Below are 72,089 nucleotides of genomic sequence, written 5' to 3' on the forward strand. Positions count from 1 at the left end.
CTCCTCCTCGGGGACGGTGCTGACCATTGTTGTTCCGGTTCTGTTCGTAGGACCCATTCCGGCCCACTCTGGTGATTTCCCATCGGTCAGCTTCGGCTGCGAGCTGCCGGGGATCGGTTAACTTGCTGTCGAGGAGGTGCTGGCGGAGTTCAATAAAGCAATTGTTCGATAGGTGCTCCCATACCATGAGATTGAACAGTTGTTCGTAGGTTGTAACCTTGCTTCCTTTGATCCAGCCCTCGAAGGCTCGGCTAAAGTAGGTTACATAGTCCACCCAAGTTGTACCCGGGATGCGGGTGCAGTCTCGGAACCTCTGACGGTACATTTCGGGTGTGAGGCCATAGCGGGTGAGGAGGGCAGCTTTCATATGGTCATAGGAGGTCATCTGGTGGTCCGGGAGCTGTAGCAGGGTGTTGCGGCCCTCATTGAGGAATCTCCCCCATAGGCCGGCTCCCCAGTCGTTTCTATCGATCCGGTGTGCAGTCATAGCGATTTCGTAGGCTTTAAACCATTGCTGGATGTCGTCCTCTCGGAAGTATTCTCGAACGACATCCTTGGGGATGTGTACCTTTTTCTCCGTTGTCCCTGGGGTGTGGGGTTGCTCGAACACCCCTATTTCTTTATTCTGCTTGCGTAAATCAATCTCAGCTAGTCGTCGCTCGTGTTCATATGCCAGTTTCTTTTCCTCGAGCTCCCTTTTTCTCTGTTTCTCCTCTCTTTCTTCTCGGAGACGCAGGTGCTCTAAGTTTATTTTCTGTTCGGCCAACTTAAGTTCAACGTCCATTTTGAGCCGAGCCATTTCTAGCTCGTGTAGTCGGGTTCTTTCTCGTTCCTGGATCTCGTCTTGCGAGAGACCCGTTCTTTGCTCTTCAGGAGCCATGGTGGTTTTTGCTGCGATGCTTCGATCGGGGGTTCCGGCGACCCCGGTCTCTGCCCAAGACTCTAGGGCATGCTTGAAATCGTCTTTGGTACTTAGTCCGGTGGTAGCGATACCTAGTTCGATGCAGAATTGTTTTAGTTCACGATGGTTGTACTCGTCCAATTTCTCCATCTGGAATTTCTCGGTGGATCCGCTTTCTTTAGTTGTCATCTTGATTTCGTCGTGGGGTGAGCTACTGTCTGTACGATTATGCGGTGATTCGGATCGCGCCGCTGGCCACCAATGTTAGACGGACCGGGAGGGTCGGCCGAGGATAAGGGGAGCGGTCTCCAGGGAGAGCCGACTCCAGTGACCGTACAGACAAGTAACTTCCCCCCCCACAGACGGACACCACACAAGGGTAAGGTTCAACGAGACTTTATAGGCGATTCTTAAAGTACGATAAGATGGTACAAGGAGGTCTGGACTCAGGGGTCCCCTCGATTCTGGTCTCTGGTTTGGGGAAAGGGTAGCGGGACAGTCTTGGTTACCAAAAGATGGAAATAGCTCTCAATCCTCGAGCTCGGCGTTCTAGATGATCGGGCCGCGGCGGAGCCAGCAGGTCCCGAGATGGACGAAGGAAGCGACGGTCCGCGGCGGAGCCAGCAGGTCCCGATGAAGATGATGGTTGCAAACGGTCCGCGGCCACGCCAGCAGGTCCCGACGATGATGAAGGATACGAAGGTTACGAAGGTTGCGGCAGCACCAGTAGGCAGGGTGATGGTGCACAAGGCAGAGCTATGGCAGCGCCAGTAGTCCGTCAAGGATGAGTTCTTCTTTACGTCTCTCGACTCCAAGATACAACTGCCTTCCTGCTCTGGAGCTGCCCCAGTTATAGGGCTGGTGTTCTTTGATGTCCGGACCCTCGCACTTGGAGGTCGGGAGGTCCGGGATGGGGGAGTCCAGACACCCAGCAGGGGGTGGGGCCAGCGCCCGGGGAGGCGATGGGCGAGCGGCACTTGGCGGGGAGAGCCATCGACACCTCTTTCTCCCATTGACTTGCCAAGTAGCCCGCTCACCTCCTGGGTGGATGGTGGTGCCGGGATGTCTGAGGCCTGGCCAGGCCCAGGGTTGAGGTCGATCGGGGGCCAGGCGGCCTCGTGGTGGAGTGTCCAAGATGGCGCCCAGGATGGGCGCGCGGGCCAGCAGTGGATCGGGTCCACGAGGTCGATATGTTCGAAGGCAGGGGTCCCCGAGGGGACGGAGGACGTGCAATGGTGGTGTGTGGTACCTGGGTGACCGGGCTCGGGCCGGTTTGGGCCGGGGGAGAGCGGCCCTTCATGTGGCCTGTCCAACACCCATTGACTAGACCATGAAGCTATTTTTGCTCTTATTGTTTATTATTTAGTCTAAGTGTGTTTCCATGGAGTGTCACATGCCATTAATAACCTCAGAACGGTATATAACAAACTCATGCACATTTTCTTCTTACATTTTGTCTTCTCATGGAGCTTGATGGCATTTTTAATTTCGGGCCTAGCAGCTCGAATCTTTGTTTTAGTTGTGAGCGTGACAACAACCAGTTGTTATTTTGCCTCCTCCGACTGCGGCATAAAACGTATTGCTATACATGTACAGATTTTAGGAGGATGAAACTGGGCCATGGACGTAACCTGGAATGACAAAACTACACTGGGCATTTGAGTTCCTTTCCATTTCGACCTCAGCGCTTGCCTTCTTCTATGGGTGTTTCTATTATTCATTGTCTGTTCATCTGATTAATATTCAAATAGATCGATGTGAATTCGCTGCATATTCTCTTCACACCTGGTTGCTTTCTTACACATTTTTCCCAAGCATAGAGCAAAAATACCCAACCACAGAGGCGTAGTTATTAATAGTGCAGCAGGTGAAGTGGCATTATGTTCCCAGGGCGCAGGGGAGCCCACTGGGCCCCTCTTTTCTCTATAATTTGGTTTGTGGCCTACTTCCCTTGTTGGCATGAGTGCGGTGGACCATGCTTGCTAGGCCAGTAGTGCGCAAGCGCCGCCTTACGTCACTCTCATCTTGACTAAAGCTAGGTTTCCGTGTGCGACTTTATTTGGGAGCTCGCATGTTTTTTTGTGGCTCGAAATATCAAGTGCAGGATGCGAAGACTAGATCTCTGGACCACCCACACATCTCCCAACGGAATGCGTTCAGCCCCTCTGGAACTGAAAAAATAATGCCATGCTGTTGCGCATATTGTTTTGGTCAAAGGTCCCTGCCAATTTTAGTTAAACCTATACCTTAAGGAGAAATGGGTGTTGACGTAGTATAGCTGTATTTGCTTGGAAAGACTGATTCACCACCCCCTTACATTGCTTTCTCTAAGTAACTTATGGCGATGCTATTTTTCTTTCCTAATGGGGTACTGTCAAAGTGTCTCCTGGGACCTCGTGTGTGGTAGCTACACAGTTGCCTAAACAAAGATATAGTAATACGCCCTATGCAGGCCGTAACATAGATTGTACTTTAATTCGTAGTACAATAGCCATGAATGTCCAGTCATCAGGTGACACCATCTGTTCGGCCTCGTTTGGTGAATTCATTCATGTTTTCTCTGTTATCGGTAGTTTCAATTACAGAGCAATGTACAATATTTAGTCTGGACGCAGACCTAAGCAAATAAAGTGCGCATGCGAGTCTCGTAAATGCATAATTCAGCCGTAATGTGGAAAAGCTGTTGAAAGTTTCATCCCAGGAGCTGAGCAGTTTACTGCTGGCACCGAATTTGCGCGGACTGCTGGAGGAGAGATTTCCATTCGAGCCAGAAGATGGAAGCTGTAATATCAGTCTCCTCGCGAGAATAGCACGCTGGCCCTTCCTGGAGCTCCAAGCACCTCGCGCACGACTTTATGTGCTGTGTTTTTTCGGGAATTACAAACGGAAACTCCAAAAAAGAATGAAAAAACGTACATTCTCTGGTGCATTTTAAAGGTCTGGCCGTTGAAAATGATATTTGCAGATGCTTGATTGTATTTCAAGTGCATGCAGTTTCTCTCCTTTCAATGTGTTTCATAATGTGTATTTTTATTCAGGTTGGAAAGTCGTGCCATGAATACCATTGTTGAATATCACCTGCGTGCTGCGTTTCTAATTGCCATACTAAAGTCTTCATTTAGATCATGGTGGGAATTCCAAAAGGCAGCAGTATCGCAGTAACTACGAAGAAATGATTCAATCTGTATATTTAATCTGTGACTATATTTTTCCGTATACTATAGCACACCCCTTGCCTGGTAATAAATAGACTGTACGCTATAATGACCCACTGATGATCTTATTCCGAGTGTAACGAAATGTCAGAAAAAATATAACTTTCCGAAAGTCTCCCACGCCTACATTGAGGGTGGAAAGCTAAACAAAGTGGTTTTGACGATTATTCCAGTGGTACCAGGAATTCCATATTCAGAATGCAAGGACACTTACTCACCTAGGTGGCATACTTCATCATTGGGTCCTGCTCCACTTTAGGCAGGCAATGCATACCTATACTACCCCTCATATGGGGGCACTTTGTAGAGGTCATTTCCTGCCCTTATGAGTGGTAGTGAGACCGCAGTGATTGTGGTGTGAAGAAGGATTAAATTGCCAGTAAATGAGCAGGGTAGCTTTCCTTTTATTTTAAATATGGTAATCTATGACAAGATTAAAACTAGGGCCTAATTGAACTTTAAGCGTTCTTTGATCCTAGAGACTGCTCAACATGTTTCACGCCAGACTGCCTATCTATGTCAAATGGTGCTTCTTCAGGACAAAAACCTGTATTCCCTACTGTTTATGTTAGGAGAAGCATGTGATACTTACCTCGGAATACTGTTGAACTCACAAACACCTTGCGGAGGACAGCAGGACATGTTTGGGGGTCTGAGCAATAAAGACCCACAGAGACTTTGTCTGGACCTGGAAACTAGTTAGATTTTTGACTGGCAAAGGAAGGTGTCACCCTAGCAACAAATGCTTCTACGGCTGAACATAGTTGACTAAAGTAACTTTCCCTTTCTTTAACTCCCACTCATATCTCTATAGAGTTTTTCTTATTTTCTTACCCTTGAGTCCCTGTGTGACCAGTTTCTAAGACCCTTTGGCTTTTTTTGTCTTTTACAACTGTTTTTTAGCTTCTCATGATCTCATGGAGACCTGCTTCTTCTTGGTGTTTTAAAGTTTCTTAAATTCTATACTGCATATTTAAAGCAGCTTATCACCTTTAAGCCTGACATGTCACATTCTAAGGTCTCTATTTAGTTATTGTTTCTTGACTGCACAATCCTTGCTGAACCAATTTAAGTTGTTGTACACTTAGATGCTGGTCTCTTATGCCCAATAGTGATACATTTCAGAGCTACTCTCTCGAACATTTGTTAGGCTACTTTGACACAGGAGGTCTTGCTTTGCGAGCCCCACAATGTCTTAGAACGTGTTCAGATTCTTTACATATTGCTCTTCAAGCACAATGTCCGTGGAACGAGGTTAGCTTAATTTATGGCTTTCCGCTTGATGGCCTTTTGGTTGTTAGAGAACAACCTACTTTGTTGCTAAAAGAGGGTTGAGCATTCTATGGAGACACTTGAGTTGTGGCAGTAGCAGAAGGATTAGCATGGTCTTGTGTTTCACCCCTGGGTCCACTATTGTGTCCACCACTAGTCAACTTTCTTCCAAGTTCACTAATGCGTGATTAATGATAGTGGACCATCAGGTGAAGAATTGGCTTGGTAGTTTAGTCTGCCCTGTTCCCATGATGCACTGGGCCAGGGACAGACTGATTTGCATATAGCCAGGTTCTGAGCTGGGATGGTGCAGTGAGCTAAATAACGGTGATGGATCAAGCCCTGATCTTTGGACTGGGTAAGAGTGGTCTGCTTAATTCAGACACTCTGTTCATCACCACCCCCTTTTCTGAATCCTTAAACCTATTGCAGCTATCTTGGTGGTAAATTGGGTCCCTTTCCAGGATGAACTAAACAAGGGCTTGTTTGCCTCTCGTTGTCTCCATGAACTTTCTTTTTTAATTTTTACTTTTTCCAACATTCCCTGCACAAGATTGACATTGTAGCCTTCGCACAACATTACAATATGTTTATCACTTCACACCACAATGTTTCTTATTTGCATTACTAACCTCCTCAAGTGTCCTTATCTTTCAATCAACTTCCCAGGGGTGATATAAACATTAACAATATCCATGCCAATGCCACTGCCTTTCAATTTGATATGCTCTATGCAGGGGTCAATACACTGGAAAGATTAATCATTACATTCAGGGCTGTTGAAATCTATATTACTAGTCCACCCGTTGGTTTCCCTTTATTGCAGTTTATTACCAATACTAAATACATAGCAGATCTGTCTTTTGCCATCCCTTTGACTTTCCAAGTTCCTTTTAACCAACATATTTCAGTTTGGTTTGGGCACCCAAACCATTCTTCATCTTCTAATTTGTGTGATATTCCTTCAATATTTCAGTTTAGTGTTTGACATGTATGCTCTGAATGGGATGCAGGTTTTTTAGATCTAATTGCCACTGTTTATTTGAAGAAAATTTGCTGCTTGCATATAACTTGCATATAACTTTTCTCCTCTTGTCAAAAATTTGTGTTCAAGTTTCAACTCTCCCCTAGTGCTGTCAGTACAGTTGTTGCAGTTGGATAAAGTTGGTGAATCCAAAAGACCAGATGACTCGAATAGCAATGCCTTCAAGGGGTTCCATTATTTGTTTTCTTTTTTATCAACTGTGACTTTTTATTCGCTCACCCTATATGACGGCTGATCCGCACTTTCTTTCAATAGCAGTTCCTCAGAGAATGACTTTAGGTGAAGGCACTTTCCATCATCTGCAAACTATAATAATTCAGTGACACTGAGATATCACCAGCATTCACACATTTCCTTATGTAGTATGCATATCATACTTTGGATGACTGGCAATACGTGGGCAACCCACACATGCATGCGAGAAGTACAGGTTTACATAACCAAACAACGCTATGCATGTGTAGTACACTGTGTTTGCTACGGTATAGCAACAACGTCCTACATATGTAAATCTCAAAATCTATTGCTTCCATGAAGCGCGAGTAGAGGTATGTCTAACTCCTGGTCACTTTTCACCAGTAGGGGTAGAGAGGCCTTGAAGAGGAAATCTGATGCAGCCAATCACCAGTCTGCAAGACTAACTGGACGCTGTTTGTTCTTCAATAGAAGATGAAGCAAGTCAGTAACCGGACTCTAACCACCAGTCAATCACATATGATCTATTAACCACATCTCCTATTTGACAATTTATCTAACTACAGGTAGCAGAATGTTCTCTATGTTCTCTATAAACACCTGTAATGCTTGTGTCAGCAATCCAGGGCATCACTGTTAACGGCTCCTGTGTGGCCTTGTTGAGGGGAATTAGTGCAAGCAATCGTCTTACCTACAATAAATAGTCCATCAGGCTGTCCCTGTTGCTACATACCACAAGACATGCCCCATTGACAAATTGCTGCATATTCCTGTCCCATCCAGGTAAACGTGGCACCTCCAACAACCAATTACAGTGCCGTCAAGTTATGCTGGCTTGTGGAAGTGTAGAGGTACAGGAAAGGAGATAACTCCCTGCAGCAAAAGGCTCTGACGGAGTCACTCCTCTTCATGCAGTTGTTATAGCAGATGTATTAGTAAAGATGTATGTTAATTTCCTGGTGTTTAAGTTAGCATGAGTATGCTGCATAACTAATTTATTAGGTCTCTTGTTTGGTGTACTGACAGCTAGAAATGTTATTTATTCAGTCAGGTAATGTCGTTTCTCCTTCCATGTAGGGAAAATGATATCAATGTGTGTTAATTTTGGTAGGTCTCTAGAGTATAAAAACAAAAGTTGATGGGAGGAATGCCTTCAGTTTGTCTAACCACTGGCAATCGCTTGGAGTAGCATCCCAATCCATAGTTTATTTGCTCACCATGCCACCTCACCTGGAACCAAGCTATATCTGGCTGATGAGTCCCTATCAGGGTGAAACCGGTCCTAGGTTGCTTGTATTCCGGTTCAGTGAGGAACTGGCCTGGCAGTTCAGGTTGGGCTGTTCCCATGAGGCGCAGGGTCAAGGCTGATTTGCACATGGCTGGGTCCAAACTGAGGGGGCCTGGTGAGCAAAAGAACAATGGGTTGGGATGCTACCCTAGAGTGATTGCCAGTGGTTAGACAAATTCCAAGCATTCCTCCCAACCCCTATTGTGCTTCTCAAGTTCCCAGACACAATTTCTGCAACGCTGATTCGTTTTGAGTCTGTAACTTTATTAGTCCAGCCCATTTTACCATCTCTGGAGGACAGGATATTCTACTGGTAAGAACCTATAAAAAGTTCATCATTTGGGAATTGTGGCTAAGGTTTTCCCTTATTCTTACTGAGCGGTCTCTATAGTATTTTTTCATTTAGATTCTATACTTAGGATATATTTCGAGGTAACCTTATGTTATCCTCTTGTTTATTGTGAATTGTTGAGTTAACTAATCTTTTGCTTTCTGTAATGATTCCCAGTTTTTAAATAAACGTTCCTAGTGTGGACTTCAAATCTTTCCTTGTGTAGGTTTCCTTTATTTGCCTAGGGCTCTCGTCCTTTGGGGCTCACATGGCCCGATCCATCCAATCTATCCTTTGAGTAGAAAGCTCCAATATAGCATAGTCGTAACCCCAAGGCCTGGTGCTGCATAGGATTATTAACGAAATATATTAGAAACAGATACTTGGGATGCTGTGCATTCTGAGTTTCACTTTCCAATGGAGGCTCATTAGTGGGACTGCTTTAAATAGCACTTTCATATGCATTATTCTGTACTACATTTCCTGCATTCATGCAAGTCATCACAGATCAATTACACACCTCCCTCTCCACTGTGTTCTTTGAGCAAGATGATTGCCTACAGGAGCTGCTCTATTACTGCAACTGCCCTTGGGCTATCAGGTGGATAGGATGTCCCCCATGGAGTAGCAAACAGCCACTGAATCATCGCTAAGCACCCATTAGTAATCACATCACCTTAACCTTTTTACTTTGGAATGATTGATCCATGATTGAGCCATGTTGTACACGTGTCCATCCACACTTGTTCTCCACTCTGGTCTCACCAGCGCCTTGAGCGACTCACGGGTGAGTAGTCTCGCTATATAAACCAAGATTGATTGATTGAGCAGGTGGCCATTGTGTGAATATTCTTCTTGATGTATCACTTCAGACCATCAAAACAGAAATAGGCTTGTGAACTTCCCAGCTATTCTCTCAACATGCAAACAACCATAGAGTGGATGTGATAAATAGCCGTGCTGAAATGATTATCTCGCCCAAAAAGGCGTAGTGGGAATGGGTTGGAGTGATAAGGGGTGAGTGCTGGAAATTTGTTCAGAGGAAAACTAGTGAGCAAGTATGTAAAATGTGGGAGTGAGTTCTAGTAGGAATACTGTTGGAAACAGAGAAAAAGCGATTAACACAGGGATGACGGGACAACAAAATGAAAATACAAGGCATTGTTGTATCCAGGCAGAGAATACTCAAACGGGGTAGTGAAAAGTTCAAAATTTCAATGCGATCCCAACAATAATGGTATTAAAACAACCTCTTACACCTGCTGCATGGTTCCGGCATTGCTTCTAAAAATGTTTACCTGGTCGCCTGTCCCAGCCTGCATTATCTGAACCCCCACCTTTTTTTAAGCTAGAGATTAGCAGCAGATGGATGTCTCTGGCACATTCACTAGCTCAGTAGGGTAATGAAAATTGGTGGATGGAAATATGGTTGGCCTGATTACGATAGCAGGGCATAAGTGACGTGACATCAGCCTGGATTCGTTTTCAACAAAAGTGGCATATCCAGTTGCTGATCACTATGCTACAATTGCCTAACCCCCCCAACATCACGAATGTCTCTGATGATTAAATTTCAATGTCAAAATGCCTGTGCTTACATTGCTTCCGATATCACCAATGCCCTGGAACATGCACTTACAAGCCAAAACCATAATGTGATGCCAATCATAGGTTTCATTCAAATTACACCCAAACTTCTGGGAAACAGTCTTGAGGGGCATGAAGCAAAGGAGACACTAGGCAGATTCTTGGTGGGTTAGGACCCTAACGGTGTTAGCGGTGAAACATGGATTAGAGAGCTAGTGAACCCAAATAGGGCAGAAGAACTCGCCCCCAAAAGGCTTCAAAGAAACAGTATTTGACTTTCTCCTCCCTCAATAAATCCTTTCTCAAGCAGTTCTCTCCAGGTCTATCATCTTTTCGTAACTTCAGCTGAAGACCTCCTCTCATGGGTAAGGTGCGATTAAATCCCTTGCTGTTACACGTCCGTCTGCCCACTTTCCTGATAAGGTGAATGTGCACAGTCATTTTTAGCTCCGACGCATGGATTGGAATTTGCTTCTACGCAGACAACATGACCTACGTAGGCAGTGCACTTACACATTTGGGGCCTCATTTATGAGGCCGTGCGTCACTTTTACGCTGCCGGTGCGTCACTTTTTGTGACGCACCAGCTGCGTAAAAAATGTGCCTTGTTGACACATTATTTACAAAGTAGCGCATCTAGGTAGATGTGTCACTTTGTAAACCCCTGCGCTACATTATACCTACGCCAGGTTTAATGCATGCAGGGGGGGGCGTTCTGAAGCAGGAAAACGGTCATAGAAGTGACGCAGTGAAATCTATAAGATTTCACTGCGCCACTTCTAGGACACAAATGCGTCAATTTCTTGCGCCTGCCTCACATCAGGCGTAAGACTGACGCAGGCCCTTTCACATGGGGCTTGCCCCATGTGAAAGGACACATTGCTGGAATTGCGTCACTTTTGTGACACACTCCAGAAATGCGTCACTTTTGCGCCATACAGATACGCCAGAAATACTGACGTATCTGTAACTCCTTGCGCCTTTTTTCATGCAGCATTGCGTCACTTCTCATAAATGAGGCCCTTGATGTTTTCTACGCCAACAAAATTTGCAGGCCACAAACTAGTAGGGTTTACTACCCTTGCAGAATTGACGTGTCACAAACACACAGACTCTTCCCACCGGTGTCGCCTTTAGTGCCGGCACCGGTGTAAGGATGAGTTTTGGGAGACAAGCCATGAGAAAGACCTACCAGTTAGCAAGTTAAAGAACTACCCCCAGCTGGAAGTTGTGTTTTATAAACACTGCAATATATGAGAGCCTTTCAGTTCTTTCTCCTATTTACGAAGGATCTGGAGACATTTCTGGCCTTGGAAATGTCATAAAGTTCTTTCATTGGAGCATTAAGCTCATTCATACCTTTTATGTATGGTGTATACAATGTGCTCTTGTTCCATGTTGGCTGGGTGTAATAGCCCATTCTTTACCTATTCCCCACTGCCTAAAAAACGGATTTTCCTTATGTGTGCAGCCATACGATACTTTCATTAGGCTCACTCACATTTCTTTTTCCACCCATAGGCACGCAGAGTAAGGGTTATGTTTGTTTCTTTTGGTACGTATGTGTTTTTCTTCCTGTATCCGCCCCCATTTGCCTAGCAATTCTTTAACCACACAGTAACCTGTTCTCCCTTTCTGGCCACTTGGTATTCTTTCCAGGCCAAAAGGACAACATTCCATTAATTACAATCTCTTTAAAAATGTTGAGAACTAAACGATTCTGTACCAATTCTTTAAAACTAGTTGAAGTTCATGTTTATTTCAATACTTTCGTTCTAAATCGCCCTCGTGTACAAAAGTGAACTAGAAGTGCAGTTTTTCGTGGTAATAGGCAATTATGAGGCATATCAATGTAAGAAACAATTGGCAGATAACTGCTTGGGGCCAGGAATAATGGTTTTATATAGAATTCCGCCCTGGTGCTGGATTTTCATGAGAGGATAAACCATAATTAGGGCATCCAGTTTCATGCTATTTATTTTGTAAACATTTATGCCTGTATTTTTCCATATTTATTTTTTGCCCATACTATTAGTATTTATAGTCATTTATGTTGTGTTTCACAAACAATTTAAGCCGTACCTAATGCATTCCTATAGGTATTTAACTGATAAATGTGTATTTGAATTTTTATGAACAATGGGTTTTGTCACTATAAATAGACTTATGCTATTTAACACTCTCATGTGAAAAGATTAGGACTATAATGTAAGCAATTGCATATATAAAGTTATTTGACAACATTCCAGCACTTTTTTTTTAACTCTCCATGCTACCAATCTGTTAAGATATTGGTCTGGAAGTCTTGAATTATAGCGTGTTAAATCATGGAGGAAAAGCCATTTTCTGTATTTTCTTTTTTTTAAAGTAAATATAGAGAGGAAAAACATTGTTTTCTGTTTGTATTTATCTATAAAAATCAGTAGAAACGAAAAACTGTGAGCCTTAATTGTAACCCATTGCTTATTAGAACCCAAGTGTTCCTCTGTAGAGTTTCTTTTCTTTTCGTGACTTTGTTTTGAAGGCCAAACATGCTGAATCTTCTCTGACAGGGAGGAAAATCTCACTTCAGGACAAGGAACTCATTTGCAGTATGTAGTAGGCGGTGCACGGATTCAAGGATTTTGGGGGCCCTGTTCAGAACAGCTTTGAATTTATGATCCATGTTCAGCTCTTTCATGCCCACTTCGGACAGGTACTGACAGTGCACAGGTGCACTTTTTTATATCTACTATTCAGGGGCAGAGAGTGTGTTTTCAATAATGGAACAAAGCAGCGGCTCACTAATATTACTGCAAAAAGTCTCTGAGACACCCTCCCATTTCTCATAGGCGAGTTCCTGTTTTGATCTAAAAGAAACGCTGTTATGTGTGTTGCATGAAACCTAAACACAACAGTCTCTGCAAAAGTCTGTAATAAATTCTCACACATCCCTCCCATTAAAAATTAATTTAAAAGAAACCAGTATTTTAAACAATCTGTTTTAGAATTATTCCAGGTCATCGGGGCAAGGTTCTACAGAACAGAGCTGGATCTATAATGGGATCCTCTGAAAGGCGGGGACCCTGGGTTAAAACCCTCTTTGCCCATGCCTTAAAAGATCTTTGAGATTCTACAGAGGACTGGGGAGCATTCATTTCAAATCAATCCAGTGAGGGAGTAAAACAGCATGAGCTGTGACAGAGGGAGATTCGAGTTATCCACTTCATGGTGGAGGAAAGTTTGCCCCTTTTTCATTTACCTAGTCTTCCCATGATTAGTTTTCAAGTTTTTCCACCCTTCCTAGGATTTTTCACCAGGAACAGTTTGCTAGTTTCGACAACTGAGTGTTGGCTAGAGTGTATAATATTGGAATTTAAATAAGATTTTTCATTGTCCTTAGTTTATAAATAAGTGTAGAGGCATGACAATTTTCGTTGGAGCTCGCTGCCTGCTGAAGACCATTGTATCTCAATAACAAAGCTGCCTAGCCTTAACCCCTTTGATGCTGATGACGAGCTCAGCTCGTCATCACCCACGGGTGGCGTGTGCTGATGACGAGCTGTGCTAGTCATGTAACTCAGAATTTTTGAAATCCCAGCACACAGCGGGAAAACCGCTAGCAGTCAAGGTGTTAATTTCACCTCATGCTTCTTTATTCCATCACAGTACACTTCCTGTCTTTAATTCTCACTGTTGCAGGTTTGCTTTCACCCCTGCTTTTTCCCTGTCACTCTTTTTCTATATTTCCTTTCCTCCTTCTTCCGCATTTTTCTGTGTTTTTTCTCTCTTGGTCAAAGACTGAAGATGAAAAATAAGCCCCTGTCCCCAAAAGTGTCCCTGGCAACAAGTGATAACCACTGGCATTAACAAAGCACTGGTATTATTTGTAAACACATACCCACTTCTCTATGCCAGTACCCTTAATCTTTCCTCTCATTCAGAGACAGGAAGTGGAAGGTGTGCACTGAAGAACATGAAGGATGAGGTGTGGGGCCTGGGCTTAGGAGTGGACAAAGTAACTGGAAAAACGTCAAACCAGGGTCCTGTTCCCAAGTGCATTTCATAAAAGCCGAACAAAGATTAAACATCCATTATCTTTACACCAGTATGTCATAACTTCTTCTGTAACTGTGCATGCCCAGTGAAGTGCCATCAAGGAGTGCGCTAGCTCTTGAATCTCCCTAAATTGGAATTCTCCTCTGCTAATAAGAGATATAATTGTGTGTGTGGGGGGGGGGTATTGAGAGAACTACTTGTTTATTACTATCCAGAACTAAGTACAAAATATGAATAAGCAAACCTATATGTTAGAGTGGGACAAAAAAATGCCAGGTTTTGGAAATCGCCTTCTTTTGCATGATATTCCCGTGGGCTTTTTGCTTTATTTACCTGCACTCCTGTTTGTTGCCATCAGGACTCTGCACTCTTTACTCCCGCTAACCTGTAGCAACATGCCTGTGCTCTCCTTTGTAAACATGATAATATTGGCATACATCAAATTAGCACATTTCATTTACTTATTAGTCCCTAGTATATGCAACTACATGGGCCTAGGGCCTGCAAGCTAAATGCTATCACTGTAAAACATGTCTCGGTCCTACCATTGCAGGATAAGTTGGCAGTTTAAAACTACCATTTCGACCTGGCAAAATAAACCTTTTCAATACTTATTTATCACCACTAAGTTCGACTCTAAATGCCAATATGTCAGGGTGCATGTTACTTAAAAGTAGGAGATCTATATTTAAAATTTTACATGGCCTTGCAGTAAATAACCTCCAAAATTGTTTTTTACTATAGCAAGGCAGGTCGTCCCATATGGAAACACCAGATTATTGATTTATTAACGCAACTCCTTACCTTTAAAACCGCACCTGGTCCGGAGATGAGTACTCGAGGGGCACGGAAGGGGAGCAAGACGCCCGCAAACCCAAATGCCAAGGACTCATCCGGGACTGAGGGAGCCGTGAAGCCCAAACAAGAGGTCAGTGGCAACAAAAAGATGAACTTGGGCAAAGCAGGGGGGGCTCAATTTAGAGACAGTAAAGACCTGGGTTCCACTCAACCCCCCTCGCAAAAATGTTTATGGGTACAAAAAGTCAGCTCACTAGCTCCAGCCAAAAAAACAATACAGGGAGGCCTCCCTCTGTCACCCCTAAAGTCCATTTGCGGCAGGAAGGCTCCATGTCCAAAATCAATCATAATGAGGCCTCACTCGCCAGTTTATCTGAATCTGCTCTGGCTTTAGACATTTCCTCTAGGGTGACTGATTGTGATCCGCCCAGTGGGAATACTGATGGTGCCGCCCGACTAGACACTTCACCTCAGGCTCTTCCTATTATTCAACAACAAGAACCCAGGCAAGGAGATGATAGTGCAGTGTAGTTCCTATTTTCCCTATAGGCCCTGCGCAGTGGAATAACATAAACAGCAGTGTAGACGTAGGACTGAGGTCATCTAGGTCTCTACTGACTATGTTAGACTTAATTTAGGTTTGCGCCAGCTAGCTCAGAGGTCACTGGAAACTTTCTTGACTTTATAGGAAGTGATCAGCTTCCCTGGCTCAGACAAGAAGGGATTCAGCTTCCGACAACCGCATAAACATGACAACTTTGCTCCCTCAGAATAAGAGTCAATCTCTAGAGTCGTGTGAAACAATAGACAGCTATTTCACTCATGAAACACAAAAAGTACCAGGCTGGTCCTAAATAGGGTGAAGGTTTGCTCTGGCAGTAGCGGTCGCTCCCCACGCTCCCTTGGCCAGCTGGTATCGTAGCGCTTTGCTGCTTTGCTGCCAATTACCTTGAATTGATCTGCTCTCAGTGCCTGAGTATCAGCATAGTGCCTATTGCATATTGTGCACGCATTGTAATTTGTGCCTGATTAATATTTGTGCTTGCTCGTGCTGCGTGATACTGTAGCACTTTTCTGCTAGTACGCATTCACTGTTGATAAGATCTTTGCCTGATTGTGCCGGTGCATCTGCCCGCATTTTGCCGATATCCCTGCTTGCACAAACACGCCCTGTTTCACTTTTGGTTTGCTGCCATTTTGTGATTGTGCCTCCCAGCCCGTATCTCCACCCTGGGCCCGCCTCCCAGCTGACCCTCCCTCGCTCCACCCCCCCCCACTATCCACTTATGTCAGAACAGCCTACGTGCAGCGTTCACGCGCAGCGGTCGCGCCCCATGCGCGCCGAAGGTGCGCCAAAGGTAAGCCCGTCTTCGCCCGTCCGCGCCTGGACCGCGCCCAGTGACAGACCCCCTGGCCCCCGCAACATCCACCCCACCCGCGTAACGTACAACGCCGCAACCCTCTCAGCCCTTAACCCCGGCCGACCACCAAACTGCCACCAAGCCGCCCCAGGACACACCCATTGACCCTTCACCTGTCACTCCTGCAAGTTCGACTGCATCAAGACCCACACCAAATCCACAAACTCCAAACAGAGCTCCGGCACTAACCACCTGAAGTGCATCCTGCTCAACACCCGCTCGATCCACAGACACGCCATTGACCTTTGGACCCTACTCGACACCACATCGCCGGTCGTCGCCTTTCTTACAGAAACCTGGATGAACGCCTCATCAACGCCCGACATCGCCATAGCCATCCCTGAAGGCTACAAGATCATCAGAAAAGACCGCATCAACCAGACAGGAGGAGGCATCGCCATTGTTGAACACCACCCGCATCACGACCAGCTCCGACGATCATTTCGCTGCCGCCGAACACCTTCACTTCCAGATCCACACCGACCCCAAGACCACACTCAGAGGCACCCTCATTTACAGGCCACCAGGACCCCGCACACAATTCAGCGAAGACATCACTGACTTCATCAGCCCACACGCCCTCCCCTCCGAGGACTACATCCTCCTTGGGGACCTCAACTTCCACCTGGAAAAGAACAACGACAGCAACACCACCACCCTTCTGGACAACCTCACCAATCTCGGACTCAAACAACTTGTTGACACCCCCACCCACTATGCCGGGCACACGTTCGACCCAATCTTCACCTCCAGCAAGCACATCTCCTTCAATCACACCACAGCTCTCCATTGGACAGACCACAGCTGCGTTCACTTCAACTACAAAAAGACTACGACCCACAACCAATTCCCCGCAGAAACTGGAACTATATTACTACAGAGCAACTCTTCACTTCGCTTCACCAAACCCTCCTGCAAAATCATCGGACCCAAACCTTGCAGCCACCAACCTCACACAATGGATCACCCACAGCGCTGACGAATTAGCATCCTTGAAAAAACATCAAACCAAGCAAGATAGCAAAAATGCCCCCTGGTTCAACGATGACCTTAAGAAATCCAAGAAGTTCGGTCGCACCCTCGAGAAAGCCTGGAGAAAAAACCCAACCACTGACAACCTGGCCACCTTCAAGAACGCCACCCGCAAACACCACCAACTAATCCGATCCACCAAGAAATCAGCATTCAAGGATCGACTCGACAACAACGCCCACAACAGCAAGGAACTATTCAACATCGTCAAAGAATTTACCAACCCCACCGCCGGCACCAACGACATCACTCCCTCCCAAGTCCTCTGTGACTCCCTAGCCTCATTCTTCCACAGCAAAATCACTGACATACATAACAGCGTTGATAACCAGTCCGAGGAACAGTCCACCCCACCCACCTCCGAACTAAAACCCCCCTCCAACAACCTTTGCGCCTGAAACCCAATCACCACTGAAGACACCATCCGCCTGATGAACTCCATCCACTCAGGATCGCCAACCGACCCATGTCCCCACCACATCTTCAACAAAGAAGACTTCATTATCGCACCCCATCTCCGAGACGTCATCAACTGCTCCCTCAACTCCGCTACCTTCCCGGAAAGCTGGAAACATGCAGAACTCAGCGCCCTCCTGAAGAAACCCACAGCAGACCCCACTGAACTTAAGAACTACCGCCCCATCTCGCTCCTCCCATTCCCTGCCAAAGTCATTGAGAAAGCCGTCAACAGTCGCCTTCCTCGAATCCAACAAATCCCTCGACCCTTCACAGTCCGGCTTCCGAGCCAAACACAGCACCGAGACCGCCCTCATCGCAGCAACAGACGACATTAGAACACTACTGGACAACGGAGAAACAGCTGCCCTCATCCTACTTGACCTCTCCGCAGCCTTCAACACAGTCTGTCATAGCACCCTTATACAACGCCTCAGCAACGTCGGAATACAAGGAAAAGCATTGGATTGGATCATCTTGTTCCTAGCCGGAAGAACCCAGAGAGTCCGCCTCCCCCCTTTTAGATCAGAGGCCACCGAAGTCATCTGCGGCGTACCACAAGGATCAACACTCAGTCCCACCCTCTTCAACGTATACATGAGTCCCCTCGCATCCATCGCGCGCCAACACAACCTCAACATCATCTCCTATGCAGACGAAACCCAGCTGATCCTCTCCCTCACCAAAGACCCAAACACCGCCAAAACCAACCTACACGATGGGATGAAAGAAGTAGCCGAATGGATGAAGAACAGCAGTTTAAAACTGAACTCGGACAAAACGGAAGTTCTCATCTTAGGATCATCCCCCTCCGCCTGGGACGACTCATGGTGGCCACCAGCCCTGGGAAACGCACCCATACCTACGGACCACGCACGTAACCTGGGCTTCATCCTAGACTCCTCCCTCTCGATGACCAGACAAGTCAACGCCGTCTCATCATCATGCTTCAACATCCTACGTATGCTCAAAAAAATCTTCCGTTGGATCCCCACCGAAACAAGAAAGACGGTCACCCACACACTGGTCACAAGCCGACTGGACTACGGAAACACCCTTTACGCCGGAACCACAGCCAAACTACAGAAAAAACTCCAACGCATCCAAAACGCCTCAGCCAGACTCATACTAGACATCCCCCGCCAAGCTCACATTTCCAGCCACCTGAAAGACCTCCACTGACTCCCTGTCAACAAGAGAATAGCGTTCCGCCTCCTCACCCACGCACACAAAGCCCTCTACGACCTAGGACCCGAATGCCTCAGCATGCGCCTGTCTTTTTACACCCCCACTCGCCAACTACGATCGTCCAATCAAGCACTCGCCGCAATTCCACGCATCCATAGATCCACCATGGGAGGAAGAAGCTTCTCCTACTTAGCGGCCAAGACCTGGAATTCTCTCCCCACCCACCTACGCCTTACACAGAACCACCTCTCCTTCAGAAAACAACTTAAAACTTTGATATTCGATAAGTAAAGTACCCCCACCCTCAAGCGCCTTGAGACCCTCTGGGTGAGTAGTGCGCTATACAAATGTTGAACTTGAACTTGAACTTGAACTATTGGTGACTGTTGTATGTCGTGGATGAATGTGTGGGTATCCACTGTGTTGGATATAATGGCCTCACTCACCCTTGCAGGTGTCATGCTTCATCATCGGCAATGCTCCTTGTTGGGTCGCGGTGCAATACCCAACGGGCAACACCTCAAAGAGGGGCTCTTTGGCGGAGATCTTTTTCCAACTGCCGTATGGGTGAAGTGTGGGTGAGGGGCCAGTAGTATGTAGATGTGAGGAAGGAATTAAAATTGGAGTAAAGGGTACCAGGATCAAATTTATTCTAGCGGTCCCTTATTCCAAATTAAATTTGGAAAAATAGAATAGGCTTGTAGGGAAATAATGTCCCCTAGTGCGAGACTAGACTATGGAGCTTATCAATCGGTCAACATGTTTCTCGCTGGTAGTCCTCTGACTAGCGATTCCTCAGGACCAAGAAAATTAAACAAAAAGTTTGTGATTCATTCACTATCTACATGTTACATTTACCTGCTAGAGGACATTTACCAATTAGTGTAAAGGATAAAGATACCTGTGTTGCGCTGTAATTGCCTATCTTGATTGGGTGAGCTACAACAACAGCACGCGGCAGGTAGAGCTGCGGGTTCAACCTCTCAATTTTCAGGTTGTTTTCCTCCGTGCTCCTACCGGAAGACCTACCCCTCTCTGCCGGGACCGGCAGAGAGGGGTAGGGCTGAGGACTCAGTCAGATGTACATTCTTAGTTTCACCAGAGTGCAGAGAATAGAGAGACGGGCGTTTTCAATAAAAGGTATTATTTATTGAGCAGTCTTCCTTCTCATGCAAGAGAAATGAATTGCCACAATTGCAATACTTAATGCAAAGTAAAGTACTTACAGTAAAAGGAGTATTATGAAATAATACTGTAAAAGCATTGATATGGTTTCTTAGCCATAAAACACTTTAAAATGGCTAAAATAGATATACATATATACATAGGCTAACGTGCTCAACTGATCCTTCTAAAATAAGCCTACCCTGGTGTACCTGACCTAAGCCTAATACGTGGGAAGGAGTAAGTAAGTAGCAGTTTAATTTAAGTAGGTTTTTTCCAAGAATCTGACACAAGAATTCTCTCTAAGGGCTTAGTCAGCACTGTACCTTGGGAATAGAATGTAGGAGGTCTGGTATCTCTCTCTCAGGACTCGATATCCCAGTCACCCACAAGGGTAGGCTGGAAACGCCGGAGCTGGATTTTCTCGGCAGGAGAAAAGACAGCGTCTTTCTCAGCGCGTCAAAGAAGAGGGGCAGCGTCCGTGGGCTCTCCGCATCTTCTGGGCTCTCGGCAAGTAGATTAGCTGCTCTGCTCCAAAACCACCACCGTGTGTTTGCTTAAGGCAACGTTGGTATATTTATACCTGAAAGGTGCCGAGTTTGATGTAAGGTTTGGACACAAGATGTCAATAAAGATGTCACTAAGAACTGGCCGTTCTTACAGTGCTCGCAGGAGTTCTATTACAAATCAAAACAAAGCAAGCGGGGATTTCCCAGGTTGCTGGAGGTTTGGTATGTTGAAAGAACTTGTTGTGCTTTCTAGGAATCTAAGGAAGTAGCTTTTGCCATGCCTTGGGCTGCAAGGGCGATTTACTGAAATATGGATCTGCTTCTTATGCCATTATAGGGATATCTATTGATTATAGCTGTGTAAGGGCATAAAATGGTAGTATCAATTCAGGTTCCTAGATAAAAACACTACAATAGTTCTGGCTCTACCCTCGCCACCCCAGAGACACAGACGGCAGGAACAGACCTTGTCATTCAGAACTTAGAGGTCCCTCCCGGTGCACAGAACCCCTGGACTCCTCAAGCCGGACCTGAACATTTTTACTCAGTGTCAGACAGCACACCCAGCTCATCCGGTGAGGGGGGATCCGAAGATGAGGACAATGATGACTCTAGTGAAGGGATTCAGGTAACAATACTGGCACTGTTTTGCGTCCAAAAAAGACCAGGAGTAAGAACGAGCAGCGTAGTCAGCTAAAGTGGGATTACTCCGACTCTCAAATGTTGCATCCCCTTGAAGAATACGGCCCCAGCCTAACTCAGTGGGATAGCTCAAAAAGCCTACAAACTGTAACAACTGAACCCTCTCTAGCCGCTATACTAACCTCAATCAAGGATTTCCAGGAGGAAGTAAGGGCTCACAGTCGCACCGCCAAGAATGCTGTCAATAAAATGCAGGGTGGCTTAAGAAGGTTGAACAAAACCTGTAGGGACATCTGTGAACGGGTCAGAATGGTAGAAGCTCGAACCGAACACCTAGAAACCGAAGCCGGGGCATCCAAACAGCAGACTGAGGCTAACACCGCCTGACTCGCAGACCTGATGTCCAAGATGGAGGAGCAAGAAACCGCCAATGTAGGAACAACCTCCACCTGCTTGTCATTCCGGAGGGGAAAGAAGGGGAAGACCCTAGGCGCTTCATCGTTAATTTGTTAAAAGACTCCTTCCCGGAACACCCGGGCTGGGACTGGGATCAAGAAGTTCAGTGGGCACACCGCTTTCCATTCTATTAGAAACGGCAATAGAGCAGCGGCAATGCAACTGTAGGTCAATCAAGGGTATTTCTTGTGTACTTTGGCAACTTTCTCCTTAGACAATTATTATACGACCAAGCTCGCCATCACTCTAAGAAAGGGGCCAAAGGAATAACATTCTTCGCCAAACCAGATTTCTGCCAACAACTGATTTCTCCCTTTCAACAACAAGGCGCCGAAGTCTACTTAATGAACCCTGATGGGCTGAAGATAATCCTCAATGACGCTACCAAGGGCTTCTTATCTGAAATAAAAGCCAGCAATTATTTGGAGGAGGTTAAAAGCAAGAAAAATAACAAATTCAGTCTATCTATCATCCTCTGACCTGAGTACTACAGTTAATGGGTTGGCGTAACGGACACAGATGTCACAGACTTACTTGAACTTTGCCATTTGTCTTTACACGTCTGGGGGAAGAAAAAAAAAAGGGGGGTGCTTCCATTTGTCTCCTTATGCATCAAATTAGTCTTTGTTTTAAGCGGCATTTTTTCCTATAGGGCAACTAGATGATTAAAGAGTTAACTGTTCTCTCTTTTTTTTGTTTTCTTCGGGTGGTTGCTCGAATAATGTAAAAGCGAATTTTTATCCGTCGGTTTGGTAAATAACTCAACTTTTAAGATACCTTCCTCCTCTTTAATAACTATGTCCAAGAATTCCACCTTGGAGTTACTATGGTGTCCTGTGAACTTGAGGTTTGGATCACCCAGATTGAGCCATTCTAAAAAACTGAGTAAGTCCTCGCTGGCACCGCTCCAGATGAAAATGATATCATCGATGTAGCGATGCCAGCAGGAAATATTCTCGAAGTAGGGGGCAGCCTCATTGAATATATGTTTAAGTTCGAAATCTCCCACATATAAACAAGACAGACTGGGGCCACAAGTGGCCCCCATGCTGGTGCCCTTGATTTGGAGGTATAGGTCATCTTTGAAGAGGAAGAAATTCCTCTTCAAAATCAGGTGGATACATGACATAATGAAGGTATCATCGCCATCATTAAGGTCCTCTGTTTCGAGTATGGAAGCAATCACGTCCAAGGTGTTGTTTTGGGGGATGTTCGTGTAGAGGGCTTCAATGTCTAGGGTGACCAGAAACTGGGTCACCCTATTGAACCCTCTACCCTCAAAAACAGAAATGGCATGGGAGGTGTCTTTAAGATAAGACCTTTGTTTTTTTACGATGGGCTGCAGAAAAAAGTCCACGTACCTACTCAATGGCTCTAATATGGACCCAATTCCACTAATTATAGGTCTCATGGGTGGATCCATGAGATTCTTGTGGATCTTTGGGAGTCCATACATAGCAGGGGTGACCGGATGTTGTTTGAAGAGAAACTTGTATTCACTTTCACTGATTGCACCCCTGTCGCTCCCTTCACTCAAAAGATTGGCTACTTCACTTTTTAATTTGCTGAGTTCTTGGAATTTGGATTTCTGATAATGTTCCTTAACAACAAGGAGTTCTTTCATTTTGCTGTCATATTTTTCAGTGTCGAACACAACGACTCCCCCGCCCTTATCGGCGGGTTTGATTGTGAGTTCCTCACTGTTTTGCATGTTGGTAAGGGCGTCTCTCTGTGCTTTAGAGAAGTTGTTATTACAGACAGCTTTTTTGGAGGATAAGTTCTTAACTTCTACCTCTACTACTCTCTCAAACACCTCTACATTTTTATCTACTTGGTGAATGCTAGGAAAGAAAGTAGATTTGGGTTTAAGCCCTGTCACGCTAGGAGGAGGATTGTATTCGCGATTTTCGAAAAAACGGTTAAGGCGGATCTTTCTAAAGAATTATTTTAGATCACTCTCCATATGGAACAGAGAGGGTGCATGAGTAGGGGCAAAACTAAAACCTTTTTGTAGTACTGTTTGTTCTATACTATTTAGGTCCCTTTTGGAGAGGTTGACTATAGGGAATTCGCCTACCTCCAATACTGAGTGCTCCTGGTGGCTATATATTCCCTGGAGTTGTTTAGAGGTTGTTGCTTCCTCGGATATTCCGAGCGGTTGTAGCCCCTGGGGTTCCTGAATCCCCGGTTTGGGCGCCTGTCTAAAAAAGGCTCCTGTTCATAATTGGGACCAGCCCTGTTGGCCTGTGGTCTATCAGGTTCATCGTCACCACTTGACCCTGAGGATTCTGAAAAGGTAATCCTTCTGTTGTTATTTCTGGAGTAAAGTGGTCGTTGTGGATTTGGTCTTTCCCAACGGGGTTCGTTTTTATTAGAATAATAGTCCTTATGGGTATAGGGGTATACCCCTTCAGTGGAGTATTTTTCTACATCCTTTTTGAATTTCCTCAGCTTTTTGTTAGACAGATAGTCCCTATATCCATCTGCCTCAAAGTTAATTTCCTCGAGTTTCTTTTTAGCGTCCTCCAGGGCCGGAGACTGTTTGAGTGTTATTTCAAGTTTATCTATCTCAACTTTTTCCAATTCTATTATTTCCTGGGCCGTTTCTATGATTAATATTAGCCAATCACGGCTACACCGGTTTGCAATCAGTGTCCAGGTTTCTATAAATTTGGGATGTTCAACAAACAGTCCAGGTTCATTCTGAACCTGTAATCCTAAGGGAATAACCCCTTCTTTTAAATAGTTTATCAGAAATTCAGCATGTAGCTCTGTTCTAATAAGTTTCTTTTTCAAATTTAGAATTTTTATCAGTTGTTAGTGGCTTGTATTATGGAGTCCTTTGGAGCCCCCAATTTTGGGGTCCAGGTTCATTAATCTGGTATACTTGTCTTCCGAGAACCCAAATGTTTTCAATTTATCCATAATGGGTCTCATGTATGTTTTATCAGAATTTAGGGAGCCCTTGAGAAAGGGTCTCAGGAGAACAAGCTCCTCTACAACCAAAAGGTTGTGCAATAATAGAGGTAAAGATGAGAGGTACCCCTTAACAGCAGTCAAGGGAAATAGGGTTAACCAACCGACAAAAAGGAGAGATTCCCTTGAACAGAACTAAATTGACTGGGCTAGACAATTAAAATCATAACAAGATACACGTATAAAAAGAATTCTACAATTTATTGGTAATACAAAACATTAAAAGAGTGGACAGAGATGGAACCACTCAACATCAAATTAAAACAAGAGGTAAACAATTAAAATAAATTGACATTCAATGTTGACCAGCAAAATTGAGACACTAAGACAGAAAACAGTAAGACATACAACTCGTGCTATACTGGGTGTATATTCAAACTCTATTTCTGACACCTAAGTTGTGTACACCATAATACAGTATATCAACATAAATGTCCGAGTCATGAATTATACTACGTGGTGCGTCGACGCGTTTCGGTGGTTTTCCACTATATTGTCCACCTTTATCAAGACTACTCTTGGTATCTGTCGTAGTATAGGGGTCAATGTAATCACCCTAAAAGAGTGGAATGAATATACAATTCGTTATAACAAGTACATGAAAATTTGCAGTTGTCACAAGCATTTTTTCGTCTTAATATCATGTGGTGAAGCAGTAAAAGTAGTATACAGAAATACATTTGTGAAAACCTCCCTAATATAATGACAATCAAATAGTGCATTTGTAATGGTTTCAAAAATGACCGATCTAAATGCATTTTCGATGTATACATGCATATCAAACAATCACTGGTTTTCCTGTTTATTTTTAGGATTATTCTATCACATTCATAAGGGATCACAGTTTTGTATATACCTCTTTTTGGGGAGAAGCTATTCATGTTTGGGATTATGCCCAATTGCAGAAAAAATAATTGGAAAATTGCTATAGAAAACACACAACTTCAAGATGAATAATCTGTTAATGACACATACCAAATTGAGGAATCACGGGTGTTTGAATTGGACTGTTTGAAAATGGTATTATTTCCAGAAAGTTAGGCGTGTTATAAAAGCTATTCTATTTTTAAATTGCCTCGGGAATCTTTATATTAGTTGGTGTTTAATTACCTTAAGAATCCATTTTTGCGCGTTGAGAAGTTATTTTCATGTCAGAATGCGATGTAGGAAGATACCGGCTTCAAATATCCACTTTAAATTCGCATGATCAAATCAGGCTAGAAAGAAATTATACTCCTACAAGTCAAAATAGTGGAAGTTAAGGTACATAATATGGGGGATATTCCATTATGAGAACAACATACTTGTACTGGCTTGTTTATCCTGGTTTAATAGAGAATTTTTTGCGATGATTAGCATACCTGGTACGTCAAGAAATGCGACGTTAAATCTGGGCAGTCCGGAATAATCGAGCCTCATAAAGCGATATTTTCTTTTTTTCTTTTATTCTTATTTTATTAAAAAAACAGAGGCGCCAGGGTCGTGTCCTTGCGGTGTGTACTTATGTTGCTCTAAAATTCAGAACACAAGTATATACATAGCCATGAGAAGTAGAACGCTTTTAAAGCCAGCTTTCTAAATTGCCGAACTATCTGTGCACGCTCTGTGCACGCTTACCTACTCAGGCGCAAAGGACTGCTTGCTTCTCTGGTATAATGGAACCCTTTTGATTAAAAGGCCAGGGGCGCTTGCATCATATCTCTACGATATAGAGCGATTATTGCCCTAAAAATCAAGAAGGGAAAATAAAGCGCAGTTGTTAAGAGTGGCCCGCTTTTATCTCGGGCTTCGCCTACTTTAGCTGCTCTGGCCTGCCTGTTCCTCTGGTTGCATGGAGTGTATCGGGAAGGAAAGGGCGCCATATTTCAATACCTAAGCTGGCGCATGATAGGTCTAAATCGGAGCCAATCAAAGAGGTCTATTTGGAACCACGAAATTAGCATAAACCGGCTCGTGGTACTGCATTCTGATTGGCCAGGGTAACGGACCTGTAATCTGAATATTGCCCAAAGAGTTCGGGCCATGCGTTTACGTTGGCGGTGACACGACCCTGGCGCCTCTGTTTTTTTAATAAAATAAGAATAAAAGAAAAAAAGAAAATATCACTTTATGAGGCTCGATTATTCCGGACTGCCCAGATTTAACGTCGCATTTCTTGACGTACCAGGTATGCTAATCATCGCAAAAAAATCTCTATTAAACCAGGATAAACAAGCCAGTACAAGTATGTTGTTCTCATAATGGAATATCCCCCATATTACGTACCTTAACTTCCACTATTTTGACTTGTAGGAGTATAATTTCTTTCTAGCCTGATTTAATCATGCAAATTTAAAGTGGATATTCAAAGCAGGTATCTTCCTACATCGCATTCTGACATGAAAATACCTTCTCAACGCGCAAAAATGGATTCTTAAGGTAATTAAACACCAACTACTATAAAGATTCCCCAGGCAATTTAAAAATCGAATAGCTTATATAACACGCCTAACTTTCTGGAAATAATACCATTTTCAAACAGCCCAATTCAAACACCCGTGGTTCCTCAATTTGGTACGTGTCATTAACAGATTATTCATCTTGAAGTTGTGTGTTTTCTATAGCAATTTTCCAATTATTTTTTCTGCAATTGGGCATAATCCCAAATATGAATAGCTTCTCCCCAAAAAAGAGGTATATACAAAACTGTGATCCCTTATGAATGTGATAGAATAATCCTAAAAATAAACAGGGAAACCAGTGATTGTTTGATATGCATGTATACATCGAAAATGCGTTTAGATCGGTCATTTTTGCAACCATTACAGATGCACTATTTGATTGTCATTGTATTAGGGAGGTTTTCACAAATGTATTTCTGTATACTACTTTTACTGCTTCACCACATGATATTAAGACGAAAAAATGCTTGTGACAACTGCAAATTTTCATGTACTTATTATAACCAATTGTATATTCATTCCACTCTTTTAGGGTGATTACATTGACCCCTATACTACGACAGATACCAAGAGTAGTCTTGATAAAGGTGGACAATATAGTGGAAAACCACCGAAACGCGTTGACGCACCACGTAGTATAATTCATGACTCGGACATTTATGTTGATATACTGTATTATGGTGTACACAACTTAGGTGTCAGAAATAGAGTTCGAATATACAACCAGTATAGCAGGAGTTGTATGTCTTACTGTTTTCTGTCTTAGTGTCTCAATTTTGCTGGTCAACATTGAATGTCAATTTATTTTAATTGTTTACCTCTTGTTTTAATTTGATGTTGAGTGGTTCCATCTCTGTCCACTCTTTTAATAGTTTGTATTACCAATAAATTGTAGAATTCTTTTTATACGTGTATCTTGTTATTATTTTAATTGTCTAGCCCAGTCAATTTAGTTCTGTTCAAGGGAATCTCTCCTTTTTGTCGGTTGGTTAACCCTATTTCCCTTGACTGCTGTTAAGGGGTACCTCTCATCTTTACCTCTTCTTTCTGGCGTGGCCTGCAGCCGGGGCTCATGTCTGACCACCATCACTCAGGCTTTTCCTGATTGCTCAAGTAAGGGGAGGATGGGGGGGTTAGCGGGGTGGGGTGGGCGGGTTGGGTTGGGTGCCCAAAGAAGTTATTTAGGCACAAAAATCTTTAAAGTATTTTTTATGAATCACACTTAGGTACATTTACACATTTACGTATATTTATAAGCACACAGCACTATATAGAGCAGAGCCGAAGGACTTGTACTTCTTACCAATTTTTTTTATAAATGGCTAATGTAGACTCACTGCGAATTGTCTCTGCTAACATTTGTGGCTTGATTGAGTCCTTGAAAAGGCAAAAGGTGGCTCAAGGACTACGATCTCTTGGTGGAAACATTTTTTTTTGCAAGAAACTCACACAGAAGGGCAACAAAAACATCAATTAGACACCTTGGGGTTGAAAGTAGTTTGGGCCACCACACAGGGTGCTAAAACAAAAGGGGGTTGGATCTTGGCTGATCGAAGACTCCCTCTTAACAACCCCAGAACCAAATCCAATCCATTGGGGATTTGGGTTATTACTGAGTTTCAGCTTCCCAACAATTCTTCATTTACCCTTTGTTCAATTTACGGGAGCAACACTGATGGCCCAGGGGTCTTTAACCAAGTCTCAGGTGAACTAGCACACTGGCCCACCCCTAACATTCACCTACCTTGTAACTGGGAGGTTGACAAAAAAATCGAGATATAAAGGCAGGAAACCTCTAGTTTTACAGGCTCTAACTAATCTCGCCCAGATTCATGGATTAAGGGACAGCTGGGCTAGTCAAAACCCCACTCAGTCCGGATACACATTGTTTTCGGCACCACACCAACTACTAGTCAGATTAGATTATTTCTTTGTTTCAGCCTCACTTGCTAACAGTTGCTTTATTAATATCGCATCCCACTTTATGTATTGTATTGTATTGTAGTGTACATTGGATTTATATAGCGCTTATCACCCAGGGGTCTCTAAGCGCTTGCCTTGGGAACCCGTCCTGGCTTTTCCCTGTGAGATAGCCCCTACAGGGCATCCCCAAGGTGAAAGCCAGGCATCCCGCCGCGGGGGGCCGTTGTGAAGATTAAGCAAGCTTAATGCCCAGAGTTGCAGAGTGTGAACCCATGATTAGGTCAGGCACCGAAGCGAGAATTATCGAGTCCGTGGACATTTGAGCTCAAGACCCTGCCGCGTCGGGAATTGAACCCTGGTCCCGGGTCTGACCTCTGCTTCAGGGTCTGCCTGCTCTAACCAGTGAGCCACACTTCTCCACATCATAACCCTCTTATAATAGACATCAAGGGATATGGGCAATGGAAGGGAACGACTAAATGTAGTTTCAAAAAGGCGCTTCTACATGATGCTAATTATCAAACACATACTCAGGGATGGATCCAGGAATTCCTGGAAATAAACATTGGTTCTGCATCCCCAATGATTGTATGGGACACCCTAAAGGCAGGGGTCAGAGGTGAAACTCTCAGGTTTTCAGTATGCAAAAACAAAAAAGAAAAACTCCTAATTAGTGAATTGCAGGGCAAATTAAGGATAGCAGAAATCGAACTAGCACAGTTGATTCAAACCGGGCAAGATATCCAATCTGTCCAGAAAGACGTAGTCCTTGCTAAGGCCGCGATAGGGGCAGTTTTCGCTGAAAAAAATCGCAGCTAAATGGGCAGTTTTTAGGGAAATAAATTATGAATGCAGTGACAGCATTGGGCACCACTTAGCCGTCAGGACCAGAAAACAGGTCACCAACAGCGAAATACATGAAATTGAACTTCCTACCTGGACAAAGACTAAAGACCCTAACTACATAAGGAAGGGATTCCAGGAATTTTACTCCAAGCTGTATACAGAAGAAAATCATATGGCCAGCGAGATAATTGAAAATGAGATTACTAGCTATCTTAATGAAATCGATCTTAAGCTGCTCAGCCCAGAGGATAGTGAGTCATTAGAACTTACTCCAACCTGGGAGGAAATTTTGGAGTCACTCTTAAGTCTTTTGGACGGGAAAGCCTCAGGTATGGACGGCATTCCTGTGGAGTTTTATAAGATTTTCGCCCCACAAATTAAAACAATCTTCACAGAGGTAGTAATTTCTATCTTTAACGGGACTCCCCCACCGGCCTCCTGGGCAAGCGCTAGAATATCTATATTTCCGAAAAAAGATAAATCCCCTCTAGAGATGAGCTCCTACAGGCCCATCACCCTTATTAACTGTGACTCCAAAACATTTTCAAAGGTACTGGCCTCCAGAATCTCCCATGTAGTCGAGTCATTAGTGTCGGAATGGCAACATGGCTTTTTCCCTAGAAAAGGGACAACTGATCATTGTTAGGTGGGTGATCACCCTGTTTGCTGCTGCACAGATTGCCGGAGACCCGATGTCACTTACACTACTTGACGCCGAAAAGGCATTTGAGCGGGTCTCCTGGAAATTCCTATGGGCTGTAATGAGCAGGATGGTAATTGGGAAGAAGCTCACTCAGGTGGGACAGGCACTCTACCTTGAACCAAGGGCCTGTGTGTCCTTAAACGGGCAACCCACTGGCCTATTTAACATCTCTCGGGGTACCAGGCAGGGCTGCCCCTGCTCCTCTCTGCTGTTCGCTCTCTATCTAGACCAATTCCTCAAACAAATTGAAAGAAATATTAACATCTCACCAGTTAGCTTCCAGGGTATTAACACTAAAATCTTGTTGTATGCCGATGATTTGGCCATCACTTCTCCCGACCCTGCAAATACTATACTAGCGCTAGAACTGGAGGCTCATAAATTTGGGAGATTATCCGATATGCCCTGAATAAAAATAAAACACAAATAATAGTGAACAACCAAATTGCTTGGGCTGACAGTAGGGTAGTACCCAAAACTAAATACCTGGGGGTCCTCATCTCATCCAAGATGGATGAAATTGTAACAGACAATTTAACACCTCTTGCTGTTCAGGCCACAAAGACCTTAAAACAAATTGACAACCTGCACCTAACTCTTGTTGGCAGATGTAATGTCATAAAAATGACATATTTCCCGAAACTTCTCTATCTTTTTCGCACAATACCTCTGGAATTTAGTAAGGCAAATCTGCTCAAATTTCAACAAATCTTTACGCAGTTCATTTGGGCCTATTCCCAACCTAGGCGAGCATTAAGACAGCTATCGCTCCAGAACGAGGAGGCTGGTCCTTCGCTAACATCCTGCTATACTATTGGGCTTCAGTGCTACAATACAGCTCTAAACTAGTGAGAGAACCAACTACTCCTTCTGTCTCAGGGCTCCCCTTGCCCTTCCAACTCTTACTGGCTGAACAGCACTGGGGGCGTTTGCTCAGAGAGATCTCGTATGGATATTACAAGCACGTACGGTTCAAGACCCTAATGACCTCCCATAAAATCTTTCGCAACGTTCGTAGAATCTTTGGGCTGGGCAGATTTAACTACTATTCAACCACTCTTAACAACAGTAACTTAATAGCTATTTTTGAAAAGTCTTATTTCTCTGAGTGGTATAGGGCCGGAGTCCTGAAACTAGGGTATCAGATCACTAGCGAGGGTATTAATTACTTCTATTATTTACAATTAAAATTTTGCCTGAAAATTCAAGATACCTTCAAGTATCTCTCCATCCACGATTTCCTCTCTAGGAAGGTCGGGGGAACTGCAGGGTTTTCGGAAGTCGAACTTCTGAATACACTGCGCAACACCAAGATCCCCGCATCGACCTTATATACAGCATACTTAACAGACAAACCCCAGATGATCTTCAAACCGTCTCAGATAAATGGCACACTAAACTTGACTCTCCTCATAGTATCTTCCATAGCTCTTTAGCCCTGTCTCAAAGAATCCTACTCTCTGCCAAGCTGCAGGCACAACATTTCAAAACTATTTTTTTCCTGTACATTACACCTAGCAAGATCGCAAAATGGGGGACTGGCATTGGGACTTTGTGCCCTCGGTGCTCTGATGTTTGATCAGTCTCAATCCGCATTTTTGCAACATGTCCAAAACTTGCCCCAATACTTCTTAGGATACAGGAACTGTTAAGTGAAATCACTAACCAGCCTATCTCTCTAAACCCTACAATTATTTTGCTGGGGACTTAGTCTGACTCTCCCAGGATTAAAAATGAAGGACTGGTCTTTATCGCAATGGCTGTTTGGAGGATCTGTGTTTCCTCCGCCTGGAGAGATCCTGACCCCCCTTCTTTTTCTCAATGGCTGGCCAGGTTAGTGGCCACATACCACCTAGAAAAAGCTGTCTATGCTAAAAAAAGGTCGCAAGAGCCGGAAAAAGGGCCAGGAAGTTTGGGAAAAACTGTCCTCTTGGCTAGAACAACAGGGGTAATCAGTATAAACTTCTTTGAAGTTCTGTTTTCTGTTGCGGTGCTAGTCCTTTGCTTTGTGCTCCTTTTTTCTTTTTCCTTCTTTTGCTTTTGTGCTTTCTTCTTTATTTAGACTACCGATAATAACTTAATATGTCTTTATATTTTCTTGCGCCTGTCTTTGTTAAATTGCTGTGTTTCTTAAATTGAGGGGTGTTGGGTGGGTGGGGGGGGGGGGGGGAAATGTTGACTGTATGTATCTTCTTTTCACTTGGGTTTGAAAAAAAAAAAAAAAAAAAGGAAACACCAGATTATATTATTACGCTTTATAATGCTTAGTGTCAGTTTAGGAGCACCTAGAAAAATCGTTCAAGGAATTATTGTAATAGAAATGTAAAATCCGACTTAATGGTAAGGTTGAATTTGTATTCCTATTATGAAAATGACATTTTTAGACAGTTGTTATTTTCCAAATGTGCCTTCCTGCCAGTCTCCAATGTCACTTGAATGGTGAATAGCTTCTCTGTGGGGAGATATGGATTGCTCCCAGACAGTGGACGAAAGGCGTGGGTGTAGCGTGGTGTTGTTTCTCCTAGCCCAGGACGGACTGAAGCCTGTGCATAGGCAATTTCTGAGCTTCAAAGGGCGCCTACCCTGTCACTGGATAATGTAGCTTATACTGAGGCCTGCCTCCCTTTGTCTTCCTAGTCAGCTGGGCTCCACCCCCAATGGGAGCTGCTCTAGAACTGGTATTGAAGGACCACAAGGGTGTGTTTTCCCATTATCCTAGCCACACTTATGCATGGGCACAGGGAGCTCTGACCAGGGAAAGAAGGGTTCTGCCATGTTGGACCTAGGTGGAGAGGGCACTGTGGGATAGTTTACAATAAAACACGCAGGAGGTGCTGCAAAAGTGAGTAGGGTCACCCCTGGGAACTTTAACCACATTGGTTAGGGATTGGCCATGAGTTTCTCCCACCCACAGTCTAGCACTGGACCTAAAAATATCTTCCCCAGTGCCTATCTCAGAACACTTCTGAACCTGTGAAGATCAGAAGAAGGACTGCCCTGCTGTCTGAATCCTAAAGAATGATTAGGCCTGTTGGTTTGAGTCAAGCTATCCTGGCTGAAGACAGCTGATAGCCATAAACCGGTCCTAGGATGCTTGATTCCGGTCCAGGGAAGACATGGCTTGGCAGTTCGTGCTCGACTGTTCCCATGAGGCACAGGGTCAAGACTGATTTGCATATGGCCATGTCTGAGCTGGGGTGGCTTAGTGAGCAAAATAACGATGGATTAAACCCAGATCTGTGACTGGTGGTGAATGTTATGCCATTGTGCAACATTCCGTCCATCATCTTGTGTGTTTTGCTGTTCACCCTATGTGGGAAGAGTATGCCCAGACGTGGGTCCCGTGCTCACTAAGCCACTGTAGTCAAGCTATCCTGGCTGAAGACAGCTGATAGCCAGAAACCAGTCCTAGGAGGCTTGATTCCGGTCCAGGGAAGACATGGCTTGGCAGTTCGGGCTGGACTGTTCCCATGAGGCACAGGGTCAAGACTGATTTGCATATGGCCATGTCTTAACTGGGGTGGCTTGGTGAGCAAAATAACGATGGATTAAACCCAGATCTGTAACTGGGGGTGAGTGTTTTGCCACTGTGCAACATTCCGTCCATCATCTTGTGTGTTTTGCTGTTCACCCTATGTGGGAAGGGTATGCCCAGACGTGGGTCCCGTGCTCACTAAGCCACTGGAGTCAAGCTATCCTAGCTGAAGATGGCTGATAGCCAGAAACCGGTCCTAGGATGCTTGATTCTGGTCCAGGGAAGACATGGCTTGGCAGTTCGGGCTGGACTGTTCCCGTGAGGCACAGGGTCAAGACTGATTTTCATATGGCCATGTCTTAAATGGGGTGGCTTGGTGAGCAAAATAATGATGGATTAAACCCAGATCTGTGACTGGGGGGTGAATGTTTTGCCATTGTGCAACATTCCGTCCATCATCTTGTGTGTTTTGCTGGCTTGAACCCAGGGCCCAGCAAGTGACTCCAAGGGTCAGTCGGCTGACCTCCTGTTTGAGCTACACAGGAACAATAAGCTCCCAGCAGGAAGATTTTAAGCAAAGCAGGCACTTCGTGGCAGTTCTTAGGTAGAAATAACCCGGAAGAAGTCTTATCCATTAATTCTACCAACTCTTATACACAGATCGTGTCAATTTTTTCCAGGTTCTGATCAGGTTTAACTATTACTCCCAGAGACATCCGGTTCAGAACTGAGTCTGGCTCACATGCAGCTTACTGATGCACAGATGGTTTTGATTTTATTTTGATGGAAATCTGACAGCTTTTCACAGAATGATTAAGATTTTATCAATTGTTGAGCGAGGCGATGTTAAAGATTTTACTTTTTGTAAAGTATTTCTCTGGAGTCACAATTCAATGCCTGGAACCCCCACTAGGGAGTGTGCAAATCACAAACATTTATGTTATGTTATGTTTGCACTGTGTTGCTCTGGTGGACTTTTATCCCTCAGTAGGCTCAGCAACCTTGCAGGCCCATTGAGAGTTTTCCCTTTTTAGGAATTGAGATTGTTTAGCTGTCCTCTGTTGTCAAGTGGACACTTAAATAGTGCTCCTCTTTAGGAGAGTAGCTTCTGTCGCTTCCACTAGTTTTTTGTGGGACTGGCATTGGTGGCAGTAACAGTCATTTCTACCTGTTCCCTATAGGTAGATGCTCATAGGGCTCCCTGTGTACAATTTCTTCCAGTCTCCCACCATGGATTTTCTTTACCTCCATGCATGGGTGACAGGGAGAGGTATGTGAATCTCTGCACATGTTGTGGTCATGTGTGAGGCCAGAATGCACATTTGAGAGAGTGCATGGTCGAACACATTTTTACTCTGCATGTGTGTGTGGCAACCTAAAGTGGAATTGGACATCATGCAAGGCTGCCCTGGTGTCGGCTGAATTGGGGGTAGTACATTCCTATCCTACTGTCCTAGTATAGTTTTCCTGTGAGTGAGAATATCAGGTACTGTCTCTTCTACAGTCCTGTAAGATATTGCTGTTATAAGGAGCTTAATACACATTCCATCTGCAACAGTTAGAATAAGCCCAGGGGGCCTCCTGCTGTCCGCAACCCCTAGTTGCTCTGATCATGGGCATTTGACCAAGACTGGAGGAGTGCACAAAAATTCAAACATTACAGGAGAATTGATGGGCCATTTGTCCCCTTATGTCCCAATTATCTGTTGATAGTTCTGGAATCTCTGAATATGTGATCTGCACACCTGTGTAGTTAAGAAGGAGTATTATTCAGATGTAGAGTCAAGTCTAATGCCTTCCTATCAGGGTAAAGACAAGTCTGAACTGCAACCTGGTTAGAGTGCTGCTTGATAGACTTGACAGGGCCCCTGCTGCGGAAGAGGATGCCAAATAGGTACCAACATAGCAGAACCCATGGCCTTTTAAGTTTGTATCCAAGCTGCATGTGAGGATCTGTGGGCAGTTGACTTTTGGTGTCTTTGGGACTTCATGACAGAAGGCCGGCCAGATACTGCTCAGGAGGATATCCAAGAACACAGTGATTAGCTTTGGGGGGGGGGATCAGGGGGTGTTTGGGGAGTTACACTCCAACCCATATCAATTCATCCATGGCTTTGTAGTTGTATCTGGAGACCCTGTGTTGGGTCTACTATGTCTGTGTCAGTTTTTCTTGTTGAGTTCCAAGATTAAAAGACAAAACAGCTACCTCTGATGTAAAACATGAGAGAGATAACAAAAATAGAGATATAAAACTGGTGGCTGAATTTAAAAAATGTGAAACCAGATGACCTGGAATCACTGCCGCTATTCTGCTTGTCTAAATTGTTGCCCTAGGAAAACATTTAATTTCTGTCTCCTTTTTCTTAATTATCACATAAGAGAACAGTTAAAAAAATTCCTGAGTTTGGAATGTGCACTGTACAAGCACCTCTTATGCTTGATTTAATAGATTATAATGTTGTTCCACCTATAGTAAGAATCTATGCCACATTCAGGGTTTACAAGACTACTCACTTGCCTTTTAGTTCACTATTTGAATTGGTGTTCAATGGCTAGCTACTAATATTTCTAAGGCCAATATTGAAAACAATCAATTTTAATAAACGTATCTCTATGCAGTGATATAATCTGATGTACTAGGGTGAAATGCTTCTGCATTAATTCCGTGTTAATTTTGAAGATACTGTATCCTATTTTACAATGTTTGCTGCACTATATACACACCAAATCTTTTCCAGTCTTGGCTCATGCACAGACTGTTAGAGCCAAGCCAGGCCATTAGCTGGGCTCTGGCTTAGCATGCCCTATTATTATGCTGTCACGCCCACCTCTATTTGAAACTCTGACTTAGTGCATGGAGTTGTCAGTCACTTGATAAAATGATTTGTTAAAGGCTAGGACTGGAAACATGGAACCCAGCGTACATGCACTGATTTGACAACTCCACTAAGAAGGCTTCTTGTAGCAGAGACAAAGATTAGATTGCCCATTGGAAATACATTTAAAATAAGTGATCCCAGGGCAGGGACACCAGGCCATTGTGTTGTATGTGACCATAGTCATAAGGTTCCAGGGAGACCTACCAGGCCTAGTTGGGATAGGCAGGGGTTTAACTTCATGGAATGGGGTTAGGGATGTGACACTTGCTAAGTCTGTGTCGTTTTATCTCATTCTTTTCATTTCATTAAGAGTTTTTAGCTTGTTCATTTTTTGGACTGGAATCTTAACTATATATATAGTGACTAGAATACCAAAAAGAGTGAATATGCGCCCATAGAAATATTCATTGAGTGGGTGCAAATTTACTACTTTTTGGAATTCACAAGACATCCAAAAGTTGATGGGATGAATGCTTGAAAATAGTCTACCCAGTGGCAGTCATTCGGGATAGCATTCCAACCCATCGTTTTTCATACGCTGTGGTACTCTAGACAGGACCCACATAATGAAAATCTGTACTGACCCTGTTCCTCGTTAAACAGTCCATCCCAAACCTTGGTCATCTCAACGTTCCACCCTGCAGCCCATTGCATTACTATTGGGAAATCAATGAGTACCATTGAGTTGGGTAAAATTAAACATCTGTTACTCAGCGCCAAGAGACCTCGTTGGGGTGAACGTGCGCTTTACACAAACGCATCTTATGTTATGTAAATCTAAGATTCACACCCCTTGCATTTCATCGAATAAGCTTCGCTCCTGCCAGCAACCTGATTGTGCTGTTGTCAGCACTGCCTGGGGCCCAATGGAAGAGTCGTCATGCACTGCACTTGTTGTTGAGTAGTCTTCATCCCTGAATTTATATGCACTGCAGGAAAATCTGTGGATGCCTTCCAGTTTGCTCCAGGAGCTTTGAGAAATGCCTCTGCTTTTGACTGCATCACAATTTGAGAAACGGTATCGAACATTTTTGTATCTAAAATCAGACCATGTGTTGTCTACATCTTTGCCTTGGTGGGAGAGATACCCAGGATCCATGCCTACAAAACAGTGAGCACTTCAAGCACTGTAAAACTTCCAACTCATATCAGCAGTTTCTGTAGAAGGAAGCATTTTAAATATGTTGTGCTGTTCACGTGGATTCTGTTGTAGTGGCAAAACATCCACCTTTAGTTCTTCAATTACTGCCCTGTGTGCTACTGGACACCAGTGATACTGTACCCAGACACCAGGCACCAAACTGCAGACTCTGCCCTTCCATCCTTAATAAGTAGCTGTTTTTCTAGCCAAGGCTCTGGGTGGCACTGAGTGATTTGAGAGTGGTGGTAAATTAATTCCATAGGTTCTAAGAGCAACTGTAGGAAAAGCTCTGAAATCTCAAATAAATTCCTACATCTGCACCTCAGACTCAAATCTGAGCTGTGCAAACAGAAATATACATTTTACTTTGAAGAGAAGAAAGGTGAAACATTAACACTTTGAAGAGTATACTTTATGAGACTATGAAACCAGCTTTTATTGGTTGCATATACTTGGGAGAGGACCTGTAACAAACCTAAAGATTTCCAATTGCTAAGAAGCTTGCGCCAATGTCTCCGTTAAAGCAAATGGTCATTAGCCCACGAGCTTGTGTGTTTGTGAAGTTGCACTGGTGATCACAAAGACTTTCAACAACTACTATTGTCCATAGACTACCCACAAATGGGCAGAAAGACTCCAAATATTGGTCAAAGATTGGAACAGGATATTGAATCCTAGCGGTTCCCTCGTAGGTCACTGTTATCTGTTTGGATCAGAAGGTCCTATGTGGGCAATTTGTAGCCAGTTGGGGAGATAAGAGAAGTATCAGCATAGAACATTAATGAAAACTCTCATGTGACTTTAGAGGCTGCTGCTGATGGATTTATAAGGAAGCGCATTTTAGAGTAGAAGGCAGGGACTACTCTTGTCTTACTGGTAGGGATAGGAGCGGTGTTCCCTGGAAGCTGCGCGCTCGCAAGCCCTCGCACCTCTGTGACGCCAAGGGCCAGATGTAGGAGCCCTAATACCGGTCGGTAACAACCGAATTCGGCCGTTACCGACCGGTATTAGGGTTTTCAGATGTAGGGGCCTATATATTACCGATTCTGTAAATTTACCGAATTGGTAAAATACCGAATCGGTATATTTACCGATTCGGTAAATCCACATGTAGGTGGCACTCCTAAGAGTGCAACAGGCCCTTAAGAATCGGTATTTTACCACACAATCCTATTGTGTGGTAAAATACCGAATTCAGGTGTGCATGCACCTCTGTGCATGCACATCTGTGCAATGTGACACACAGACATGCCCTAAATGTCTGTGTGCCACATGGCACACAAGTCCGGAATTGGGGTGCTAGAGGGTGTCAAAGTGACACCCCTGCACACTTGCAGGATTCGGTATTTATTGATTCGGTAAATACCGAATCGGTATTGCTCAATGATTCCTATGGGCTTTAAGGCCCATAGGAATCAATGGGCAATACCGATTCGGTATTTACCGAATCGGTAAATACCGAATCCTACCGATTCGGTAATTCTTAAATTCGAATTACCTACATCTCCCCCCTTCCTATTTAACGACTCTTAAATACCGAATCGGTAATAAACTCGGTATTTAGGAGTCAGTAAATAGGAATTACCTACATCTGGCCCCAAGTGCAAAGTGTCTGGTGTGAAGCTCGCACATCCTGGGAGAGCATACGCGCAGCACACTTTTAAATCGGGAGCGGCGTGAACAACGGTAACTATCTGGTAACTTTCTGCGGCCGCTGTGGAGTCATCATTCGATTTTAATTTACCATTGCGCTAATTAGCCGCAGCCTAGCCTCCCAGACCTTTAAATGCAGCCGGCAGCAGGAGGGTGTGAAGTCTTGCAGTGTTTTGCCACGCAGCGGCTTTAATATAATTTCCGTTTAAGCATTGATACATTGTAAGCAACCAGTGAGCTAGCAACTACTAGCTCAGCCGGCCCCCTATTGTGCACTGCCAATCCTGCTTTAGTTTAGTCATAGAAGCACTGTGAAGGCTTGTCAGAGGAGGCAGGCACTATGCCTAATATGAGTGACAATGCACTTCAGTGCGGTGATGCGGACCACCACATTGAAATGTGCTAGTCGTATGCCTGATGCTTGGTACTTGGCAGGACTGTATTTATGTTAATTGCAGCACATGTCTTGTGCTGTGATTAACAGAAATACCTTCACAAATGCTCACAATCAGCCCGCAGCCGCGCTCTATGAAGAAAAGGAATGCAGCAAGTCCAAAAGCACGACATGTAAAGCACACGTCATGCTTTTGGACTTGATGCATGTCTTTTCCATAGCTGCCAAGGTTTATTTATGAATCTAAGTGTAATTATGAGTGACATTCAACGACTATGAGTGACACTTTCTTGCGAGTAAAGTCAAGCAGTGAAGATAAGGGAAACATAACAATATCAGAAATCACACCCATTTAAGCAACAAGAATCTCTAAGAAGATCTTAAAGCTGCTATAAGTACAGGAAATTGCATGGCGTCCTGTTAGTTGGGATGTGAGTGAAGGAAAATGGGCTCAGTAAGATGACAGTAAAGACACATTAGGTGGAAATGCAAGTAGTGCAGCTATGGGCAGCAAGATCTTTTAAATCTCACTCCCAACAGAGGCTACAACCAAAAAACATTGAAAAGAAGACATTCTCTAATAGCTGCCAATTTTTTAGATTGCTTATATTTCATGTTTCCATGATTTTCTGTGTCCTTAAGAGTGACACAAGTGCCAGATGTTTGACAGTTAGGGGGAGATTTACCAAAAAGTCCCTCAACGTAGTGCAGCCCCCCACGAGGCTGTGCTGTTTTGCGCGGCTGGTAGGGAGCAGGAGAACGCCCTATCTTCAGAGACATGCCTCTCTACTCCACTGTTACCTGTACACCTCTGTCCTCTTGAGCATGCAGTGCTGTGTATGAAGCACACACAGCACATCCGAGAGAGCATTTGTGCTCCAAAAGGCAGACAATGCTCCTGCACTTGCCGCCTTTCTTTTCTAACTAGAGTGTGGATGTGAGGCTGATTGTGGGCCCTTAAAAGGTAGTTATGTTAATCACAGTGCCCGTCAAGGGCTGCATTTAACATAAATACTTTCAAAAGGCAAACAATCAGCCCCACAGCCACGCTCTATTTAGAAAAGAAATGCAGCAATTCTACAAACTTGAGGTGTGCTTTCAGAATCATCTGAAAGCACACGTTCGTGATTTTAAACTTGATGCCTTTCTTTTCTAAATAGAGCATGCTGTGTGTTTGATTGTTTGCCTTTTGAAAGGCACCGTGATTAACATAAATACTTCCAAAAGGCCCACAATCAGCCCTGCAGCAGTGCTATAAGAAAATAGAGGCTTCAAGTTTATGGTTTAAGTAGTTTTTATTAAGGCATCAAGTTTAAAAGCACAACGTGTGCTTTCAGATGATCCTGAAAGCACATGTTTTTGCAGACTTGCTGCATTTTTTTTCTCAATGCAGCATGGCTACGGGCTGATTGTGGGTGTTTTGAAAGAATTGATGTCAATCACAGTGCCCGTCATGGGCTGCTTTTAACATAAATTCTTTCAAAAGGCAAATCATCAGCCCTGCATTTAGAAAAGAAATGCAGAAAGTTTTATATAGTGTGTCCTCAACCCAAAAATATTGGAGCGCTTTACCTGATTTATTATTATAATAATTTTTTGGGTATGCATGGGCAGTTTAATTGATTGGCCCAGATCACAGGATGTTATGCTGACCAGACACTCAAAACCCATATACTAAGTCGGCAGCTTGAGTATTAAGCCACAACCTCTGCCACAAGAACGCAAGAATTTTTAATATTATATGCTACTTTATGCAACAAACACAGGAGAGAGGAGTTGGCCTAACGGCTAGGGCTGTGGACCTCGAATCTGGGGAACTGGGTTTGAGTCCTGGTAATGCTGAACATCTTGTGATTCTGAGCAAATCACTTATTCTCCCCATGCATAACAAAAATTAATGTGTCCTCATGTAACGTAACTAGTGCTATGTAAAGTGCTCTGATACCTGAAGCCTTTGGGTCAAGTTTGCGCTATATAAAACAAAATATTGGCACATAGCCTTGGCTGCAGTGTACAGAGACCTTACTCTGCCGCACATAGAGGAAAATAAATTATAGGGAACTTTGGATAGGAGGGGATTCATATTCCTTTCAGTTGGCTAGTGATTGCTTTCATGGCTATCTTTTTGAGAATGAACTTCATCCGTTGTGGGCCAGAAGATAGAAATACTGGAAGGGATGAGTTTTGCATTCCTCAGTAGTGTCATTAATTGTTCAATATTATCTGTGGAGGTGTGCCGAGACATGCCTGAAATATGGGCAGAGGGATTTGCTTGAGATTAATTTCACAATAGCACGTGCATTTTACTTCCATGTCCATATATGTGTATTTTATGACTACCCAGAAAGTTTATAAGTTCTGTATTAATGATGAGCATTTTGAGTGTTAATGTCTTAGATGTGTTGTATATGATGACGGTGTGGTAATTTGATTGGTACTTTCGATGTATTGTCTGATCTTGTCTATAATTCAGTGATGAATGGATTGATGGTGTTTTATTGTAAACAAAAGGAGATGATGGATGAAGTGCTGAAACTTTTCAGACACTCATCCCCATCCCAGATCTGGGTTGAATCCATCATCGTTCTTTAGCTCACTTCACCATCCCAGTTCAGACCCAGCCAAAAGCAAATCAGTCTTGTCCCTGTTCCTTATGGGAACAGTCCAGTCCAAACTGCCAAACCAGGTCTTCCCTAGACTAGAAACAAGCATCCTGGGACCGGTTTCGGGGGTAACACCCCTCATCAGCCAGGCTTAATTTGTGGCATTCAGGGTGTGTATTTGGATTGACCCAAAACTTGATGACTTAAAAGAGGATATCCAAAATTCTCAACCTCGAAATTCCTGACTCAGGCTCTCAACATCCCTTAAGAGATGAGAAAATCCAGGCCAGAATCAAACGAGGTTTCAGGCGGACCCGAGACCTATGCCTCGCCACCCAGGCTCGACCACCATGGCCAGGGAATGGTCGGAGGTCCTGCGTTCTCTCTCCGGCAAGAGCAAGAATGATAGTGACCCCCTAATAAGATACTGTGCAGTGGCAAAAGGGATACTATCATTTGGGCGGGGGTGGGAGTTCCAATTTACTACGTTTAAAAGTTGGCTCACTGTGCCTTGGTAACCTTGGTAACTAACCCCAATGGACCCGGACTTCCAAGTCACGAAATAATTTTTGGACAAATTGTTTTGTTAGCGGGTTCCTCTTCCGACTGACTACATGTGGGCGAGACGGCACACCACTGAGCAGCTATGACCTTTCCTTACTTGTCTGGTCTCTATACTCTGCACGTCTAAGCTGTTACGCCCCCATTCTACATTTGGTTAGTCCTCTCTACACCTCGGAACATGGAGTTAAAACTACTTAGTCTTAACATGAAAGGCCTTAATAACCCTACTAAGAGGTCAGCGATTCTGTCTTTTTTGGAACATGCACAAGGAGATATCTGTCCGCTTCAGGAGATGCATCTGCTTGCATATGACACTTTCAGAATGCACTCTAGAAGATTCCCTCGCCAATTCTGGTTGTCGGGGAGGGGGACGAGAGGTGAGTTGCAGTCCTGTTTTCCAGATGTTTTCAGGGGGCGATTCTGGGAACCTGTCAGGAGATTAGGGGTCGCTTGTTAGCCGTCCGGGTTCAAATAGACACATTCCACTTAACGATAGCCTCACTCTACGGTCCCAATGAACAACAGGAGACCTTTATCACTGATGCTCTTGCCACGGTCCTAGAGTCCCCAGACCAGGCCATATTTGTGGGAGGAGATTTTAACATAGTCATGGACCGGGAGCTGGACCACTCGGGGCAGATGATTGGACACTCGGGGGCTCTCTCTCCTGAGGGGTTGACATGGTTAGCAGACTGCGGGCTATGGGATGTATGGCATTTACAACATCGCAATGATCGGGACTACACGTTCTATTCTGCGGCGCATAAAACCTATGCACGCTTAGATCATTTCCTAGCTTCTTTCTCAGCATGGGAGAGAAAACGCCCTCTTCTATCGAGCCCCACACCCTATCAGATCACGCAGTAATCACTCTCACTCTAATGACACACACCCCCTCTTCCCAGAGGCCACCTTGGCGGTTGCAAGAAACGTTATTGCATTCTTCACACGTGGTGTCTTCGATCCGACAATCACTTATGTTTGGACCATTAACTGCACAAACATGGTCCCCCTCTCCTTGGCTTGGGAAGCACTCAAGCTGGTTATTTGAGGTGCTCTGATAGCGAAAGCTGCCCAAGAAAACAAGACTCTGAAAGATAAATGGGAGGAGTTGGAAAAGTCAGTCTTAGGATGAGAATCCGCTCACAAGCGCATGGTCCTAGAATATGGCGCAACGGAAACAGGTGAGTCATCAGCTCAAATGCCTTGATCTAGACAGAGCTGAATATGCAGTGCTTTGCCTCAAGCATACATTTTAGAAAGGGTCTAACAAAGGGGGGCAGATGCTAGCCCATTGCTTATACAGCAAACAACATGTAAATGCTGGTAAGATCATCCAAACACACACAGGTGTAGCGGTATCTGAGCATTAGCCATCACGGCCGAATTCCGAGCATTTCATGCTAACTTGTACGCAGGGAAACAAGCATCCTCGTTGGGTCCCCAAGCCTATGTGCAGTCCGCTGCAATTACCCCTCTCCCACCATCCGAATCTGAGTCCCTCGACCAGCCTATTAGAGTAGAAGAGGTGATCTCTGCAATTGCTAGACTGAAGCCAATGAAATTGCCCGGATGGCTTTAGCACCATATTTTATGGGATGTTTTGCAACAAATTGGCACCGCTGCTTATTCACCTTTTTACTCCTTCGCAGACACTGGTACTCTGACGGGATCTATGCTTCAAGCCTCCATCTCAGTGATCCCAAATACCTGGAAGGACCCCAGCTGTTATGTAATGTTATGTAATGATAAGTGAAACTTATATAGCGTACTGACACCAGAGGTTTCCTGGCGCTGCATGACAGAGTGAGTGAGTGTAAGGTCTGGGGAGGCAGAGTTAGCCTGATGAGGGGAAGAGGAGGGTTTTGAGCAGTTTCCTGAAATGAAGAAGGGTAAGGCTGGACTTGATGGAGAGAGGGAGAGGGTTCCAGAAAGCAGGGGCTAGGTGGGCAAAGCGACGGGCACCGAATTTCTTGGTTTTAACTTTAGGGGCAACTAACAGATGGAAGTGGGCTGATCGGAGGTTGCGCGTAGGTCGGTGTGGGGAAATGAGTGTGTTAAGAGAAACGGGACTAGTGCAGTGGAGGGCTTTGAACGTGAGGCAACCCAATTTGAAGGCCGCCCTTTGTTCTATGGGCAACCAGTGGAGTCTATGGAGCAAGGGCTTTGCTGATTACCACTTGGGAGTTTTGTAGATGAGGCAGGCCGCCTGGTTCTGTACTACCTGGAGGCGACGTGACAATGATTGCGGAAGTCCGTGGTACAGGGAGTTGGAGAAGTCCAGGTGGGATAGAACCAGGGAAAGGATAACCTGGACCGGTGCGGCATGAGGCAGTAGGCGGCTGACTTTACGGATTTTCTGGAGCTGGTGCATACAAGAGGAGGTCCCATCGCTCACTTGGGCTTTAAGGGAGAGCTCGGCATCGATGATCACACCCAGACTTTTCACCGATTTGACCGGGACTGGGGGGGGGTTGCTAGCTCAATGGGCCAGAACTGCGGGCCCCAGTGGGCAGGGCTGGATCCAGGGAGGAGAAGCTAGGTTTTCCCTGGATTTAATTTTAGTTGGTTGTAATTCATCCACTGTTGGATGTGGATCATGGCGGCATGGAAGTTGCTGACGGCATTAGGGGAGTGGAGTGGGAAGACAATCTGCAAGTCATCAGCGTAGTTGTACACTGTGAGGTCCCAATTCTGAAGTGAGTGAATCAAGGGCCGGAGGTAGAGGTTGAACAATAGGGGCGAGAGGGAGAAACCTTGGGGGACTCCACAGGTCGTAGGGGTTTTGTCCGCTGTGTATGGACTGAGGCGGATGGCTTGTGTTCTTCCAGTCAGGAAGAACCCGATCCATTTAAGGGCAGGACCCTGGATGCCTGCCTGTCCGACACGGTGGAGGACGATGTTGTGCTCCACCGTGTCGAACGCGGCCGACAGATCCAGGAGTACGAAGGCTGTGCAGCTCATACCGCCCAATCTCCTTGCTGAATGTGGATTCAAAGCTCTTTTTTAGCATACTTCTCACCGCTTTAATCCCCTGATGCCGGGTCTTGTTGATCCTGACCAGGCGGGCACTTATTCCTTCTCATCAATGCAGGGACAACACCAAGCGGGTGTTTCACCTCATTGATAAAGTCCAGTGCTTCAGGGCCCCAGGGAAGAGGCTCTTTTATTAGCCATTGATGCAGAGAAGGCATTTGACCAAGTGCACTGGCCTTACCTGTACGCAACCCTTAGGCACTTCAGGTTGGGGGAGCATTTCATGAATTGGATCCATAGCATCTACAGCACTCCAAGTGCAGTGGTTCAAGTCAATGATGTGTGCTCTAGCAAATTTTTAGAGGAAAGGGGCATGTGGCATGGCTAACCGCCCTCCCGCTCTTTTTTGCTTTATACATGGAAACCTTTGCACAGAGGCTGCAAGACGACCCCATCTCCGTTGGTATTTCATTTGGGGTGGACCAACACTTGGTTAGCCTCTATGCAGATGGTATCATATTCTCTGTCACCAGACCTCTTTCCTCACTTACAGATATTGTTGCGGAGATGGAGGTATTTGGGGCTGTGTCGGGTTTCAAGCTAAATCCATGCAAATCACAAATACTAAACCTTACTACTCGCGCGGACATTGAGCATACTATCTGTGTCTGTTTTGATTTCCAGTGGGTGGAATCCAGCCTCCCATATCTGGGATTAGTGTTGGATTGAAGTCTCATAAAAACTCCACAGATTAATTACCCCAGACTCAGGACCACAATCCGCAAAGACTTAGAACACTTCCTCTCTCCTGGCTGAGTAGAGTAGCCACAGTAACAAGCATTTGCAATGCAATAGATCTCGCATTAGGAAAGTTTGAGGTATTGGTATTGTAAATGAATTTTTTTTTATTTATGTGTTGGTTTTGAAAATAGAGAAATTACCAGCTTTGTCATTTGCAATGCCAATAGTTATAACTTTCGGAAATGTGACACCTATAGCATTTGTAATGCAATATGTGTTGTATTTACGTGACTTAGATGTATTGATATTAAAAATAACAATGGCTTTTAATTTTTTTAAATAATTAATACTTAAATAAAAGTTATTGTAATTTATAATGGCAATAGCTGAAACTTTTGTAAATAACTTTTATGAAGATTATGTTCAGTGTCAGTCAGTCAAAGTACACTTTATTCGAATTTAAAAAAATCATAAAAGGCAAGTACAATTTACAAACAAGATTAAAAATCAACAAGATTATGTTCAGTGTATTTTATTGTGACAAAAATCCAAGAACAGAAGTGAAATATTAACATCTTTTTGTGACATTTGTAATAAAGCTTGAAACATTGAGAGAACATATTTGAACCAGTTGTTGTTGAATGGTTGCACAGACTGATGCTGTGGTGGCGCTGAGTAATGTTGTGGTGGCGACGAGTGATGCTGTGACGTTCAGTGATACTGTGGTAGCGCATAGTGATGTTGTGGTGCCCCTGAGTGATGCTGAGTGATGCTGTGGTGGTGCGATAGATAGAGTGAGTGCGATAGATAGGTAGAGGGAGGACGATAGATAGATAGATAGATAGATAGATAGATAGATAGATAGATAGATAGATAGATAGATAGATAGATAGATAGATAGATAGATAGATAGAGGGCGATAGGTAGAGTGAAGGCGATTGATAGATAGATTGAAGGCAATAGATAGATAGATAGATAGCTAGATAGAGTGAGGACGATAAATAGATAGAAAGATAGATAGAGTGAGAGCGATAGGTAGATAGAGTGATGGTGATAGATAGATAAAGTGAGGGTGTTGTGTGTGTGTGGTTGTGTGTGTGGGGTTGTGTGTGTGTGGTTGTGTGTGTGTGGGGTTGTGTATGTGGAGTTTTGTGTGTGTGTGGGGTTGTGTGTGTGGGGTTGTGTGTGTGTGTGTGATTGTGTGTGTGTGGTTGTGTGTGTGGGGGGTTGTGTATGGGGGGTTGCGTGTGTGAGGTGGTTGTGTGTGTGGGGGGCATTGTGTGTGGGGGGGTTATATGTGGGGTTATGTGTTTGGGGGGTTGTGTGTGTTTGGGGGTTGTTTGTGTGGTGTTGTGTGTGTGGGGTTGTGTGTGTGTGTTTCTGTGTGTGTGACCTGGGATACCGACTGGCCAAAAGATACATTTTGCGGAAATGGGGAAATACTGACAGACCAAGAGTGCACAGCTGGTGAAGGAAATGTGGAGGTGATGAGCCCTGAAAAAACTGGTGTACAAAGGCTGGGGATGCCCAAGGTATTTCTGAAGATATGGGATGTCTGGGGCGTGGTGGAATGCCAGTGAACGCAGCTAAGGGGGGTGCAGACCAAGAAGGGATGGGGTGGGGGACGAACACGCAGACGACCGGAGATGTGTGCTGGGGGAAGATAGTGCACAGTTAGTGCCAGACAGGCAGGGGGTGTTAATTAAGTCCCTTGTGAGGCAGAGCCTGTTGAGGTCACTCAGTGTGGCATCCCATGGGAGGGAAGAAAACACAGGAACATTATTGATTGCAATTAACCCCCTCCCCCATTCTGCATGTCCCCTCCCCAATCTCTCCCTGCCCCCTGTGGCTTCTGCTTCACAAAGGAAGAAAGACAAAATAAGAGTGTTTGAGGGGGCAAGGGGCGCGCTTTACAGATGGGTGCAGTAAAGGGTGAGCGCTCGGAATAAGTGAATGAGAAGGGAATCAGATGAGAAAGGGGGGACACAGGAGGGGGACAAGAAACAGAACTAGAAAATGGCATTTAAAGTTTGAGACGGTATAAAATAAAGGAAGGGAAAGAGAAACACAGCAGTAAGCAAACAGATAAACTGACATAGAACGAAATAGAATGAGAGAATGGATGAAGACAGGTAACGAGAAATATAAATAGTTGAAGACAAACACAGAGGAGGAATGTCAGGAGAAGTAGAGACGGAGGAAGGAACAGAAGGGGATCGACTGAAAACGAGAAAGCTACGAGCAAAACAGTTTAAGTAAATATCTTAAAAGAAATGTAAATCACAGTGTGACTATACACAGAACGACGGGCAGGGGGTGTGGGGGAGGATGGAGAGAGCGCACACGAGTGAGGTGCAGGACATGGCTTATGGAAACATCTAATATATCAAGTAAAACCTCCAACAAAATTTTGTTGAAAATGTTCAAAAGGATGTATTGATTAAGTGCCATGCAGAGGGTTGATAATCATAGAAGACATTTTAATTAAGTGTAGTACATAATGTACAATGTTTAACATTCACTTGTATATTTCCTTTCATAGTAGGCCAATTTGGCGTTCAGGGAAATTTCTGTTTGCAGAGAACTTCAACAAAGCCTTCCTGTGTTGTTGTGAATGCATGTAGCCTGTGATGTAATGAATTTAGAAGAGTTTGCACCCTCCTCCACTCCCCCTCCTCCACTAAGCGTGCTTGCCTACTGGAATGGGAAAAAAATCAGGAAATCAGAGGGAAATAGTATAAAGTATAACTATATCGATTTAGGACGGTATAGTGATAACTTTTATGCTTCACCGGATAGAAGACAATTACTAAAATGCCTTTACAACCTAGAAGGTAGGAACTAGGGCAGGGAGGCACGGGAGGCAGAGGTTCATGGGAGAAAAAAGACACAGCATAGATACACATGAGACAGGTGGAAGAAAGAGATGCACAGGAGACGGATGGAATAGAAACACGGGAGACAGAGACAGATCGATGAAGGAAAGAGAAGCATAGGGGGCAGAGGAGCACGGGAGCCAGATATTCACGGGAGAAAGGGAAGCACGGAAGAGATGCTCCGGAGGCAGATGGTAGAAAGAGAAGCATGGGAGGCAGATAAAAAAAGGAAAGAGAAGCATGGGCAGCAATAAGGCAGAGATTCATAAGCGAGAAAACAACACGGAAGAGATGCACAGGAGACGGGTGGAAGAGAAACACGGGAGACAAAGACAGATCAATGAAGGAAAGAGAAGCCTAGGGAGCAGAGGAGCATGGGAGGCAGAGATTCATGGGAGAGAAAGAAACAAGGCAGAGATTCACTGGAGATGGATGGAAGGAAGAAACACAGGAAACAGAGAGGCATGGGAGGCAGAGATTCATGGGGGAGAAAAGACACAGAACATATGCACAGGAGACATATGGAAGCAAGAGATGCACAGGAGACGGATGGATTAGAATCATGGGAGGCAGAGACAGCTCGATGAAGGAAAGAGAAGCATAGGGGGCAGAGGAGCACGGGAGCCAGATATTCACGGGAGAAAGGGAAGCACAGCAGAGATGCACCGGCAACAGATGGTAGAAAGAGAAGCATGGGAGGCAGATCAAAAAAGCAAAGAGAAGCACGGGTGGCAGTAAGGCAGAGATTCATGAGCGAGAAAACGAAACGGAAGAGATGCACAGGAGATGGGTGGAAGAGAAAGACGGGAAACAAAGACAGATCGATGAAGGAAAGAGAAGCCTAGGGAGCAGAGGAGCACGGGTGGCAGAGATTCATGGGAGAGAAAGAAACAAGGCAGAGATGCACAGGAGACTGTGCGTGCGCTAAACTGAAAAAAATAAAAGAATTAGGTGGACGACGGAAGTGAGAGTAACACAGCTGGGGGAGTGGGCAACAGACATGGGTGTGGGAGTAGCTGGTGGGGAGGGCAGAGACAGATCGATGAAGGAAAGAGAAGCATAGGGGGCAGAGGAGCACGGGAGCCAGATATTCACGGGAGAAGGGAAGCACAGCAGAGATGCACCAGCAGCAGATGGTAGAAAGAGAAGCATGGGAGGCAGATCAAAAAAGGAAAGAGAAGCACGGGTGGCAGTAAGGCAGAGATTCATGAGCGAGAAAACAACACGGAAGAGATGCACAGGAGACGGGTGGAAGAGAAACACGGGAAACAAAGACAGATCGATGAAGGAAAGAGAAGCCTAGGGAGCAGAGGAGCACAGGTGGCAGAGATTCATGGGAGAGAAAGAAACAAGGCAGAGATGCACAGGAGACTGTGTGTGCGCTAAACTGAAAAAAAAAATTAGGCGGACAACGGAAGAAAGAATGTGAAGTCAGAGTGGGGCGGGGGAGAGGTGGCGGGGGAGAGCTCTTTGAAATGTGAAGCTCTCGGCGAGGGGGGAGGAGAAGTGAGCGGATCCCTTTGAAGCACGCACGGCCTCGCGGCCGTGAAAGAAGTGAGAACAAGCAACAAATGGCTTTCATGTGGTGATGCTAGGCAGGCGGATAGAAGCGCGTTCACGAGACCACATGCACTTCTGGAAATCCGCATTTTTCAGAGCTTAGCTTAGCTCTTAGTTTAGCCCCAATAGTCTCGTCCTATTCACTCCTTGCGGAATGGAATAGGACGAGACCTAAAAAAGAAGGTTTGGACTTGGTTTATTTTGCCAGGTCGACATGGCAGGTTAAAACTGCATACACTGGCTCCGCGATGGCAGGCCTTAGACTTGTTTAAAAGTGGGTGGAAAATCAGTGCTGCAGGCCCACTAGTATGTATGAACAAATTACCCAAGCTGAAGCTATTAAAACAACATTTTCTATTCAAGGATAAGTAAACACATTTCCTTGGCCTGTGTGCATTTATTTACTTAGATTTCTTCTTATTCTGCAAATATTTCATGTACACTTTGACAAATCTTTCATACCACAATTCAAATCTCAAGCACATCATTGCATTAGACAAACATAAATAAACACAATATTACAAACTTAAAATATATTAAATACAAAGCTCAAAAGTGCTCTAAGGTGCTTTTCACTTGAAACCAGTCTTAAAATAAATGTCATGCAGAGGTCAAAATCGTTTTTATTGTTGGAGAGATTAACTTTAGCTTTAAACGTCTATGCGGGGTTGAGGGATCTCTTCGTGAAAGTAGGCCTTCCAATTTTAAATGAATGTCTGCAGTAAGGATTTTAATTCTAGTATAAAACTCTCCACGTATGTCCGTTGACGCGTTTCAAACTCTTTATTGCTTTTAGATGGTCCGACAGGAACCAAACTGGTTGTTTATGTAAAACATTAATTAAAAAAAATTGCTTTTAATACACTAATTCATATTTGGTTCTGTAGAGCCTCCTCTACCACTTTAATGTCTCTTGTTACTGCTTTTTTCCCTTCAGCTCAACAGTTGTGTTAAGCTTCGTAGGGAGTCTTCTGCAACAATTAGAAAAGATTTTTGATTGTTTTAGTCTTTTAAAGCTGTTTGTTTTCTGTAAGAAGCAGTTATATCAGACGAGAATTAATTTGCTCTGCCGAGCTTGGCTTCTTTCAAACTATAAATAATGTATTGAGGCTTGTTCGAGTGACTCGAAGGCTGTTCTAGACAGAGATGGATGGATGGCTACGGCTTTCCATGTAATCGGACGGACATGTTCGTTTGTCTTTTGAAGTTGCTCAGGGACCTCGGCTTTCATAGCATCAAACGACTGCTGCCCTGAAGTGCCGCAACATTGTATCTCTCCGCTATTTGCCTAAGAGTGAAATATGTGCCACTGCTGACTGCTGAATACGTTAAGTTCGCCTCATTTTGGTTTCATCTTTTGGGGTGTTAATGAAATCCTGCTTTTGGTTGCCTGTAAACTTGCTTTGTGTGTTTGTTTTTCAGGTGCAGAATCTATTCTTAAACTCGCCGCACTGTCGGGTCATGGTTTTGCATTTTCTATAGCATGGACGCAGCGCTGGTTAAACCGGCTCTAACAACATTGGATGCAATTTACGTCGCATTGAGCAGTTTTCTGACTTTGTGGTGGTCCGCACATTGGTGAATGGAAAGGACTGCTTAGTGGCGATTTGTGGAAAAGAAAACCTGATACAATATTTATGATTTAATAAGGGCTGTATACTTCAGGCGCCAATCTGAAGACAGTGATTGGCTCGGGATATCCCTGCCACATTATACAGGACTCGAGCACTTTGAAGAAACCACAGTCGGTGATCGTAAAATTAATTTAAGTATCCGTGTGTAAACAAGTTACAATCAGTCCAATCATAATGTAAACAAGCAACAGCAGCGAGTCTAATAGGGGCAGAAAGGCACAAAAAACAAGCCTAACAGGGGCAGAAAAAACGCGGCCGCGAAATGAAAGTAAATAAACGTGGCCGCGAGATGAAAGCCTTTGATGTAGCAGGGGGCAGAGCGGATCCCTTTGAAGTCAAGCTGCTGGCGGCACCACGCTGGGGAAGCAACAGACGGCTGGCTTTGATGTGGTGATGCGAGGCAGGCAGGCGGATAGAAGCACGTGCACGGGACACATGCACTTCTGGAAATCCGCATTTTTTGAGAGCCTAGTTTAGCTCTTAGTTTAGCCCCAATAGGTTTCGAGTTATAAATAACTCGACCTAAAAATGAGCATCCTGACCCGAGCTTGTTTCATTTTTCAAATGCTCCTTCTCACTCCCTACCCCAGGGAAGCTTCACCAGTTACAAAGGCAAATTGATCGATTTATCTGGGGTAAGACAAAGCCCAGACTCCCCAGAAAATTGTTACAGTGCTCCAAACAGGAGGGGGGTCTAGTGGTTCCTAATGTCTTGCGGTACTACCAAGCGGCCCAGCTGCATTATCTGATCAAGTGGAGCCGCCCTATGACTGAAAAGCATTGAGTATTCATAGATTAAATAGTAGAAGGTTCACACATTTGGCGAGAGGTCTGGCTCCCCCGCGTCCATAGATCATGGGATCTGTATTTATCTCCCGTCACCAGACCTACACTGAAAATATGGGACAAGGTGGTGGTGATCGCTGGGTTCTCATCTTGCTCCTCCCTGATGATTCCTCTGTTTGAGAAGCTGCGGTTCCCACCCGGTCTGTCACCCGGTATTGCCAAGCGCTGGATAGAGGTCGGTTTTATGTGGGTGGGATGCCTTTTCGACCATGACAGACTTATCCCTTTGACCAACTCAAATCCCATTACTCCCTGTCAGAACAAGATAGGTATACTCACTCAGCTGACCCATTGGCTGCTCCATACAGAGACATGCCCGAAAGCTTGCAGACCTATAACTGCTTTTGAGAAGTGACTGTTCCTCAAAGAAGATGACAAGAAACTTATCTCAGATATTCATCACCACTTTACAAAAGCTTTCCTCAATCAGAGGACTCCGGGCCAGTTCTGCTGGGAGGCAGAACTTGGGCACAGTCTTACGGACAAGGAGTGGGAAGATATTTATTATAGGACTCTTCACACAGCATATAACCCAGGACACACTGAAACAGGGATCACTGAAAGAATATTGACGACACAAATCTAGACTTACCAAAATATCGAGTAAAAAATATAGAATGCAAAAATATCGACTCCCTATCCCCAAACAGGTAAGTACAAAAATATAGAATCAAAAATATCGTTGTAAAAAATATAGTTAGTCAAAATATTGAATTTTTTAAATGTCTTAAAAGTAATTGAAAATTAATGAAATAATTAATATATTTAACTTAAACATACTTAAATAACCTTAAAATTAATAAATTATTAATGTACATATGTATATATAAACATAATATAAATAAAAAATAAACAATATTTTTACCATAGGATAGCGAGAGGGTTACATTTACTATTGCCACTCCAGTGAGTGCAACAGTAGAAAAAACATTGGATAGCGTAGCAGTAAAAATTACTATTCCCACTCCAGTGAGTGCAACAGTAGGGAAAGCTTTGGATAGCGGGAGGGTAAAAATTACGATTCCCACTCCAGAGAGTGCAACAGTAGGGAAAGCTTTGGATAGCGTAGGGGTAAAAATTACTATTCCCTCTCCAGAGAGTGCAACAGTAGGGAAAGCGTTGGATAGCGTAGGGGTAAAAATTACTATTCCCACTCCAGTGAGTGCAACAGTAGGGAAAGCGTTGGATAGCGCGAGTAAAAATTACTATTCCCACTCCAGATTGTGCAACAGTAGGGAAAGTGTTGGATAGCGTAGGCATAAAATGTGCTATTCCCACTCCAGTGAGTGCAACAGTATGGAAAGCAGTGGATAGCGGGAGGGTAAAAATTACTATTTCCACTCCAGAGAGTGCAACAGTAGGGAAAGCGTTGGATAGTGTAGAGGTAAAAATTACTATTCCCACTCCAGTGAGTGCAACAGTAGGGAAAGCGTTGGATAACGAAAGGGTAAAAAGGACTATTCCCACTCCAGAGTGTACAACAGTAGGGAAAGTGTTGGATAGCGTAGTAGTAAAAATTACTATTCCCACTCCACAGAGTGCAACAGAAGGGAAAGCGTTGGATAGCGTAGGGGTAAAAAAAATTCTATTCCCACTCCAGTGAGTGCAACAGTAGGGAAAGCGTTGGATAGCGTAGGCATACAATTTACTATTCCCACTCCAGTTAGTGCAACACTAGGGAAAGCATTGGATAGCGGGAGGGTAAAAATTACTATTCCCACTCCAGAGAGTGCAACAGTAGGGAAAGCGTGGGATAGTGTAGAGGTAAAAATGATAAATTCCCACTCCAGTGAGTGCAACAGTGGGGAAAGCGTTGGATAGCAGGAGGTTAAAAATTACTATTCCCACTCCAAAGAGTACAACAGTAGGGAGAGTGTTGGATAGCGTAGTAGTAAAAATTACTATTCCCACTCCACAGAGTGTAGGGAAAGTGTTGGATAGCATAGGAGTAAAAATTACTATTCCCACTCCAGTGAGTGCAATAGTAGGGAAAGTAAATACATCATATATGAATAAAAACAAACTAAATATTAATACCAATTACAAATTAATTGAAAGTAATTAACAGTTTTATATAATATGATAATTAATCAATTAAAAATACAAATAAAAATTAATTATTAAAATAATTACCTATTAATACACATATTTACCAATTAACAATTAATTAAGTAACAACTACTAAATAATTAAAAATTACAACAAAAAACAATAAATATATTAATGTATTTAATTAATTACAACTAAATTACTTCCCACCCTATTCCCCTACAAACCCACAACCGGCAACAGAAAATAAATTAATAAAATTAACATAGTTGTCAATAAATCAATACATTAAAATTAATTACCAATTATATTTTAATTAAGTACCAATTATTAATGAATTAACAATTAATTCACAATAAATATCAATAAATAAATTAACATATTTAATTAATTATAATTAAAATACTTCCCACCCTATTCCCCTATAAACCTACAACCCACTACATAATTATATTACGCAAAAATTAAATACCATAAAATTAATTAATTAAAATTAATTCTAAAACATATATACACTTTTCACACACATGCTAACATAAATATCACTTTAAAAATTGGATATTATTAAAAAATGTATATTAACTTACTTACCTCAAATTCGATATTTTTGTTGTCTATGTTCTGTCCATTCTATATTTTTGTTGTCTATATTCTGTCCATTCGATATTTTGTCCATTTTATATTTTGAATTCGATATTACTGCTATTCTTTTTTTTTTTTTTTAAATGCGTTTTTATTGTTGCATCACATAGCAATAATCACAGTCATATTCTTCCGTTGGCTGCAGCGTCAACATTCCGCTGCAGTCAACCAATAGCGCAACTTTTTCTTTTTTAATAAACAACTCTTAACTTTAAGGTCATCGATTGGATAGTTGGTACATTTTAGATAGATTATTATAGCAGTCAAATCAACCATTACAATGGGCAAAGCCTTTAATACCACAATTTGCAGGTTTATTATGCCAACCCTACGAGCCCGGCAGATCCTGGGGCTACCCTGTCTGAACCCCTCTCCATGGTCCATTCTCCCCTACTCAGTTTCCTCCTCGTCCCCTGAACTATCCATGTCTTCCTCTTCCGGCAGAGGCTCACACAGCTCCCCCCTATAAGTGTTCCAAGGTGTCCATATTTTGTTCCATTTACGTGGGTTGGCTCTTTATTGGTACACTGCCCGTTCCACCACCATAAGCATGTCCATATTCCGGCACCATTGTGCCAGGGTCGGTGTCTCGGATGATCCCCATTTCGGCGCTATATCTCGCTTTGCTAACATCGTTCCAATGACCACCCATTGCCTTCCATATGATGTTAAGTTGTTTGGGCCCCACACATTTAGTATACAAACTCGGGGGTCAGGTGTGATCGGGATTTGTAGGGTTTGGGCCATCGTGCGTGTTACTCTCCGCCAATAATCGACCATGCTGGGACAGGACCATAGGGTGTGATACAATGTGCCCTCCTCTCCACAATGCCTCAGGCAGTAGGGGTGATCTGCTCTTTGGATTTTGTGCAGAGTGGTGCATGTATAGTATACTCGGTGCAGTATTTTAAATTGCACCAACCTAAATCTTGATGAGATGCCAGCTTCTTTAGGCGACGCCAGCGCTGCATTCCAGTCTGTCTCATCTAGTTCTCCTATTTCCCCCTCCCATTTTTCCTTCAATTTCTGCAACGGGTCAGGCAAGTTGTTTATGAGTTTACGGTAAGTGAGGGAAGTAGCACTGGCCTCCATGTAGTCTGTAAGTAGTCGGTCCTCCAACGGGGCCGATTCTGGGACATTAGTGCCTGGTTCTATTGCTGACAGTAATGCGTGACAAATTTGTATGTAACGGTATGTTTCAGTAATGCCCAATTCGTACTGTTCCCTCAGGGTCTCAAACAAAACCACCCCATCCTTCGTCCACATATCACCCACTGTGGAGATCCCGATATTGTCCCATTGTTCGAAGCCTTTACTGTGTCTCAGATTCCCCAAAATTCTGGAGTCCCATAGGGGTGTAAGTCGTGTAACTACTCCCTCCCATTTTAGTCGGGTTTGGGCTTTATGCCATAGCGTCACAGTGTGTTTAGTTGGGCCGGTGAGTTTTGCCATCAGTCCTTTATTGTAGAGTGGGGCCAGAAGCGTGTTTGTCCCTAGCTGCCTCCTATCCGCCATATATGCCGGATCGTCTTGCGGCCGGTGTATCCACTGGTTTATCACTTTGAGGTGGGCTGCCCAATAGTATAGTTCCAAATTTGGGAGCGCTATCCCCCCACTATACCAGTCTCGAATCAATTTCACATGTGCCACCCTGGCTGGTCTGTTCCCCCACAATAAGCTGGACAGTTGAGTCGATAGTTGTCGGAAGAACGAAGATGGGACCAACACTGGCGTATTTTCCAGGACGGATAGGAAACTGGGTAGCGCCATCATCTTGAAAAGTGCGGCTCTGCCCAACAGTGTTAATGGGAGGGTTTTCCAATGACGCACGTCTGATTTTAGTCTGTCGAGCAGCGGCCTGAGATTTAAGTCCTGAAAGGTCGCATGCTCTCGTGTAATTTGGATCCCTAGATATTTAAAGGAGGTGGATTCTATGAATAATGGACAGTCCGCACTTAGGATCGGCGGCGTGCCGTGGAGCATATAGAGCACAGATTTCGTCCAATTTATTTTGTACCCCGAGGCTGCGCCATGCCTCTCACACAAGGCCATTTACAACAAGGGGTGGTGAGGGACAGAGTCTCTGAATTAAGCAGAATACTCTCACCCAGTCAAGAGATCAGGGCTAGATCCAACACCGTTTTTTAGCTCACTGCACCATCCCAGTTTCAGAACCTGGCTGTATGCAAATTAGTCTGTTCCTGTCCCAGTGCATGATGGGAACAGGGCAAACCAAACTACAAAAGCCAATTCTTACACTGGGAAGGAAACAAGCTTCCGGGGACCGGTTTCTGGCATTACAGCCGTCTTCGGCCCGGCTTGCTTGAATCCTGATGGTGCAATGAGCAAGGGACTCATGTCTGAGTATACCCTTCCACGCTTAGGGTGGACAAAAATATTTACAACAAGGGGTGGTGAGTGACAGAGTCTCTGAATTAAGCAGAATACTCTCACCCAGTCAAGAGATCAGGGCTAGATCCAACACCGTTTTTTAGCTCACTGCACCATCCCAGTTTCAGAACCTGGCTGTATGCAAATTAGTCTGTTCCTGTCCCAGTGCATGATGGGAACAGGGCAAACCAAACTACAAAAGCCAATTCTTACACTGGGAAGGAAACAAGCTTCCGGGGACCGGTTTCTGGCATTACAGCCGTCTTCGGCCCGGCTTGCTTGAATCCTGATGGTGCAATGAGCAAGGGACTCATGTCTGAGTATACCCTTCCACGCTTAGGGTGGACAAAAATATTTATAACAAGGGGTGGTGAGGGACAGAGTCTCTGAATTAAGCAGAATACTCTCACCCAGTCAAGAGATCAGGGCTAGATCCAACACCGTTTTTTAGCTCACTGCACCATCCCAGTTTCAGAACCTGGCTGTATGCAAATTAGTCTGTTCCTGTCCCAGTGCATGATGGGAACAGGGCAAACCAAACTACAAAAGCCAATTCTTACACTGGGAAGGAAACAAGCTTCCGGGGACCGGTTTCTGGCATTACAGCCGTCTTCGGCCCGGCTTGCTTGAATCCTGATGGTGCAATGAGCAAGGGACTCATGTCTGAGTATACCCTTCCACGCTTAGGGTGGACAAAAATATTTACAACAAGGGGTGGTGAGGGACAGAGTCTCTGAATTAAGCAGAATACTCTCACCCAGTCAAGAGATCAGGGCTAGATCCAACACCGTTTTTTAGCTCACTGCACCATCCCAGTTTCAGAACCTGGCTGTATGCAAATTAGTCTGTTCCTGTCCCAGTGCATGATGGGAACAGGGCAAACCAAACTACAAAAGCCAATTCTTACACTGGGAAGGAAACAAGCTTCCGGGGACCGGTTTCTGGCATTACAGCCGTCTTCGGCCCGGCTTGCTTGAATCCTGATGGTGCAATGAGCAAGGGACTCATGTCTGAGTATACCCTTCCACGCTTAGGGTGGACAAAAATATTTACAACAAGGGGTGGTGAGGGACAGAGTCTCTGAATTAAGCAGAATCCTCTCACCCAGTCAAGAGATCAGGGCTAGATCCAACACCGTTTTTTTAGCTCACTGCACCATCCCAGTTTCAGAACCTGGCTGTATGCAAATTAGTCTGTTCCTGTCCCAGTGCATGATGGGAACAGGGCAAACCAAACTACAAAAGCCAATTCTTACACTGGGAAGGAAACAAGCTTCCGGGGACTGGTTTCTGGCATTACAGCCGTCTTCGGCCCGGCTTGCTTGAATCCTGAAGGTGCAATGAGCAAGGGACTCATGTCTGAGTATACCCTTCCACGCTTAGGGTGGACAAAAATATTTACAACAAGGGGTGGTGAGGGACAGAGTCTCTGAATTAAGCAGAATACTCTCACCCAGTCAAGAGATCAGGGCTAGATCCAACACCGTTTTTTAGCTCACTGCACCATCCCAGTTTCAGAAGCTGGCTGTATGCAAATTAGTCTGTTCCTGTCCCAGTGCATGATGGGAACAGGGCAAACCAAACTACAAAAGCCAATTCTTACACTGGGAAGGAAACAAGCTTCCGGGGACCGGTTTCTGGCATTACAGCCGTCTTCGGCCCGGCTTGCTTGAATCCTGATGGTGCAATGAGCAAGGGACTCATGTCTGAGTATACCCTTCCACGCTTAGGGTGGACAAAAATATTTACAACAAGGGGTGGTGAGGGACAGAGTCTCTGAATTAAGCAGAATACTCTAACCCAGTCAAGAGATCAGGGCTAGATCCAACACCGTTTTTTAGCTCACTGCACCATCCCAGTTTCAGAACCTGGCTGTATGCAAATTAGTCTGTTCCTGTCCCAGTGCATGATGGGAACAGGGCAAACCAAACTACAAAAGCCAATTCTTACACTGGGAAGGAAACAAGCTTCCGGGGACCGGTTTCAGGCATTACAGCCGTCTTCGGCCCGGCTTGCTTGAATCCTGATGGTGCAATGAGCAAGGGACTCATGTCTGAGTATACCCTTCCACGCTTAGGGTGGACAAAAATATTTACAACAAGGGGTGGTGAGGGACAGAGTCTCTGAATTAAGCAGAATACTCTCACCCAGTCAAGAGATCAGGGCTAGATCCAACACCGTTTTTTAGCTCACTGCACCATCCCAGTTTCAGAACCTGGCTGTATGCAAATTAGTCTGTTCCTGTCCCAGTGCATGATGGGAACAGGGCAAACCAAACTACAAAAGCCAATTCTTACACTGGGAAGGAAACAAGCTTCCGGGGACCGGTTTCTGGCATTACAGCCGTCTTCGGCCCGGCTTGCTTGAATCCTGATAGTGTAATGAGCAAGGGACTCATGTCTGAGTATACCCTTCCACGCTTAGGGTGGACAAAAATATTTACAACAAGGGGTGGTGAGGGACAGAGTCTCTGAATTAAGCAGAATACTCTCACCCAGTCAAGAGATCAGGGCTAGATCCAACACCGTTTTTTAGCTCACTGCACCATCCCAGTTTCAGAACCTGGCTGTATGCAAATTAGTCTGTTCATGTCCCAGTGCATGATGGGAACAGGGCAAACCAAACTACAAAAGCCAATTCTTACACTGGGAAGGAAACAAGCTTCCGGGGACCGGTTTCTGGCATTACAGCCGTCTTCGGCCCGGCTTGCTTGAATCCTGATGGTGCAATGAGCAAGGGACTCATGTCTGAGTATACCCTTCCACGCTTAGGGTGGACAAAAATATTTACAACAAGGGGTGGTGAGGGACAGAGTCTCTGAATTAAGCAGAATACTCTCACCCAGTCAAGAGATCAGGGCTAGATCCAACACCGTTTTTTAGCTCACTGCACCATCCCAGTTTCAGAACCTGGCTGTATGCAAATTAGTCTGTTCCTGTCCCAGTGCATGATGGGAACAGGGCAAACCAAACTACAAAAGCCAATTCTTACACTGGGAAGGAAACAAGCTTCCGGGGACCGGTTTCTGGCATTACAGCCGTCTTCGGCCCGGCTTGCTTGAATCCTGATGGTGCAATGAGCAAGGGACTCATGTCTGAGTATACCCTTCCACGCTTAGGGTGGACAAAAATATTTACAACAAGGGGTGGTGAGGGACAGAGTCTCTGAATTAAGCAGAATACTCTCACCCAGTCAAGAGATCAGGGCTAGATCCAACACCGTTTTTTAGCTCACTGCACCATCCCAGTTTCAGAACCTGGCTGTATGCAAATTAGTCTGTTCCTGTCCCAGTGCATGATGGGAACAGGGCAAACCAAACTACAAAAGCCAATTCTTACACTGGGAAGGAAACAAGCTTCCGGGGACCGGTTTCTGGCATTACAGCCGTCTTCGGCCCGGCTTGCTTGAATTCTGATGGTGCAATGAGCAAGGGACTCATGTCTGAGTATACCCTTCCACGCTTAGGGTGGACAAAAATATTTACAACAAGGGGTGGTGAGGGACAGAGTCTCTGAATTAAGCAGAATACTCTCACCCAGTCAAGAGATCAGGGCTAGATCCAACACCGTTTTTTAGCTCACTGCACCATCCCAGTTTCAGAACCTGGCTGTATGCAAATTAGTCTGTTCCTGTCCCAGTGCATGATGGGAACAGGGCAAACCAAACTACAAAAGCCAATTCTTACACTGGGAAGGAAACAAGCTTCCGGGGACCGGTTTCTGGCATTACAGCCGTCTTCGGCCCGGCTTGCTTGAATCCTGATGGTGCAATGAGCAAGGGACTCATGTCTGAGTATACACTTCCACGCTTAGGGTGGACAAAAATATTTACAACAAGGGGTGGTGAGGGACAGAGTCTCTGAATTAAGCAGAATACTCTCACCCAGTCAAGAGATCAGGGCTAGATCCAACACCGTTTTTTAGCTCACTGCACCATCCCAGTTTCAGAACCTGGCTGTATGCAAATTAGCCTGTTCCTGTCCCAGTGCATGATGGGAACAGGGCAAACCAAACTACAAAAGCCAATTCTTACACTGGGAAGGAAACAAGCTTCCGGGGACCGGTTTCTGGCATTACAGCCGTCTTCGGCCCGGCTTGCTTGAATCCTGATGGTGCAATGAGCAAGGGACTCATGTCTGAGTATACCCTTCCACGCTTAGGGTGGACAAAAATATTTACAACAAGGGGTGGTGAGGGACAGAGTCTCTGAATTAAGCAGAATACTCTCACCCAGTCAAGAGATCAGGGCTAAATCCAACACCGTTTTTTAGCTCACTGCACCATCCCAGTTTCAGAACCTGACTGTATGCAAATTAGTCTGTTCCTGTCCCAGTGCATGATGGGAACAGGGCAAACCAAACTACAAAAGCCAATTCTTACACTGGGAAGGAAACAAGCTTCCGGGGACCGGTTTCTGGCATTACAGCCGTCTTCGGCCCGGCTTGCTTGAATCCTGATGGTGCAATGAGCAAGGGACTCATGTCTGAGTATACCCTTCCACGCTTAGGGTGGACAAAAATATTTACAACAAGGGGTGCTGAGGGACAGAGTCTCTGAATTAAGCAGAATACTCTCACCCAGTCAAGAGATCAGGGCTAGATCCAACACCGTTTTTTAGCTCACTGCACCATCCCAGTTTCAGAACCTGGCTGTATGCAAATTAGTCTGTTCCTGTCCCAGTGCATGATGGGAACAGGGCAAACCAAACTACAAAAGCCAATTCTTACACTGGGAAGGAAACAAGCTTCCGGGGACCGGTTTCTGGCATTACAGCAGTCTTCGGCCCGGCTTGCTTGAATCCTGATGGTGCAATGAGCAAGGGACTCATGTCTGAGTATACCCTTCCACGCTTAGGGTGGACAAAAATATTTACAACAAGGGGTGGTGAGGGACAGAGTCTCTGAATTAAGCAGAATACTCTCACCCAGTCAAGAGATCAGGGCTAGATCCAATACCGTTTTTTAGCTCACTGCACCATCCCAGTTTCAGAACCTGGCTGTATGCAAATTAGTCTGTTCCTGTCCCAGTGCATGATGGGAACAGGGCAAACCAAACTACAAAAGCCAATTCTTACACTGGGAAGGAAACAAGCTTCCGGGGACCGGTTTCTGGCATTACAGCCGTCTTCGGATCGGCTTGCTTGAATCCTGATGGTGCAATGAGCAAGGGACTCATGTCTGAGTATACCCTTCCACGCTTAGGGTGGACAAAAATATTTACAACAAGGGGTGGTGAGGGACAGAGTCTCTGAATTAAGCAGAATACTCTCACCCAGTCAAGAGATCAGGGCTAGATCCAACACCGTTTTTTAGCTCACTGCACCATCCCAGTTTCAGAACCTGGCTGTATGCAAATTAGTCTGTTCCTGTCCCAGTGCAGGATGGGAACAGGGCAAACCAAACTACAAAAGCCAATTCTTACACTGGGAAGGAAACAAGCTTCCGGGGACCGGTTTCTGGCATTACAGCCGTCTTCGGCCCGGCTTGCTTGAATCCTGATGGTGCAATGAGCAAGGGACTCATGTCTGAGTATACCCTTCCACGCTTAGGGTGGACAAAAATATTTACAACAAGGGGTGGTGAGGGACAGAGTCTCTGAATTAAGCAGAATACTCTCACCCAGTCAAGAGATCAGGGCTAGATCCAACACAGTTTTTTAGCTCACTGCACCATCCCAGTTTCAGAACCTGGCTGTATGCAAATTAGTCTGTTCCTGTCCCAGTGCATGATGGGAACAGGGCAAACCGAACTACAAAAGCCAATTCTTACACTGGGAAGGAAACAAGCTTCCGGGGACCGGTTTCTGGCATTACAGCCGTCTTCGGCCCGGCTTGCTTGAATCCTGATGGTGCAATGAGCAAGGGACTCATGTCTGAGTATACCCTTCCACGCTTAGGGTGGACAAAAATATTTACAACAAGGGGTGGTGAGGGACAGAGTCTCTGAATTAAGCAGAATACTCTCACCCAGTCAAGAGATCAGGGCTAGATCCAACACCGTTTTTTAGCTCACTGCACCATCCCAGTTTCAGAACCTGGCTGTATGCAAATTAGTCTGTTCCTGTCCCAGTGCATGATGGGAACAGGGCAAACCAAACTACAAAAGCCAATTCTTACACTGGGAAGGAAACAAGCTTCCGGGGACCGGTTTCTGGCATTACAGCCGTCTTCGGCCCGGCTTGCTTGAATCCTGATGGTGCAATGAGCAAGGGACTCATGTCTGAGTATACCCTTCCACGCTTAGGGTGGACAAAAATATTTACAACAAGGGGTGGTGAGGGACAGAGTCTCTGAATTAAGCAGAATACTCTCACCCAGTCAAGAGATCAGGGCTAGATCCAACACCGTTTTTTAGCTCACTGCACCATCCCAGTTTCAGAACCTGGCTGTATGCAAATTAGTCTGTTCCTGTCCCAGTGCATGATGGGAACAGGGCAAACCAAACTACAAAAGCCAATTCTTACACTGGGAAGGAAACAAGCTTCCGGGGACCGGTTTCTGGCATTACAGCCGTCTTCGGCCCGGCTTGCTTGAATCCTGATGGTGCAATGAGCAAGGGACTCATGTCTGAGTATACCCTTCCACGCTTAGGGTGGACAAAAATATTTACAACAAGGGGTGGTGAGGGACAGAGTCTCTGAATTAAGCAGAATACTCTCACCCAGTCAAGAGATCAGGGCTAGATCCAACACCGTTTTTTAGCTCACTGCACCATCCCAGTTTCAGAACCTGGCTGTATGCAAATTAGCCTGTTCCTGTCCCAGTGCATGATGGGAACAGGGCAAACCAAACTACAAAAGCCAATTCTTACACTGGGAAGGAAACAAGCTTCCGGGGACCGGTTTCTGGCATTACAGCCGTCTTCGGCCCGGCTTGCTTGAATCCTGATGGTGCAATGAGCAAGGGACTCATGTCTGAGTATACCCTTCCATGCTTAGGGTGGGCAAAAATATTTACAACAAGGGGTGGTGAGGGACAGAGTCTCTGAATTAAGCAGAATACTCTCACCCAGTCAAGAGATCAGGGCTAGATCCAACACCGTTTTTTAGCTCACTGCACCATCCCAGTTTCAGAACCTGGCTGTATGCAAATTAGTCTGTTCCTGTCCCAGTGCATGATGGGAACAGGGCAAACCAAACTACAAAAGCCAATTCTTACACTGGGAAGGAAACAAGCTTCCGGGGACTGGTTTCTGGCATTACAGCCGTCTTCGGCCCGGCTTGCTTGAATCCTGATGGTGCAATGAGCAAGGGACTCATGTCTGAGTATACCCTTCCACGCTTAGGGTGGACAAAAATATTTACAACAAGGGGTGGTGAGGGACAGAGTCTCTGAATTAAGCAGAATACTCTCACCCAGTCAAGAGATCAGGGCTAGATCCAACACCGTTTTTGAGCTCACTGCACCATCCCAGTTTCAGAACCTGGCTGTATGCAAATTAGTCTGTTCCTGTCCCAGTGCATGATGGGAACAGGGCAAACCAAACTACAAAAGCCAATTCTTACACTGGGAAGGAAACAAGCTTCCGCGGACCGGTTTCTGGCATTACAGCAGTCTTCGGCCCGGCTTGCTTGAATCCTGATGGTGCAATGAGCAAGGGACTCATGTCTGAGTATACCCTTCCACGCTTAGGGTGGACAAAAATATTTACAACAAGGGGTGGTGAGGGACAGAGTCTCTGAATTAAGCAGAATACTTTCACCCAGTCAAGAGATCAGGGCTAGATCCAACACCGTTTTTTAGCTCACTGCACCATCCCAGTTTCAGAACCTGGCTGTATGCAAATTAGTCTGTTCCTGTCCCAGTGCATGATGGGAACAGGGCAAACCAAACTACAAAAGCCAATTCTTACACTGGGAAGGAAACAAGCTTCCGGGGACTGGTTTCTGGCATTACAGCCGTCTTCGGCCCGGCTTGCTTGAATCCTGATGGTGCAATGAGCAAGGGACTCATGTCTGAGTATACCCTTCCACGCTTAGGGTGGACAAAAATATTTACAACAAGGGGTGGTGAGGGACAGAGTCTCTGAATTAAGCAGAATACTCTCACACAGTCAAGAGATCAGGGCTAGATCCAACACCGTTTTTGAGCTCACTGCACCATCCCAGTTTCAGAACCTGGCTGTATGCAAATTAGTCTGTTCCTGTCCCAGTGCATGATGGGAACAGGGCAAACCAAACTACAAAAGCCAATTCTTACACTGGGAAGGAAACAAGCTTCCGCGGACCGGTTTCTGGCATTACAGCAGTCTTCGGCCCGGCTTGCTTGAATCCTGATGGTGCAATGAGCAAGGGACTCATGTCTGAGTATACCCTTCCACGCTTAGGGTGGACAAAAATATTTACAACAAGGGGTGGTGAGGGACAGAGTCTCTGAATTAAGCAGAATACTCTCACCCAGTCAAGAGATCAGGGCTAGATCCAATACCGTTTTTTAGCTCACTGCACCATCCCAGGTTCAGAACCTGGCTGTATGCAAATTAGTCTGTTCCTGTCCCAGTGCATGATGGGAACAGGGCAAACCAAACTACAAAAGCCAATTCTTACACTGGGAAGGAAACAAGCTTCCGGGGACCGGTTTCTGGCATTACAGCCGTCTTCGGATCGGCTTGCTTGAATCCTGATGGTGCAATGAGCAAGGGACTCATGTCTGAGTATACCCTTCCACGCTTAGGGTGGACAAAAATATTTACAACAAGGGGTGGTGAGGGACAGAGTCTCTGAATTAAGCAGAATACTCTCACCCAGTCAAGAGATCAGGGCTAGATCCAACACCGTTTTTTAGCTCACTGCACCATCCCAGTTTCAGAACCTGGCTGTATGCAAATTAGTCTGTTCCTGTCCCAGTGCATGATGGGAACAGGGCAAACCAAACTACAAAAGCCAATTCTTACACTGGGAAGGAAACAAGCTTCCAGGGACCGGTTTCTGGAATTACAGCCGTCTTCGGCCCGGCTTGCTTGAATCCTGATGGTGCAATGAGCAAGGGACTCATGTCTGAGTATACCCTTCCACGCTTAGGGTGGACAAAAATATTTACAACAAGGGGTGGTGAGGGACAGAGTCTCTGAATTAAGCAGAATACTCTCACCCAGTCAAGAGATCAGGGCTAGATCCAACACCGTTTTTTAGCTCACTGCACCATCCCAGTTTCAGAACCTGGCTGTATGCAAATGAGTCTGTTCCTGTCCCAGTGCATGATGGGAACAGGGCAAACCAAACTACATTTGCTCATTGCACCATCAGGATTCAAGCAAGCCGGGCCGAAGACGGCTGTAATGCCAGAAACCGGTCCCCGGAAGCTTGTTTCCTTCCCAGTGTAAGAATTGGCTGTTGTAGTCTGGTCTGCCCTGTTCCCATGATGCACTGGGCCAGGGACAGACTAATTTGCATACAGCCATGTTCTGAAACTGGGATGGTGCAAAGGTGCTAAAAAACGGTGTTGGATCTAGCCCTGATCTCTTGACTGGGTGAGAGTACTCTGCTTAATTCAGAGACTCTGTCCATCACCACCCCTTGTTGTAAATAATTTTGTCCACCCTAAGCGTGGCAGGGTATACTCAGATGTGAGTCCCTTGCTCATTGCACCATCAGGATTCAAGCAAGCCGGGCCGAAGACGGCTGTAATGCCAGAAACCGGTCCCCGGAAGCTTGTTTCCTTCCCAGTGTAAGAATTGGCTGTTGTAGTCTGGTCTGCCCTGTTCCCATGATGCACTGGGCCAGGGACAGACTAATTTGCATACAGCCAGGTTCTGAAACTGGGATGGTGCAATGAGCTAAAAAACGGTGTTGGATCTAGCCCTGATCTCTTGACTGGCTGAGAGTACTCTGCTTAATTCAGAGACTCTGTCCATCACCACCCCTTGTTGTAAATAATTTTGTCCACCCTAAGCGTGGAAGGGTATACTCAGATGTGAGTCCCTTGCTCATTGCACCATCAGGATTCAAGCAAGCCGGGCCGAAGACGGCTGTAATGCCAGAAACCGGTCCCCGGAAGCTTGTTTCTTTCCCAGTGTAAGAATTGGCTGTTGTAGTCTGGTCTGCCCTGTTCCCATGATGCACTGGGCCAGGGACAGACTAATTTGCATACAGCCAGGTTCTGAAACTGGGATGGTGCAATGAGCTAAAAAACGGTGTTGGATCTAGCCCTGATCTCTTGACTGGGTGAGAGTACTCTGCTTAATTCAGAGACTCTGTCCATCACCACCCCTTGTTGTAAATAATTTTTTGCTCATTGCACCATCAGGATTCAAGCAAGCCGGGCCGAAGACGGCTGTAATGCCAGAAACCGGTCCCCGGAAGCTTGTTTCCTTCCCAGTGTAAGAATTGGCTGTTGTAGTCTGGTCTGCCCTGTTCCCATGATGCACTGGGCCAGGGACAGACTAATTTGCATACAGCCAGGTTCTGAAACTGGGATGGTGCAATGAGCTAAAACACGGTGTTGGATCTAGCCCTGATCTCTTGACTGGGTGAGAGTACTCTGCTTAATTCAGAGACTCTGTCCATCACCACCCCTTGTTGTAAATAATTTTGTCCACCCTAAGCGTGGAAGGGTATACTCAGATGTGAGTCCCTTGCTCATTGCACCATCAGGATTCAAGCAAGCCGGGCCGAAGACGGCTGTAATGCCAGAAACCGGTCCCCAGAAGCTTGTTTCCTTCCCAGTGTAAGAATTGGCTGTTGTAGTCTGGTCTGCCCTGTTCCCATGATGCACTGGGCCAGGGACAGACTAATTTGCATACAGCCAGGTTCTGAAACTGGGATGGTGCAATGAGCTAAAAAACGGTGTTGGATCTAGCCCTGATCTCTTGACTGGGTGAGAGTACTCTGCTTAATTCAGAGACTCTGTCCATCACCACCCCTTGTTGTAAATAATTTTGTCCACCCTAAGCGTGGAAGGGTATACTCAGATGTGAGTCCCTTGCTCATTGCACCATCAGGATTCAAGCAAGCCGGGCCGAAGACGGCTGTAATGCCAGAAACCGGTCCCCGGAAGCTTGTTTCCTTCCCAGTGTAAGAATTGGCTGTTGTAGTCTGGTCTGCCCTGTTCCCATGATGCACTGGGCCAGGGACAGACTAATTTGCATACAGCCAGGTTCTGAAACTGGGATGGTGCAATGAGCTAAAAAACGGTGTTGGATCTAGCCCTGATCTCTTGACTGGGTGTGAGTACTCTGCTTAATTCAGAGACTCTGTCCATCACCACCCCTTGTTGTAAATAATTTTCTCACACAAGGCCAGCAGTACCGGAATACCCGTTGCTAAATTTGTTAGGTAGATCAACATCGGCAAATAATGACACCCTGTCTTCCCAGTCGCCTCCCCACCGTATGCCCTTCAATAACTGGGTGGTCCTAATGATGGTGGCTAAGGCTTCCAGGACCAGTGCGAACAGGAGCGGTGAGAGTGGGCACCCTTGTCTCGTTCCCCTCGCTAGTGGTATTTCTCTCGAGATGTGGCCATTAGCTGTCACTCGGGCTACTGGGTTTTTATACAAGAGTCTAATCCATGCTACAAATTTTGGGCCGAAATCCATATGCTCCAGAACCGCAAAGAGGTAACGCCATTCCACCAGGTCAAACGCCATTTTGGCGTCAAGTGACAGGATAGCTGCTGGTTCTGACAGTAATGGAGCCCGTGCCATCACACCGTGTAGGCGCCTAAGATTCATCGCCGTACTCCTGTGCGGCATGAATCCGGATTGATCAGGATGTATTAGGTGCACCAGATGAGGTAACAGTCTGTTGGCTAGTAGTTTCGCTAAGATCTTACTCTCGGCATTAAGTAGAGATATTGGGCGGTATGACCCGCAGTCCTCAGGTGGCTTGCCGGGTTTTGGTATTGCTATTATAGTCACTGCGCGTTGATCGGGCGGCAACTGCCCTGCTCCAGACTGGCCTTAAACATATTTAGTAGGGGGGTCGCAAGCGTTTCCGACCTGGTTTTATACCATTCAATCGGTATCCCATTGGGACCTAACGCTTTTCCTGAGTGTAATGCAGTGATGGCTATTTGTAACTCTTCAGCAGTCAGGTCCATTTCTAACTCGTCTTTATTGTTCTGTGACAAAGTGCGAGTGGGTACTCCTACGAGAGACGCCTCCGCCATCTCTCGAGTAACATCGAATTCAGGGGAGTGTACTGTTTGAAAGTGGTCAGCCAGGAGTTCTACTATCAATGAGGGACGGGTTTGTAGTGCCCCTGCAGGATCTCTCAAATGTAGGATAGCCCTCTGCCCCTCCCATTTTTTCTCTAACCAGGCAATAAGCCTACCGGCTTTGTCACCTACATCGTAGATTCTGTGTGCTGTCGTCGCTATATTGTCCACTACCTTGCGGCGTATGTGTTCGGTGTGACGCTGCTGACACAGTCGAAGTCTGTGCAGCGTGTCCCTCGTCGGGCCAGTCTCATGATCTCTGTTGGCCTTGGCGAGCCTGTCTTCTAGGTCTAGGAGCTCTTGTTTTTGTGTTCGTTTGTATCTCGTAATAGTGGAAATAGCCTGTCCCCAGAGAACCGTTTTGTACGCTTCCCATAGGATAATGGGGGACTTAACGGACCCTACGTTCTCAGCGAAATATGTCCTTGTCTCCCTCCTTAGTGCTTTTGCTACTAATGGTACTTTAAGGTATCCCGGGTGGATCGGGTAGATGCGTGTCCGGGTCCGTCCCGGGTTGGAGAGACTCAGTGTCAGGGGAGAGTGATCCGAAACACCCCTTGGTTTGATTTGTACGTCTTCTATAGTGAGGGTGCCGTGTCCCAGTGTTAGGAAGTAGTCAATCCGTGACAAACTATCATGGACCGCTGAATGAAATGTGTATTGCTGGTCGTCTGGGTGGAATCGCCGCCAGAGGTCCACCAAGCCCTGTGCTTCCATAAAGTCATGTAGTCGGGAGGGCCCGGGAGACTGAGTCCTCGCTGGGAATCTGTCTTGTGTGTTGTGTGCTACTGCGTTGAAGTCCCCACCCACAATGAGATCTCCCTCTGGAAGGTCTAGCAGGAATTTCCCCAGTTCTGGTAGTGCGACTGCATGCAGTGCCGGCGGGATATAGACCGAGACCACATTGAGCGGTCTTCCTTCCCACTGCCCATGTGCCGCCGCAAAACGTTCCTGTGTGTCTGATTTAGTGGATTGGAGTATCAATCTCGATGAACGGTGCATCAGAATCCCTGTACCACGGGACCCCCTAGTGAACTCAGAGTGTACGATCATACTGTAGCCCTTCCTATCAAGTGCTTTGGTTGCT

Source organism: Lissotriton vulgaris, chromosome 3_1 (genome assembly GCF_964263255.1).
Source record: "Lissotriton vulgaris chromosome 3_1, aLisVul1.2, whole genome shotgun sequence".
NCBI lineage: Eukaryota > Metazoa > Chordata > Amphibia > Caudata > Salamandridae > Lissotriton > Lissotriton vulgaris.